Source organism: Durio zibethinus, chromosome 17 (assembly GCF_047325235.1).
Source record: "Durio zibethinus cultivar Kanyao isolate XHJ-2024 chromosome 17, ASM4732523v1, whole genome shotgun sequence".
NCBI classification, from domain to species: Eukaryota; Viridiplantae; Streptophyta; class Magnoliopsida; order Malvales; family Malvaceae; genus Durio; species Durio zibethinus.
In genome coordinates this window covers 9,039,418-9,111,506 of record NC_143178.1, presented here as the reverse complement: position 1 = coordinate 9,111,506, position 72,089 = coordinate 9,039,418, and the positions used below count along the sequence as shown (strand labels likewise).

Below are 72,089 nucleotides of genomic sequence, written 5' to 3'. Positions count from 1 at the left end.
ATGATCCTAAAGAGAGAGAAAAGCTAAGGATAAAGATACCTAAAAAAGTGAAGGATACTAGTGCCTAAGAAAAGATGAAGTTATTGGAAGATAAGCTTAGAGCCATAGAGGGAATGAATTTTTATGGCTCCACAGATGTAACTGAACTTTGTTTAGTCTCAGACGTGGTCATTCCACTTAAATTTAAGGTCCATGAATTTAAAAAATATGATGGCATGAAATGCCCAATAACTCATGTCATCATGTATTGTCGTAAGGTGACAGCACATACTTGTGACAAGAAATTGTTAATACACATATTTCAAGATAGCCTTATGGGATCTACAGTCAAATGGTATATTCAAGTAGACAAGACTCGTATTCATTCTTGGCAAGACCTCACAAGGTATTTCTTACACAATATCTGCATGTCATAGATCTAGCTCCAGATCATCTATCTTTACAAAGTATGAAAAAAAAAGCAACTGAAAACTTCAAAGAATATGCACAAAGATGAAAAGATATGACTGCACAAGTTTAGCCTCCCCTCACTAAGAAAAAAATAACTGTTTTTTTTGTAAATACCCTAAAAGTATCGTATTATAAGAGATTGATAGGTAATACAATCGAGAATTTTACAGATATAGTGATATTAGGTGAGATTATTGAAACTACCATAAAAATGGTAAGCTTGATGTAGGAGAAACAAGTGGTGTAAAGAGAGGTGCTGCACAAAAAAAATGAAGCCCAAGCGGTGAACTATATGGGACAACAGTTCAAAGGCTTCACACCATATCCCATACCAGTGTATCAAACCCATTACCCTCTCATAAATAATATAACATCCATTCCTCATCCATATTAGCCATACCAACCACTACTACAACTAGCTTATCCACCCTATTTTCAATCATCCTTTTGGACAACCACCTAAAACTATCCTGCTGCACTCACTAGATCAGAATGGAGGCCTAATCCAAGTAGTGGTCCGAAAGCCCTAAGAACTATCCAAGAAAAAACCATTTTCGATCCTATACCTATAACATATGCGGATTTGTACCCCTAACTTATTGAGAAACATTTTATTATCCCTTATTATTATGGAACCTTTGAAACCTCTGTTTCTCAAATGGTGTGATCCCAATGTGCATTATGATTATCATTATGGAAACCCAGGCTATTCTACTAAAAACTATACTATTTTAAAATGTAAAGTGTAGGGGTTAATTAATGAAGGGGTGTTAAATTTTGATACCAACCAATGTGAGACTCCAAATGTTAATGGAAACCCTCTATCGACCATACCAAACTATCAATAAATATCTTAATTTATGGGCAAACAAGTCACGTGAAGGAAAAGATAGATGAAGTTAAGACTTCGATAGCTAAGGTGTTTGAAACCTTGGTCAAGGCTGATATATTAAAGTCAACAAAACCTCATAATTGCTCTAAAGTGATTAACTCAATCAAGAGCCATAATTATCACAAAAGTGCTTTGAGGCATTCTATCAAGAGTTGTCACCAATTTCATCAAGAGGTGCAAAGTTCATGGATATGGGTTAGATAAAGTTTTACGAGGAAAGAAAAAAGTTGATGAAAGTTGAAATGTCTACCATTGATTAAAAGAATAAGTTTGTGCATAAACCAATAACAATTTATTATGATAAAAAGTTGACACTGAGTCTAAAAAAGCCCATTTCCCAACCAGTAGTGACAATTAAAGTTCTTAGCCCTTTTTCATACCAAAATGATAAAGTAGTACTGTAAAAGTATGATTGTAATATTGTAATTAATCCAGATACTACAAACATAATAGGCATAGGAGGTATAACTCGAAGTGGGAGGTGTTATACTCTAGAAGCATTAGAGAAAGCTAGAAAAGAAAAAGCAAAGGTGGGAGAAGAAGATAAAAGTTAAAATAATCTTATCACAATCCCAGATAAAGAATATCAAAAGTCGATCTTTGAGAGTGAAACTTATGAATTTTTAAAGCTAATAAAACATAACGAGTATAGTATGGTAAAATAATTGAACAAGATGTTAGCTAGAATTTTGCTATTGTCATTATTGCTTAGCTCAGAGTCACACTGTAATGCTCTACTAAAAGTGCTTAATCAAGCATATGTGTCCCACAATATCTCTGTTGAATATATGGAACAACTTATTGATAATTTGACAATCTTAAACTATATCTCTTTCAGTGATGAAAAATTTTCTCCTAAAGGTTAAGGAAGTACCAAGGCTCTTCATATTACTATAAAATGAAAAAGTCATATAATGGCTAAGGTTTTGATCGATGGCTCATCCATCAATGTTATGCCTATGACTACTTTGGCAAAACTATCTGTTGATGGATCTTATATAAAGCCTAGTCATATGATAGTTCGAGCCTTCGATGGAGCTCGAAAAGAGGTACTGAGAGACATAAAAATGTCATTGCAGATTGGCCCGTGCTCTTTTAGCATGAAATTTTAAGTTATTGATATCTCTTCCTTATACAGTTGCTTGTTGGGTAGGCTGTGGATTCATATGACGGGTGCTGTTTCAATTTTTATTGCATCAAAAAGTCAAATTCATTGTTGATGAAAATTTAACATGTGTGGTAAGAGAAAAAGATTTACTGGTCACCCAATTATTAAATACTCTTTATGTAAAAGTAGCAGATAAAGCCTTGAAGTGCTCATATAGATCTTTTGAGATTGCTAATGCAATATATATGGCTAAATGATCTAAATTATATTTGTCATACCTGTTTACGACTACTAAAATGGTCGTTAAACAGCTCATTGAAATGGGATGGTAACCTATAACTGGACTAGGAAAAAACCTGCAAGGAATCATAGAGCCACCAGTAGTATATGACAAGAAGATAGATTCGACTTAAGATATAAGCCAACAAAAAAGAATAAAATGAAAATGGTGAATTAGAAAAAAGATAAGAGAATGGCTAATTTTGAGGGATATAAGCCGAAGTCAGAGCTTATGGTCATTCTATACCTCTATGATTCTTTTTGTTCGAGAGGATATATTTACCCAGATTTGCCTGGAACCCTAAGTGTAGGATTCGTGGAAAAGTTTTCAGAGATGGCCATTCAAATTGTGGCTGACAAAGAAAAAAAGAGTCAATATGAAAAGTTGTTCGTGCACCCTTGTGCTTGAGATTTCGAGCTAAATAACTAGAAAGTCATAGAGCTACCTATTGTCTTTAAAACTTCTAAAAAGTAATGTATTATAGAACTTTAAATCCCTAATTGCTTTTTATGAGCATTAGGTGATCTTTTGTGGTGTCTTTATATTTATTGTTTTAATAAAAGACTTAAAAGATGCATTTTCATTTTTTTCTATTGTTTTCATTTTCATTTTGCTTTCCATTTTCTCTTTTTATCATTTTCTGGCCATTCTATTTTTGTGTGCCAATATTCTTTTTATCTTACCTTTTGCAGGGTCCTAAATAATGAATACGAAGATAATCATGGCAATAATCTCGGATTTAATTTTGAAAACTTAATTCATGTTTATGAACTTGATAATGAAAAAGATTCAGATAATTACACACTACCTCTTGATTTGTTAAAATTAATAGAACATGAAGATAAGCCAATTGAACCCCATCAAGAAATTATCGAATTAGTGAATTTGAGAGACAATCAAAATAAAAAAGAGGTTAAAGTTGGTACATCCCTTTTACCAACTGAAAGGTAGAAGTTAGAAGAGTTACTCTAAGAATATGTAGATGTGTTTACATGGTCTTACTAGGATATGCTAGGATTCAGCACTGATATTGTAAAGCATAAATTACCTTTGAAACTAGAATACTAGCCAGTATAGCAAAAGTAAGGTGCATGAAGTCAGAGATCTATTGAAAACTAAAGAAGAGGTGAAAAAATAATTTGATGCAAGATTTTTAGAGGTGGTAAAATATCCTGAATGTATAGCCAATATAGTGCCAGTTTTCAAGAAGGACGAAAAGGTAAGAATATGTGTTGATTATCGAGATCTGAATAAGGTAAGTCTCAATGATAACTTTTTTTACCCTATATCGATACCTTAGTGAATAATACTGCTAGACGTTCCACATTTTCCTTTATAGATAGCTTTTCAAGTTATAATCAGATTAAGATAGCTCAAAATGATATGGAAAAAATAACATTTGTGACAATGTGGAGGACATTTTGTTACAAAGTCATACCTTTTGGGTTGAAAAATACTTGTGCTACTTATCAAAGAGCAATGGTGACTCTCTTTCATGACATGATGCATAAAGAGATAGAAGTATATGTGGATAATATGATTACAAAATCTTGTGAAGGAGAATATCATGTAGTCAATCTCAAAAAGCTATTTGATAGGTTAAAAAGATTTCAGTTGAAGTTGAATCCTACCAAATGTACATTTGGTGCTAAATAAAAAAAAATTATTAGGTTTTGTGATTAGTGAAAGAGGAATCGAAGTTGATCTAGATAAGATACAAGCTATTTAGAACTTGTCCCCTCCTCGTACCCTGAAAGAGGTGTGAGGCTTTATGGGAAAATTAAATTATATTGCTTGCTTCATCTCTCAACTCACTTATAAGTGCGATCCCATTTTCAAGCTTCTTAGAAAACATGATCCAGAAGAATGCAATGATGAAGGCCAAAAAGCTTTTGACAAAATCAAAGAATACTTATCAAATCCACTTGTGTTGGTACCACCCGTTTCAGGGAAACCTTTGATTTTATACTTAATAGTGCATGAAAATTCAATGGGATGTGTGTTGGGGCAAAGAGATGAAACCAACAAGACAAAATGAGCGATCTACTACTTGAGCAAAAAATTCACTAATTATGAGTCCAAGTACTCATTATTAGAGAAAATATGTTGTGCATTGGCCTAAACAGCTCAAAGGCTCAGACAATACATGCTTTTATCGCACTACTTGGCTTATAGCAAAGTTAGATCCTATTAAGTATATCTTCGAGAAACCTTCATTAACAGAAAGAATAGCGCGGTGACAAGTTATGCTTTCAGAATATGATATTGTTTATGCGGCTTAAAAGGCTATTAAAAGAATGCAATAGCTGAGTTCCTTGCTAATCATGCAGCTGAAAATTATAAGCCAATGAAACTTGATTTTCCTGATGAAAACGTGATAGTCATTGAAAAGAATAAACCCATTGAAGAGTCTTGGAGGATGTATTTTGATAGAGCTGCTAATGCTTTAGGTCATGGTATTGGGGTAATTTTGATATCTCTTAATGAATACTACTATCCCATCAAAGCTAGATTGAATTTCAATTGTACAAATAATATGGCTGAATATGAGGCTTGTGTTATGGATTTGCAAGCAGCAATTGAAAGGAAGATCAAAGTATTGGATGTGTTTGGAGATTCAGCATTAGTCATTTATCAATTATGAGGTAAATAGGAAATGAAATATTTCAAGTTGATACAGTACCATAAATACATTTCTAAGTTGGTCAAACAGTTTGAAGAAGTTCAATTTGAGTATCTGTCTAGAGAGAAAAACCAAATTACTAATGCATTGGCTAATCTAACCACAATAATCAAAATAAAGACAAATACTAAGATCCAACCCATAAAGCTGGTTATGAAGGATGTACCAGTGCATTGCTCAAATGTTAAAGAAGAAGTTGATGGGAAACCATGGTATCATAACATTATGCAATACATTAAAAATTAGCAATACCTAAAACATGCAACAGAAAATGATAAAAGGACAATCAGAAGGTTGGGTATGAGTTTCTTTCTTGTTGAAGATGTCTTTTATAAAAAGAGTTGAGATCAAGTGCTCTTAAGGTGTGTGAGTGCAGCTGAAGCAAAGAGGATTATTGAAGAAATGCATGATGAAGTTTATGGGCACATGCAAATGGTTATTTGATGGCTAGACAAATTATGTGGACTTATTACTATTTATTAACAATAAAAAATGACTATATTAATTATGCTAGAATATGCCATAAGTGTTAGATCTATACTAATAAGATTCACGTTCTTCTAATAATTTTGCATGTTTTGGCACCTCCATGGTCATTCTTTATGTGAGGCATGGATGTCATTAGTCCCATTACTCCTAAAGCTTCTAATGGGCATAGATTTATCTTTGTTATGATTGATTACTTCATGAAGTGAGTAAAAGCTACATCGTATGCTAACGTGACCCAATCCGTGGTATGCAAGTTTATAAAAAAGGAGATGATATGTAGATACAGGCTTTTAGAAATGATTATTTCAGATAATGCCAAAAACTTGAATAGTAAAATGATGAATGAAGTGTGCACTCAATTCAAGATCCATCATCATAATTTCCCACCATATCGTCCAAAGATGAATGAGATAGTGGAGGCTGCAAACAAGAATATAAAAAGAATCTTTGAGAAAATGACTGATACTTACAAATATTAGGATGAGAAGTTACCTTTTACCTTACATGCTTATAGAATATCAATCCAAATATCTATTGGGGCCACTCCATTCTCTTTGATATATGGAATGGAAGCTGTGCTACCATTTGAAATGACAATTCTTTCATTGATAGTCCTAATGGAAATCGAAATAGAAGAAGTAGAATGAGTCTGAAATCGCTATGAGCAATTGAACCTCATTGAAGAGAAAAGACTTACAATACTTTATCATGGTTAATTATATCAGAAGATGATGATAAGAGCATATGATAAGAAAATCCGCCATCGTCGCTTTATGGAAGGAAACTTAGTGCTAAAGAGGATCTTTCCAAATCAACATGGAATCGAGGAAAATGGACACCAAATTGGGAGGACTTATACATGGTAAAAAAGGCCTTTTTTAGTGGGGCATTGATTTTGGCAAAAATGGACGAAAATGATTTACCTACTTCAATAAATTTAGATGCTATAAAAAAATATTTTACTTAAAAAAAAAGTAAAAAAAATGAAAAATGATGACATATCTAAGCTGAAAACCTAAAAAGGCAGCTTGGATGTAAAAGGGAAACATCATCAAGAGATGACCTTACACAACAAGAGCAAGTATAGAATCAAAGAAGTCATCTGATTTAGTTTTTTAAAAAAAATCTGGGAATATTTTGTTCATGATTGTCTTATGAGCATTATTTGGGCACCTTTGTTTTAACTCAAACACTTTGTCATGCACTTATTATCAGTCTAATGAAATATGCTATCTTTCTTTTGGAAATAATGCCTATCCATTCCTTTATTCTCATTTGATATTTTTGTTCACCATACAAATAGGAGAAATGTGTGATTGCATTTTGTTTATCTTGAACTTAAAATGATGAAAAGAAAAAGAAACATGAAAGATCTCAGCATTACTTTTTAAAAGTTGACAAAGGCAGATGAAAAGGATTAGAAAAGTATGACAAGACATTGATGTTATAGATTTCTAGAAAGAAAAATATTGTTGAGGAAGAATACAATGGCCATACGCTAAAAAATAGATTGGTCATATGGTAATTATTGAGAATTTTGATAAAAAAAGCAAAAAGTGAAAGATTTTGGATCCTTTTACCACAATTAGAAATGAATGATTTTGATTGCGTTACATGCATTACATTTAGAGCACTTAGTACATACATCCATGAGCAGTTATAATAAAGACAAAGACTTTCCATTCCTTAATGAAAAACAAGATTTTGATCTTCAGATAAAGATAATAATCAAACAAAAGATTTTAAAAAAGAGAAATTTACTTGTTCAAAGATGAAAACTCGATTTCGAGAATATATGAGATTTTTAAAGTTATTGAACCTCTACTTAGAGGAGTTTTTCCAAGATAAAGTTTAAAGTTGTTGAGCCTTTGCTTAAAGGAGCTTTTTCAAGATGAAATTTAAGTTGTTTAGCCTCTGCTTAGAGGTGCTTTTTCAAGATGAAGTTTAAAGTTGTTGAGCCTCTACTTAAAGAAGCTTTTTTAAGATGAATTTTAAAGTTGTTGAGCTTCTGCTTAGAAGAGCCTTTTTAAATTTTTAAAAGTTGTTGAGCCTCTTTTAAGATGAGACTTTTTAAATTTTCAAAAGTCGTTGAGCCTCTGCTTAGAGGAGCCTTTTAAAATTTTTAAAAGTCGTTAAGCCTCTGTTTAGATGAGCCTCTTTAAATTTTCAAAAGTTATTGAGCCTCTACTTAGAGGAGCCTTTTTAAATTTTCAAAAGTTATTGAGCCTCTGCTTAGAGGAACCTCTTTAAATTTTTAAAAGTCGTTGAGCCTCTGCTCAAAAGAACATTTTAAATTTTTAAAAATGTCATTGAACCTCTGTTTAGAAAAGCCTTTTAAATTTTTTCAAAAATAAAAGATGATTTTTTGCCCAACATTTCTTTTTCGAACAAAATTGTTGTTTGTTTGTCTTTGTTTTATTCCTAATTCTTAGAAATCGACAAAGAAGGGCAACTATAAACACCATTTTGTATTATTATTATTATTACTACTACTACTATATTTTATTTTATTTTTTTCTTTCTTTTTCCTTCTTCTTCTTTTTTTTTTTTCGATTTAGTTTGACAAAAATATGAGTGCCTTAAATGCACTTTCCCTAAAGTCCAAAATCACAGCCATCGCTAGCTGCCGACAACCACCTGACATTCTGTCTAACTTGGCAACATGGATTTCGACCATCAAAATTTCATAAATCAATTGACAATCTGAGATTTGAATCTCAAAAAATCTAGGATTTGAATCCCATAAAATTTGATATTTGAATCCCAGAAAGCACTATAAATAGAGCTTGTTTCTTGTGAAAAATGGGAGCACTTGAAAGAAAACCCTGCGAAAAAATTTAAAATAAAAAAAATAAAAAAGTTTTCTGTAAAAAAAAAAAAAGGGGGAACAAAAAAATCACAATCCCTAAGGTAGAGGAACCTAACGCTAGCATAAAAAAAGCACACAAACACAAAAAAAAAAAAAAAATTCAACCAAAACTTCTAGGCCAAATTTGCGCCATTTGGAGCCTTTTTTCGTAAAACCAAGCTCAGATCTAGGCTCTGGAGATTGTATGGAGCATTTTGATGTTTTTTAAGATTTTTTGATGATCAACACGGTGGTCGAAATTCACCAGTGGTGAAGAGCACGACGACTATCGTGGCGGACGGCCACCAGCCCCTAACCTGTCTAAAAAATGATAAAGGTTTTTTTTTTTAAGAAGAAAGAAAAATGTGTTGAAAAAATTTGACTTTTATATAGAAGTCTAGCCCTAAAATGACGACGTTTCATTTAAAAGCCCAAAATGATACTGTTTCAAGCCAAGATCCACATGTTAACCTGAAACCCAACTCAGGGTCCACGCACATAACCTGAAAACCCGTTTCCCACCTCTGACCAATCCAGTTGAACTAACTCAAATCGAACCAGATTGACGTTGAATCGCTGAACCAATGAGATTGGATCGAGCCGCCAAACTGATCAGACCCGCGTTGACCGGAATGTTTATTAGTCTGGTTTAGGTAAAAAAAAATTTTTTTATATATTATTCTAATAACATTTATGCATATTAAAATATTTATATTTGTTAGAATAATTTTTTTTGTTGTGATAAATAATTAATTAGTAAATAAAAATATATAATTAAAATTTTTGTTAATTTTGTTAAATTTTGAAATAAAACCTTATAAAATAATACAAAATTAATTAAAAATGTAAGAAAAAAAAATTTTTTTATCCGATGATGAGATTCAAAGGTACTTCGAGTAGTGATACCTATGAAATCTCTAGGTGAGAATACTTTTTTTAACTACTACCAGTGTATTGGAGTTTTTATAAAAAGTTTTCAATACAATAAAAATTTCTTTTTATAAAAATAGTAAAGTAAAAAGTAACTAATTTATTAAAAAAAACAAAGTGATAAAGGAATAAAGTAATAAAAATGAGAAAAAAAGAAATTTTATCTGATGACAAGATTCTAAAAGTATTTCGAGTAAAGATGCTTTAAGAAATCCTTAGGTAAGAGGATATTTTTTTAAATATTACCAATGTATTGAAATATTTATAGAAAATCTTCAACATAATAAAAGTTCCTCTTTTCTTCAAAAAAATAATAATAATTCAATAACTAAATCAAAATTTTTAAAGAGTAAAATAAAATGTGTGCATCAACATGTTAGCATTTTGCATTGCATGCACAACATAGTTTTTTTTTTATTAAAAGTAAATTTGAGCCTTCGAGAATGAGATTCTACGATATGTTAATAAGTGATGCCTAAGAAATCTCTAGGTGAGAAAGAGTTCTTCTAATGTTACCAACATACTGGAACGTTTTAAGAGTTATTTTAATAAAAATGTTCTAATTTATTTTTCTTGAATAAAAAATGAAACAATAAATAATAAAATATATAAAAATAATAATAAATAAAAAATCAAGGAAATTATTTTTCAAACACCAAAAATAAGATTATTTTTATCAAAATCAATAGATAATACATAATTAATTGATACCATTTTAAATGGGCATTGTGGGGGTACTAATCCTTCTCGACACGTAATCGACTCTCGAATCCAGACTATTTCGCAGGCCCTAAATTATCAATTTAACAAATTTTAATTAATTTTAAAATCTTATTAAAAGGATAAATTTTAATAGATGGCCAATCGCACCTAGTCAAAAAAGATTGGTGGCGACTCTATTTTTTTCTTTCATTTCCAATTCATCGAGCGGACACAAAACTGTTACGACAATGAACTTCCAAAAAATTTTAGTCAAAAGTACATGACATTGTTCCAACTTCAACACCTGTACAAATTAATAGTTTTCTCCCAAATTTATTCCAAATGCAATTAGAAAAAAAACTAATAACCGACTATGTTTACAAAATAGATGGAAGGAATTTGTTGAAGCGCATAATTTTAAAAACGAAAACATTATTATAACTTTCAAATACAACAATAACATGAATCTTGAAGCTTTTTTGCATACTAAATCAACTGCTACATCAAGTAACCTACAAGAAAAGAAGGTAAAATGTTCATTTGACATTCATTACATTTATTTCTTATACACTTAAATTATACTTATTGTTTTCTCTATTGCTTCAACTAAAGAAAAACAAAAAAAATAATTTACAACTTTTAATTCTAATTATCATGTAAAAAATGAAGATGATGCTTACTATAACAATCTTGTGTTCAACTGCTTGATGACCAACATAAATGTTGGAATAAATCCCATCTTGGTAAAGAATTACATATTAATTACTACCATGAATTACAATATAATGTCACTTAAGAATAAAACTGAATAAACCATGTATTTAAAATATTTACTAATAATTTTTTATCATGTTGTATATACAGAATATACCAGCTTCTTTCCACAAGTATCTCCTAGATCAACATATTTTAATCACTTTATTGATTTTTGAAGAAAATAAATCCTCGACTATCCATTACAATGCCCGAAACAAATCATTCACTAAAGGATGAAAGAAATTTATCATTAATAATCATCTGAAAGTTGGTGATTACTATCTCTTTGACATATTCAAAACCAACACTGTCTTAATTTTTATTTATCCTAATTATGAATAATATTTTTCAATATTAAGTTTTAAGCTTTAACTTTAACTTTAATATTATATTCATAACTTTAAGAATATTTTCTCCATGATTATGCTATAAATCTTATTATTTTGACGATTTTAATCAAGCCACGGCATAGTGTAAGCATTTCCCTACTTCTATAAAATGATTGACCCTCCTATATCCTTTTTCTTTTCTATGCAAATAAAGGTAAGGAAACTATTATAATCTTTTCAATTTCTCTCATGTAATAATAATAATAATTCTATTGTATATATAAAATACACCAGCTTCTTTTCATAAGTGTCTCTCAAATCAACATACTTTAATCACCTTATTGATTTATGAAAAAAACAAATCTTGGACTATCTATTACAATGCCTGAAACAAATCATTCACTGAAGAATGGAAGAAATTTGTCATTAATAATCATTGAAAGTCGGTGATTATTGTCTCTTTGGCATATTCAAAATCCACACTTTCAAAATTTTTATTTATCCTGATTATGAATAATATTTTTCACTATTATGCTATAAACTTTAACTTTAATCTTCTATTCATAGCTTTATGAAAATTTTCTCTATGATTATGCTGTAAATCTTATCATTTTGATAATTTTAATCAAACCTGTGGCATAGTGCGGATATCTCCTTAGTTTTATAAAATGATTGACCCTCCTATATCTTTTTTCTTTTCTATGCAAATAAAGGGAAGGATACTACTATAACTTTCTCAATTTCTCCCATGTAATAATAATAATAACTCTATAAAATGATTGACCCTCATATGTGTTTTTTTTATTCTATGTAAACGAAGGGAATGATACTACTATAACCCACCCTAAGCTAGCAATAAGAAAAAAAAAAGTCAAAAAAATAAAAAATTAATTTAAAATTATAGTGTTTGAGTAAGCCATAATTATTTTTTGATTTGTTTTAGATCAAGTTCAAATATTAAATATATAAAAATATATATTAATTTTGGATCGAATTTCAAATCAAGATTTGAAAAATAAAAAAAAAAGTCAAAATGAACTGAATTATATATGTTTATAATTTATATATATTTTTAAAATAAAAATAATTATTTTATAGATAAATTTATTTAAATATATTAAAATCTTATTAAAATAATATATAAAAAATTTAAAAACTGATGAACCGAACTGAGCTCAGTTCGGATTAGATTGGTTTCAAGTAAAGGTCATTTCGAATTCAGATTGAATTTTTTTTAAAAAAAAATTATAATACTATGCATTATTCAAAAAAAATAAATAAATTCAATTCGATCCAAATCATTATCACCCTATACCATGCTACGCACTAAATCATACATAACTACAAACTATTAATGACTCTTTTTATCGTATTTTCTTTTTATTTTAAAAATAAAGTGATACTTTATTGTAATATTTTAATTATTGATTTTTAATTAGACTATTTTGAATTTCAATTTATAATTGTTAATATTGTTTTCTATCTCTTTAATTACAATTAAAATTTATTCCATTTTGGTCGATTCAATTTCTTTTATAATAAATTTATAATATATGATTTCTCATAGTGTTTAAAAAAACTATTTAGTGTTTGATAATTAGTATATTTGTGTTTAGAGGTGTTTATGGATCGAGTCGGGTCAGATTTGAGCTGAGTTCATATTTGATATTAATAACTTATATATTTGTTCAGATCCGACTCGAAATTTTGGGTTTTAAAATTTTCTCAATTCCAATCCAAATTAAAAAAATCCCATCCCACCCATTAAATTTACTTTATATAATAAAAAATTAAAAAAAAAGTGATTAAATTAAGTTTAATGAGATTATATTTAATTCACATAATATAAATTATACATATATATTAAAAATAAAAATTATACAAAAATAAAAATTAAGTTTAATAAAATATATGTAATTTTTATTTTTAATTTATATATATATGAATTAATTTATATATAATTCACATATATAAATAAAAAATATATATATGTGAATTCAGATCAGGTTGGATTAGGCTTAAATTTTAAATTTTTTGTCCATGACTCGATTCGAAATTTAAACGAATCTAAAAATTATATCAAATTTATTTAACGGGTTTTAATTTTTTGTTTAAATACTTTAAAAATTTGAATGGACTTTTGGGTTTGGGTGAGTAATCTGTCCCTGAACAGGTTTGTTTGTGTCTATTTATTTTGTGTTTAACATGTATAAAATAAAAAAATTATTATGATATAATTCATATTAACACACTAAATACAAAATATATTTTTTATTTTTATTAAATTTAATTTTAGCTAAAATTTTAAATTATATATTTTTATATCATATTTAAAATTATAAAATCTACTTATATACATAGCCAAATATATTGTTTCTAACCTGGCCGTGACTTGGTTTCTTCTTTCCTTCTCTACATTCTCTCTCACCATAATCTCAGTTTCTCAACTCCTCCAGTGGTGCATGAAAAAGATAAAATGATCCACTCCATTGTTTTCCTTATTGTTTACAGATCAATCGATTTCTCTATTTCCTAGGTAAACCCAAATCTATCCTTTTCATCTAGAAATGAAAATTAATTAAATAAAAAATTCATATAGTAACGGGAGAGAAGGGGAAAGAGGTTCGAACTGGCCCAAACCAACTAAACCAAACAACCCATTGATCCGAATCATGGGCTACAAAATTTATTTGAACCAAGCATCCAAATTCCCACGATTTTTTTATATGAAAAGTCAAAACTAAGGATATATATATATTTTTTTTTTGGTTATAAGAGAGATCGAAATTTAAGGAATTAAAAAATTTTACGAGTACGAAAAATTGAATTCCGATAATTTATTTTTTAAAAAATAAATGCATTATTTAAACTAAATCTCAAATTTTACAATTATTTATATTATAACGAAGCATCTGGATACAAGTGTTGCAGTACTTACTAAGCTTCCCAATTGGGATTACGAATTTAATATTGGGGCTACAGTTGTGCCGATGGACCGACACGGAGGGAGCTTCTATGGCGCAATTTTTTAGGAGGCGCCTGACTCCGAGTTCCTAGCAATGTCCTATTGGATCTTAATGAACCGAGTCACCAGTTACACCATTTTTCGTAAGGGGAACAGCCACAACCTTTTTCGAGTGAAACACAATTTACTTCTTTGGCTGCGTATTGAGCTTCAAAATTAACCAATAATCCAATACAATGATAATTCCCGTCAAACACAATTTAATTTTTGATAATTTTTGAAAAACTTCTTTCTACTTTGAATGTGAAAATATACAAATACAATATGTTTAAGTGGAAGTACAAAATTTGATATTTAAAACGGGCTGGAGTCTTATTCAACTTTTAACCAATTCTCCAACGTTTTGTTATAAATATTATGATCATATTCCCTTCTATTTTCTCCACATGATTGGATTCATAGATGGGTCTTTAAGTTCATAATAATTCCTTAAACAATAATTTAAATATTAAAATTTGACCAATAAATTAATTTGATGTTACCTGTATAAATAATAAGACAAAGGAATGTTAAAATAAACAATAGTTTTGAATTTAAATTTAAATTTTATTCATTCATATAATTATTTTTAAAAATGACGTTTAACAAATTTATCTATCTAAAATTTAAATTTTAATATCTTTTTTTATTTTTAAACTGTGATTTATTTTATAAAAAGACAACAATTTTCTGTTTTATAGTTTATAATATACGACATACATGCTTCATATTCTCAATGTTCTCGCCATTACAATAAATACTTAAACGAGAATGGAAAAGGATTATTCCTACCAAAGTAATATATACTTAAATGAATAATTTCATCATTGCTATTAAGAGAGAAAAGAGCTAGGTAAGAGAGAAAGAGAAAAAGAGAGAGATAAAATTATCATATTGATACCTAAACTTTCATTTTGTTATTATATTGATTTCTTGAATTAATGTCATCAATTAATTTTATTGATGTGATATAAATATAAAATAACATACTGATACATATCAAAAAATTTAATAAACACCATATTATTAATACTACATCATCATTAAAAAAATTCTCAAAAATTCTAAAAAAGTTTTAAAATTTTTTAAGCGTTATAAAAAATTCAAAAAATCAAACAATTCTAAAAACATTTTAAAAATTTTCAAAAATTTTAAAAATTCAAAAATAAATTAAAAATTTTTATAGAAAAATAAAAATTTAAAAACTTAAAAAATTCTAATAAAATTTAAAAAATTCTTAAAAATTTATAAATTTTTAAATAAAGTCTAAAATATTTTTAAAAATTCTAAAAAAATAAAAGAAGCTTAAAATTTTACAATAAATCTCAAAATGTTAAAAAAAATCCAAAAAATAAAGATTTTAATAAAAATTAAACTTCTTAAAATTAAAAATAGTTTAGAAAAAATCTAAAATTTTTGAAAAAATACAAAAAAATTTTTTAAAACTCTAAAAATTTGTCATATTTTTTAAATTCTACAATTTTATTTTTAAAATTTTTTTCAAAAATTTTTGGAATTTTATTAAAATTTTAAATTTTTTTTATTTTCACAAATTTTAAAATTTTTAGAATGTTTCAGATTTTTTAAATTATTTAATTTCAAAATTTTTAAAAAAATTTAAATTTTTTAAAATTTTCCAATATTTTCAAATATTTTTATACTATTTAGTTTTCAATTTTTTAAGTTTTTGAAATTTTTTTAAACTTTAAGAAAATTTAATTTTTATTAAATTTTTTAGCTGTTGAATTTTTGGATTTTTTAATAAATTTTCTTGAATTTTTTGAATTTTTAATAATATCACAAATTTTGTAATTTGTAAAAATATTTTATATTTTTAATTTTATAAAATTTAAAGTTTTAAAAAATATTTTAATATTTTTTAAAAACTTTAAGAATTTTTAAATTTTTTTTATAAAATTTAAAAAATTTTAATAATATTTTAGAAATTTTCAAAATTTTTTAAAAATTTTCCAATTATTTTAAATTTCTTTGAAATTTTTAAAATCTTTAACAAATTTTTAAAAATATTTTTAGAATATTATAAATTTGTAAAGAATTTTGAAGAATTAAAAAAGTTTTTAGTATTTTTTATTTTTTTTAATTTTAAAATTTTAAAAAATTTGTTAGAATTTTTTTAAAAAGTTTTTTTTAATTTTTTTGTAGAATTTTTAGAATTTTACAATTTTTTTAGAATAATTTTAAATATTTTAATTTTTTTTTTGAAATTTCTTTTTATATTGATATAACATTGATGACATGAAGCTGATTGGAATTTTTGCATATGTCAACATCTTTTTTGATGTTTTTGCTATTTATCCAAAATTAATTAATGACATAATGTACTAACATGATAATGGAATAAAAATTTAAGTACTAATCTAACAATTTTTTTTTTTTTATGTATCAAACTAATAAAATGTTTATAAATTAGAGGTAATTTTTATATTTAACCTTATTATTAATTGACAAACAGAAGAATGTTTAGTGTTCATTTGGATCGAGGATGAGAGTGATTTTTGTAATATTAAAATTAATGGTAGAAGTGATATTGATTATTATAATAGTGAGATTAAAATCAATGATGAAGAGATGTGTTATGATGCAAATGTGTCAGCGGTTATGAAATAAATTGTAGTGAATAAAAAAATTACTATTAAGAATATTAGATTAAAATTTGTATGTAATAAAAAATTTAAATTATTTAATATTTATAAAATTAATAAAATTGTTGAAAAATTATTGAATTATTTTTATATCAAATGATAACACTTAATAATATGATTTTATAAAAAAAATTATGAAAACTTTTAAGTATAAAAATTAAAAGTAAAACAAAATTAAAAAAGTAATTTTTTATTGTTTAATATTTTATATATAATTTAATTTTTTTTCTTTTATTATGAATTTAATAGATTAAATTTATTTTTAATTTAAATTTTTTTACATAATTTATATTATAAAAATTTATTTACCTATTAATAAATATATTTATTAATTTAATAATTTAATTATATTTTATTATAAAATAGATAAAATATTACAAATATCTTATAAATTTTTATCTTTAAAATATAAAAATTATTAATTTATGTAATTATTACAATATATATGATTTTTTTTTTACTTTTAAAGAAAATAATATTTGATTTTTAATAATATCAAATAAAATAATTTTTAATTTCTAAAAATTAATAATTACTAACCAAATAAAATAATTTCAAATCACAAATAATAAAATCATTTTACTAATAAAAGCATTTCAATAATTACATTACTATAATTATTAAAAAAAAAAACCAAATAGTATTTAAGAGTTCATTGTATATCTAAAAATGATTCACTATAAATTTACTATCCAAACAAAACAATGAAACCTTCCTTCGTGTCTCATTACTAAAATTATTAATTTAAAATATGATACAATAACATAATATTAATATAATATAAAAATAAAATATGATAGTAATATTATTTAAAATTTTAATTATAATTATATATGAATTTAATAAAATCAAATAAATATATTTTATATTTTTTATCAATACAAATTATAATTTTTAATTTTTATATAAAATATTATTTAAATATATAAATATTAATATTTTATACTATATAAATATATAAATATTCAAATCCTAAGATGTACTTGCTGCGACTACATTGAAATCCAAATCCGGCCTTAAATTGATTTACCCTATTGGAGTGGAAGTGTGGGTCGCACCCGAAAAAAAGCAATGAGATAATTAGCCCGAGGGTGAGGGCAACAGGTAGCCCACGCCTAGCAACTAGCAGCTAGCAGCTAGCAGCTAGTAAATTTTAAGAAAGGCCAACGCCCAGCGGCTTGGCCTCACTGGGGTGTTAATAGCATAATTGAACCTTCACGCTTGTTCAGGACTATCAGAAGCCGGGTAGCACTCAAAAATCCTGTGGATGTTTGGCCCTTCATTTTCCCAGACAAATAAAAATTACGAGTGGGAATATTAGTTTGTCATTTTCCACTGAGACAATAACAATTATTCACCCCTTTGTTTTTTGGTATTTCAGGAGGAATCTTTCGTTTGAAGCGGATATAAATAAATTTTCTTTTTATAAAAGACTGTAGTTTGAAAATATAAAAAAATTATAGATGTTGGAATTTTTTTTAATTTAAGCTGACGTAATATTTGACAAAAATTTTTCTGGCAAAAAATCCATATATGACAGAAACTTTTAATTATTTTTTAAAGGAGAAACTTTTAATTAATTAGAGTACTTTTATTCTCAAACTTATAATTAATTTTTAATTATGTAAAATTTTGTCTAAAAAACTATGCAATTTAAATATTATTAAAATTTTAAAAAGTTACTGCTACTTTTATTTATTTGAAACAAAACGATTTGAACCAGTCTATTCTATATCATTTATCGATCATCCAAAGAAACACTGCAATGCAAATGTTACTATTATTGTTTAATATTTCAACCATAAGATTACGGTTTAATTAAAATTTGTCTCATAAAGAATCACATATATCCTCTTTCCAATTTCCATCTCATGACTCCTGGTAATTATTTGATTTTTTTTATTTGGTCAGTTTTATTATATATTTCATCTTTTTATTTTAATTTTTTATCACTAAAAATTTGAGAAAAATATTCTAAAAACTTTGTATTAAACGGGTTTATACAAATTTATATTAGTTAATTTTAGTTTAGCAATATGCCTAATACTATAATTATGGTGAAATTTATATTGAAACATTTTGGGATAAAGGGCACATTTGGCGTTGTATAATAGACGAATTTTTAATTTTTTTCTGTGATTTAATTTAATTGAATTTTATCATTGTACTTTCAATTTTAATAATTTTTTTTACCAAAGTTAATAAAAATAAAAAACATTTTATAAAAATTTCATTACTATATTTAAACAAGTTTTAAGTAAAGCAGAAAATACAATGTAAATATTTATCATGTTACAAATTGTAAACTTGACTGATCGGGTTGGAAATTTTTTTTTTTTTTATGTAACTTTATATAAAAATAAATAATTTTCAAATATTAAATTTAAAATAATTTTTTTCTTAATAAATTAAAATTTAAATAAAAAATAAAAAATTATAATCCAAGCAAAATTGCAAGTGCTATTGCTGGAAATTGAAGCATAATTTCAACATCCTCAATTTCGACAAGTCTGTGTCTATATTTTTACTGTATTTGGATAGTAATATCATTTTTTATTATTCCTTTCGTCTCAAAATATTTATCTTATATTGATTTTTATAGAGTTTAAAAAAATTTTAACTTTAATGTACTTAATATTAAAATTAAAAAAATTTTTTTATAAAATTAAAGTTCATAGTTTTTAATATCAAAAAGTAAAAATAAAAATAATTTTAAAATATGAAAAAATAAAAATTTTAGATGTTAAAAAAATACAAAATAATTTTGAAATATTAAAAAAATAAATAAAAAATAAAATATAGTGAATATAAACTTATTTTTAAATATACTAACATGATATTTTATTTTATAAAATATTTATAAAAATTAACATTAAATAAATTTTAAATTCAAATTTTAAGCGCATGACGAGTGTTTCTGTAAAAAAAAAAAAAATTGTATGAAACAATATGGGGCTTATAGCCTAGTACCCCTATAAGTCTATTTCTTGTCTTATTAGTAAGGCAAGGCATCTTCAAAAAAAATTACGAGCTTAGTATTAAAACAAATTTAGATTTTTGAATTGGAATTCGAAACCTTCGTTTCTAAACTATAAATTATAATGTGTGATTGTTTTTAAGTACATGTATTCAATTCAAAGTGCAGCAGTTAAGTATATGTACCTTCCTTTTAGAAGAATATAAGTATAATCTTATTACTTACTTTGGGTATAAATATTCTAACAAATGATTTTGTTTTACGAAGAAACGAGGAAAGAAAAAAAAAAACGAAAATTAATAATGAGAGCAGAGTGAAGAGACTGGTATGGTCCTCTCTATCGAGCTAGCTAGGCTACATTAGAGACTGTTCCTTTTCTCCCACCATTGTTATTGTCAGCTGTGTTCGACCTCACCAAAACTAGGACGACATATCGTTTTGTCATTGGTGGGAACCACAAGTTTGGATTTTTTTCTGAGAGTTTTTCTCATACCAACCAATGCCTTGTCGAAACGTATCAAGCTCATGAAAGCCTTCAAATCCATGGGAAAAAAGCAAAAAGTTTAAATAAGTGACAAGTAATGAGTTATGACCCAAGTTCACTGTACAATGAGATGTCAAAAGGACAATTATCATGAAATCCTACGTACAACATTCGACACGTAGCATTTCATGTCTCTTATGCAGAGAGAGAGAGAGAGAGAGAGTGAGAGAAAAACCGGCCCCACTAGATGCAGTCAGTTAAAGATGTTTTGATTTATTTATAAAAAATAAAAACTCAGTTGGAGAGACTTAAGAGTGGAAGAGAAAAAAAGTATAAAAATAGATATGAAAATAATATAATTTATTATTTTAACTGAAATTTGTTTGATAAAAATTAAAAAAGGTATTTATATTTGATAAATAGGATATGAATTTAATATAATAATTTTTATATTTAATATAATATAAATAGAATAAAAATATACAAATTATTAAATTTATTCTACAAAAACAACCAATCTCTTTGATAAAGCGAGATCCATGTGAAAATGGAAATCAAAAGTAGCTATACAATACTATATTCTATATGCAAGCGAATGTAAAAAGCTCCGAGTATCAGTTTGGTTTCTCCACTTTAATGGAACATAAATTAAAAACTCATTGTTTTTAATTTTTTCCCACTTAATTTATATTTTTCTAAGAACATGGTAAATAACGACCTAGAAATTAATAGTAGCATATTTGAGTGTAACATATATATAGCAAGTATTTGTTATTGAATTGAATTGATTTCATAACTGATAAAGCATGAGATGAGATCGAAACTTTAAGGTTTAGATTTTAGTTTTCCAAATACAATAAAGAAGGAGTATATTTGTGTAGAAACGGATAAAAATCTTTATATATATTTAAATTTATATTTAATGTATTGTTAATATATATTATATCTTGTTAGTAAACTAAATAATAATATCTAATAAAAATTAGTTTTAAATATATTTTGTTTAGAATTATGTCATAAAAATTAATTTTAAATATATAATTAAGATTAAGTATATTTTTTTTTATAATTTTAAAATTTTAAAATTTTTTTTTTTTGAAAACATTTTTAAAAAAGAGGAGAAAAACAAAGAACCGAAACTATGTATTTTACTGTGAACATTTTTTGTTTTCATGAAAATGGGTCAATTCAAAAGTCATCCAATCTTGCAGTTAGTAAAAATTCAAAAAAAAAAAAAACTTTACTTTTGGTAAAATGAATAAAAAAATATCAAAAGTGACAGACGTATACGCTTTAACCACTGTATCCTTTCCTCGCTATTACCAAACGAAAACCATAAACCCAAGAGGAAGGGAAGTAAGAACATCGTTGTTTCACTACTACTAGTATTTTATTGTTAAAATTTTTGGAGTTTTTTTTTTTTGTTGGCTTTATTTCCCACAAATGGGGAGAGGAAAAGTGATGTTGGAGAGAATTGAGAACAAAATCAATCGCCAAGTAACTTTCTCCAAGAGAAGGAATGGTTTACAAAAGAAAGCCTTCGAGCTTTCAGTGCTGTGCGATGCTGAGGTTGCTCTCATCATCTTCTCCAGCCGGGGCAAGCTCTCTGAATTTGGCAGCAATACGTAAGATTCTCTCTTAATTTCTTTCCCTCCCTCTCTCTGTCTCTATTTCTGCAGCTTTGTTTGCTAATATTGCATTTGTTTTGTTTTGTTTTGCAATCCATGACTGATCACGATCAAACCCAAAAAATCTTGCCATCCCTGGAATGATTTAAATGCAACTACTGTTCTAATAAGATGCCTACATATCATCTTCCTGCTTTTAATTATCAAAAGTGAAGAGAGAGAGAGAGAGAGAGAGAGAGAGAGAGAGAGAAGGATGATCATTTGTTTGAATTGTTTCTTAAGAACCTAACAGAGAGGACGAGAGAGTGAGATTGGGGGGGGGGGGGGGGTTCATTGCTTCCTATGATCTTGGAAATCACTGTGAGCTGCAATTTGTGCGGGTCTGATACCTGTTTGGAGATGACAACCATTGGTTTCACAACTCGCTTTTCTTTGTCCTTTTTCACTATTTTTTTTCTTTCCGTGCTTTGATCTGTGTCCGCCATGATAAAAAACCCTTGTTAGATACACGATTCTTGTCAAGTAGATTTGGACAGCCCATGGAGTTGAGTTGAATGCGCGATGAGGGTTTCTGTCCCACTTTTTTTTTTTTTTTGACAAAACCAAAATATCTGAGCTTCATCCGTTCGTCAAAGACTGTAACTAAAATAAATGGAAGAAAAGTAGTGTTTCCCTGTTCATACTTCAAACTTTTGCACATGTACTGATACTGGGTACTCATCCTTTTTTGCTCTAAACTAAATTCTTTGCCTCTAGGGTTTCCATATTCTTGATTACCTCACTTCTTTTTCTTTATTTGGAATTTTTTTCTTCTATACTAGTAATTATTTTCATGGAATTTAATTTTTTTGGACGCCTTCTTTCTGCATATAGGTGGGGTAAAGCAAGAAACTCAGTGATGATTGACATTGTACATTTGGTGTTGCTTTTCACATTTAAAAATTAGTAAAATGGCACTGCTGATTAATAAATTGAAAAAAATTCAATATTGAATTTTTAATCTAAAAATAATTTGACACTTCACTAAAAACCAAGTACCGAATAAATATTTTGTTGATTTTTTAAAGTACTTTATATCGGCTAAAGTTAAAAAAATTAATCGAAAGAGTATAAAATTAAAGTAATTAAAGGATAAAACTTTTTAAAATAAAATGATTGAATTCATTCATTAAATAACTTTAAATTACTTAAGATTTTAAACATTTTTTATTGAAAATCTTTCAGTTAAGTTGTTTAAAGACTGAAGTATCAAATAGAAAAGGTTAAATCATTAAAAATTAAAATTTTAAATTATTTATCAACCGCAATTTTAATAAATTAAGCTAGTCAACTTATCTTCCATGCCTTCTTTATGGTTTTATATATAATATACTACTAGTTTTAAGTGTGTACGATACACGAGTATATAATTATATATAAAAAATTAATTATAATATAACTAATAATTTTTATATAAAAATAAAAATTTTGATGTAAAATAAATAAAAAATAAATATTAAAGATCAATATGTAACTAAAATAAATTTTTAAGAAAATTTTGTAATAAAATTATTTACCATATTCACATGAAGATCGATATGTATTAAGTATTATAATTAGTGTAAAGTTTACAAAAATAATAAGTTATGAACCCAAATTTATTTAAAACTTTTTTTGGTAAGTATATTTTTTTACCTCGTATATATAAAGAACATATTATGACCAAAATTTAATAATTTTAATTTTCAAAAAAGTCTTGAAACTATAAAAGCATGAAGTGTACACAAAAACAATTTTTTTTGTTTATGGTTGACTGTATATTTGTATTATTTTAATGAAAAAGAAATTAGATCAATAAAAGATAATTAAGCAATAGATCAAGTCTTGGACAATGTCATTTTAAAAACTACAAAGTAGTAATAAATGCAATTCAAGTTAATTAAACCAAGAAAGAAATAAAAATTAATCTAAAAAAGAAAAGCAGGTTATATAATTGTAATATTAATCAAGACAAAATTGAATAGAAATGGTAGTTAATTTGACAATTTTGATCCCTTTTGTATTCAAAATGAAAACATTTATATTATTAAATGCGACCATGATCAATATGATCATGATTTTAATTTTGTCATAGTGGAGAGTGATTCATTAGTAATTATTTATGAAATCACAAAGGCAGATTATACATATTATGGGATATAAAATTTTAATATGTTGAATTTGATTTCTTTTTGTGCATTTTGTCATTTCATTCATACTAAAAGAATTGTTTATTTTTTAGCACACCACATAACTAAAATTGAGTGTAAGATTAGTGACCAACATACCTAGTTAGGGTCACTTCCAAGCCTGATTTCTAGACTCATGCTTTTTTATGTTAATGAAAACTACTTTTTTTTTTGTAAAAAATTGAGTGAATAAAAGAGAAACAATACCAACTACCAAATGTGATAAAATGAAAGCATATGAACACAAAAGCGAAAAAATAAAAAACTTGTTGATCAATATTTAGCATTGTTGTTAGTATAATAAATAGTAACTGAGAAATTAAAAGAATAATGTAATTTGACGAAAATAAAACAATGAAAAAAATCAAAACCAAAATAATTCATTTTCATAAAAAATTAATATAATTGTATGACAAAAATTTACCTAATTCCAGATTGATATATTTGGATGGTAACCTTTTAACACTCTTAGTTTACATGATTTTCTATTTATAGTAAGAATTAGAAAGCCTTTTATAAATTAATTGAGAGTAATTTATGCATAGTAATTATAATGGGTTATTAGAGAATATATTTTAAAATAGTAAATTATGTTGGTAAATATGTGTAATTGTAATTAATACTTATATAGAAAGAAATATAAAAAATATCTTTATATGACTTATATATCATTACATAAATTATTTCTTAATTAAATATTAAAATTACAGATATCAAATAGTCAATATTTTTAATGTATATTTTTTATTTATAGTGTTCATGTTTAGTATTTAAAATTAAGAATTGAATTTATTTGAAAATGATTTAAATAATTGAATTGTAACATAACTATAAAAGATAATAATATTCAATATTTATAAGAAAATAAATATACCTAAATTAGTCAAAATAAATATCTTTTAAATTAATAAAATTTATATGAAAATAAATTAAAATAATTAATGCCGCACATATGTAAATATTCTAGACCATCCACACGTCAAAAAAATAGATCATCCACATTGGATTTTTTCCTTTTTTGTTAAATGCTTTAGCTTTTATATATTTATATAAGATAAGATATAAGATTAATCGAGAGTAATTTATGTAGTGCAATTATAATGGGTTATTAGAGAATCCATTTTAAAATAGTAAATTATGTTGGTAAATATGTGTGATTGTAATTACTACTTATATAGAAAGAAATATAAAAAATATGTTTGCAATTAATTAGGCCTTTTATTTTATGAATTCTTAGCATTATATGACTTATAAATTCATTACATAAATTATTTCTTAATTAAATACTAAAATTACGGATATCAAATAATCAACACTTTTAAAGTATATTTCTTATTTCTAGTGTTCATATTTAATGTTTAAAATTAAGAATTGAATTTTAGCACAAAAAAAAAAGAATTGAATTTATTTAAAGTGATCTAAGATTATTAAATTGCAGCATAATTATAAAAGGTAATAATATTTGATATTTATATGAAAATAAATATACCTAATTTAGTCAAAATAAATAACTTTTAAATTAATAAAATTTATATGAAAACAAAGCAAAATAATTAATGCATGACATATGGCAATTATTTAAGATCATTCACATATTAAAAGAATAGATTATCTACATTATATATTTTTTCTTTTTTGTTAAAAGTTTTGGTTTTTATATATTTATATAAGATTTGAGAAGTCAATTGATATTTTTAATTCATAAAGAAAATTTTAGTTATAACATTCTAATTTTTGCTTTTTGATTGCAATATACTGTATTACTCTTTTTTTATGTGTAAGTATTACTTTTATCTTTTGATCAATAAAGTTTCTTTTCTTTTCTTTAAAAAAAAAAATCACTTCACATAAAGTAATGTCATTGACATTTGAAGAATACATGTATATATACATTCTATGGCATGAATGTATGTATATATTATTACGGGGAATTAGATCTTTAATGATTTTTTTTCACATTTAGTGATGTTTACAAACATTGTTAAAATATTAATGGTGTTTGTAAAAAGTGTTGGCTATTCCTGTGTCGAAAAAAATAATGGTATTTCATTGTAAAACGCCATTAACTTAATGACTTTTGCTAACACAAATGTCACTAAATTTAATAGTGTTTTCTGCTACAAACATTGCTAAATTAGGATATTTATATTTTTTAATTTTTATTATTATAATTAAATAAAAATGATAATATATATAAATGAACTTAAATTCATAAATTGAATATTATAAATATTTAAATATCTATATACATAATTTGTTTTAATATGCATGTAATATAGTTTAATACATACAATAACATTCAAATTATTTTAGTACGTTAACCAAAAATTTAAAATGAATAAAATTGATGACCGTATAGATTTGGAACATGCCATTTGATGAAGGATTTTTTCACATTGGCCATAGCGTGCTCAAGAACCTATTGAATAAAGTAATAAAGTTTTAACATTTAATAATAAGCTATTTTTTATATTAAAAAATATAAATAGTTACTAAATATAATACCAGAGTTGGTGGGCTACCTAAATTAGTTCTTGAAAATTGTTGTTGCACAAAATTGATAAAAGTGTCGAATCGATCATACAACTGTTGAAATCTTATATGCTCTACTTTCATTCTAGCACGTTCTTCTTCACTTTTAGTACGCTCATGTTCTCTTTCCATTTTCATTTACTCGAAATGTTGTTGCATAGTTTGTAACCCATCTTTCAATATGGAGATCTTTTACAAAGATTGGCTTGCTGAGAATGTAAATTGTTGAGAGTTACATCCATAGTAGCTAGATGGTATTAGACTCAATCAAAGGCCTTGGACTTGTCCATGTCTTTCTTTTCTAGACTTTTGTGAAAATTCAAATTTTCAATTCTTACATGTTGATAGAACCATCGAATGCTGCTTCAATCTCTGCGATAATTTTTTCTTTCGTTTTCTCTTGTAAATTAATTAGATAAAGCTATCAAGTTGAATAATTACTTGATAATATATTTAAAATAATAAATATTTACTTTCTATATAAAATAAATCCAACAAATTACCATAATTTCTTATGTTTTAATATTCAAGAAAGATCTATTTTTTTGTATAAGTTAATTGAAAAAGTTTCAACGTCTAATTTGTTTACCCATTTCAATCTTTTACATAAAAACACATTATTTAAGCTATCCAAACTATTAAAATAGAATAATAATAATAAATTTATATTTTTACCTTTTAATTAAAAGGTTTTAAATAGACTATAAATGATAACTTTTTCATATATATCAACTGTAAAAATTAATTCAATCATTTAGACAAGTTTAGTATCAAGTATTTAAGCTATCGAAACTGTTAAAACAGAACAATGACAGTAAATTTGCATTTTTGCCTTTAAACAGCATAATTTTCACACATATGAACCATGAAAACTAAGTTTAATCATTCGAATAAGGTTAGTATCATGTATTTAAGTTATCAAAACTGTTAAAACAAAACAATAATAGCAAATTTACATTTTTGCCTTTTAATGGCACAAAAAGCACTAAACAGATATAAACGGTAACTTTTTCACACATATAAACTATAAAAACCAAGTTCAATAATTCAAACAAGTTTAATATCATGTATTTAAGCTATTAAAACTGTAAGCTATTAAAACTGTTAAAATTAAACAATAATAGCAAATTTGTATTTTTACCTTTTAATGACGTAAAAAGCACTAAATAGATGTAAACGATAATTTTTTTCACACATATAAACTATGAAAACCAAGTTCAATCATTCGAACGAGTTTAGTATCAAGTATTTAAGCTATTAAAATTGTTAAAACATAATAATAACAGCAAACAAAACAAAAATAACAAATTTACATTTTTACTTTTTAACGGCATAAAATGCATTAAATAAATGTAAAACGATAATTTTTTCACACATATGAACTATGAAAACTAAATTCAATTATTCAGACAAGTTTAATATTATATATTTAAGCTATCAAATTGTTAAAATAGAACAATAATAGCAATTTTGCAATTTTGTCTTTTAATGACATAAAAAGCACTAAATAGATGTAAACGATAACTTTTTCACACATATGAATCATGGAAATCAAGTTCAATCATTCAGACAAGTTTAGTATCATGTATTTAAGCTATCGAAACTGTTAAAATAGAACAATAACAATAAATTTATATTTTTATCTTTTAACGATATAAAAAGTACTAAACAGACGTAAATGGTAACTCTTTCACAAATATGAATCATGAAAACCAAGTTCAATCATTCGAATAAGTTTAGTATTATATATTTAAGCTATCAAAATTGTTAAAATAGAACAATAACAGCAAATTTACATTTTTGCCTTTTAATAACATAGAAAGTACTAAATAGATGTAAACGATAATTTTTCACACATATGAATTGTGGAAACCAAATTCAATCATTCAGATAAGTTTACTATCATGTATTTAAGCTATCGAAACTGTTAAAATATAATAATAACAACAAATTTACATTTTTGCCTTTTAACAACACAAAGTTTTTAACAAACGTAAACGGTAATGTTTTTATGCATATAAATTGTGAAAACCTTCCTCAATCATTTGGACAAGTTTAATATAATGTATTTAAGCTACATAATTGGTTAAAATAGCAATAACTAAAAATTTACATTTTTATCTTTTAACTGTACAAAAAGCCACAAACAGACGTAAACGGTAACTTTTTCTCATATATCAATCGTAAAAACTAAGTTCAATCATTCAGATAGCTTTAATATTATGTATTGAAACTATCCAATTTGCATTTTGACCTTTTAATAGCACAAAAAGTCATAAACAAACGTTAACGGTAACTTCTTCACACATATCAATAGTAAAACTCAAGTTCAAGCATTTGGATAAGTTTAATATCATAAACTTACTTTTTCTTTATGCTTTTTTACAAAGCCTTTTGATCCATTTGTGTGGCTATATTTTTGTTGCTTTTTGCTAGCAATCCCAATATTTTTTTTTCGTAATAAAAAATAATTATGTATATAGTAAAAATATAAATATTACCAACTAAAATCATAAAACACATTTATTATTAAAAATAATATTAAAAGTTATAAATTATTACCTTTCATTTTCGTGAGAACTAAAATCTAACTAATTGTTCATATTGTCACCTAATAACATTACAAGGTAGCTTTTCCATTGTGGCTTCTACAGTACTATTTTGATCAAAATATTTTTTCTTCAAATTATGCTTATAGTCATTCCATTTTTTTCCCAATAACTTAAGCACAAATGAAGTAAGTATTTCAACTACAAATTTTAACTATAACAATACAACAAAAAAAGTTATAATCGATAAACAAAATTTAAAATAATTAATTTTTTTTTATGTAATTAATTATACTAATACCTCAATAAAGTTTAAAGCATCGGCCTTAACTCTTACTGAAACTTTATGCCATGTTTCATAGTGAATAAGTAGTTTCATTCCATTACGGGCAATTATGCCTAGATATCCAACCAACAGTTGAGACTCTTCATCAATTGGTTGCCTATCAGAGTTTGTAGACACTACAATACATTCATTTGGAGGTAGTGCAAAAAATTCGTTCAAAGTTGTCCAACCTTTGGTCCTTTGTTGACCATTGTTATCAACTACAAAAAAATAAAAGTCAATTAGTAAATTACCAATACTTTAATGATTATAATCAAAATCTAAATATGGGGCTTATGATTCTTGCATTCAAATTAAAAGCAGAACCAATTGGTGGGATACTATCTAAACCTAGATATCCTATATTGCTAGATCCAGTATCAATCTAAGGATTAAAAGTAATTGAGTTAGAATCGATAGCAAGCACATTCTCCTGCAAAAGATTTAGTCCATGTGAAAGATATTTCACTTCTTCACTAATAAGCTTTCTATTCTAAACCTATAAAGATGAAATAAATATATATGTTATTAATTTTATTTATACCCTAAGCATTCTATGTACAATTCTTGTAATGAAAAGTATAGCATTACTTGCAGTTTCTCCTAATCATTTATGAAAGTTTTTAATGAAAAACTTATCAAGCTCTCGAGGGTTTAATCATTGATAATGTACAAAAGCTCTCAATTTATTTTTATACTCACTACATGCAACAAGATAATGTATTAACAAGAAGAAACATAAAATAAATTATGCTTAATAGAATGAATGATTTCATCGTAGAAAAACTTACGTGCGAAGCGATTCAATTGAGTTATGATGAAAAAGAACATATCAATGTGCTTGTGTGTAATATTTATTATCTAACTCCACCACTTTAGCTTTACCTATTGGTTGTTCATAACTTTTAAAAAGATAAGTGTTGGCAAAGTCAGTATGATGCATACCAACATTTCTTGATGGTCTACTAAATCTCATTTTAACATTTTTCAAATAACAAAAATAAAATGTTATATACTTTTTTGCTAAATATCTTTCAGTAATAGAACCTTTTGGATAACATTTGTTGCGACAATAAGACTTTAACCTCTCAAAAAATCTAGGACATAAAAATTTGTCATATACCTTTTTAATTAGAGTGATCTACATTAACAACCTAATCACGCTATTAACAAATAATACCTTTTGATATGATACATCCATTGATAATAAATTGATCTATTGACTTTTGTTTCATGTGAAAGGTGGATAATCAAATGCATCATAATAGTGGAGATGTTTGAAAAAAAAATTCTCTAAATGATGTAAAGTAACCGTGACTTGATCTTAAAGTTTGTCAAGCTTTTCCACATTTAGAACTTTTCTGTAAAGAGCTTTAAATATGTTATTCAATTCAATTATCACTGAAGTAACTTATTTTGACATTAATAAATGTAAAGTAATGGAAAGTAAGTTTGTATCAAAATGTGATAATCATGTGACTTCAACGAAGAAAATCTTCACTCTTTTAGACTCATACATCTTGATATATTTGATGTATAGTCGTCTGAAACGTTCGTATTTTTTAGAACCTTGCAAAATACATCTTTTTGAGCTTTAGACATCCCAAAACAAGTAGGAGTCAATTGGGATTTGCCATTATGAAGCAACTTTGGATGAAGGTCAGGATAAATCCTCATGTCAACTAGGTCAAGTCGACTCTTTAAGTTATCATTTGATCTTTTATTCACATTAAGAATTGTCTCAATAAAATTTTGCAAACATTTTTCTCTATGTGCATCACATTAAGTTTATGACATAATAAATTATATTCCCAGTAAGATAACTTAAAAAAGATACTTATTTTTCATAACTTAAACTCATTGGAGTCATCTTTTTCATCTTCCTCTTCATCACTTTGAACATTAAGATCACCAACTTGAGTATCAGTATCATCAATTTGAGTAATTTGAGGTCAAACACCTTCAAAGATCTCCTTCACTCTTTTTTTTTTATTGAGTCATTTTTTCATGAGTGAAATTGATTTCTTTTAACTTAACCTGATATTAGACCCAATAATTGGTAATGGCACTCTTTTCAACTCTTCAGTTCCATTAAAGAGATGTTTTTAAAATCTAAATCAATGATTATCATCCAACCATCGATAATGTGCCATATAACAAAACTTCCTATCATTATGTAACCACTTTAAATATTCTGCATAGCACAACATGGACAAGCATAACGACCTTTTGTACTTTAACTAGATAGATTTGCATAAGCAAGAAAATCATTGATAGTTTATAATAAAGTAGCATGCATATTGAAGTTTTTTTTTATGCATCATAGGTTTTAACTTTTTTTCATAATTGCTTTAACTCTTTAATAAGAGGTTGTAAATAGATGTCTATATAATTACTCAAACTTTTTTCCTTGAGAATTATCATTGACAGGATAAATGACTATTGCTTCATGGCAATCTATGATGGTAAATTGTATGGAACCAATACAACTAGCCAAGTACTATAAAAAGTACTCATCACTTTGAACGGGTTGAACTGTTAGATGTTAGTCTAAGTATAACATTTTGAGGATCAAAAGTAAAGTCTAAAAATTTTGAATAAAATGATTTCCATGTTAAAAAATTAACAAGATGCCTCAATGATTCATCATTTGTTCGCTTGTCATGATGCCATCTTATAGAATTTACAGTTTTGAAAGACATGAAAAGTCGTTGAAGTCTTGGTATTAATGAAAAATATTGTAAAAACTTTATAGCCTTCTTTTTTATATGGATTTTATCATCATCCTAATTCCACCTTTTATTGGGATTTGTAGCCAACCAATTGGAATTGTCACACACATGACAAGAATTTTTATTTTTTCTATCACCCTAATACAACATGCAATCATTGGGATAACCATGAATTTTCTCATATCTAAGACCTAAATCCTTGATTATCTTCTTTGAATCTTTATAAAATTCAAGAATTTTTGCAAAAAGAAACATTTTTTTTCATAAAACTCTAATAATTAAATCAAAGAGTTTTTTGTCCATCTACATAAGCATTTCAAATGAAAATGACACACACAGAAAAACAACCTTGAATGTTTAGATCTCTCATAGAGTTTTTCATTTATATCCTCAAGCAACCTATAGAACTTTGATGCTTTTTCACTAGATTGTTGGTCACTTATACCTATACCATGTTTACCAAATTCATTTATTTCAACATTTGACTCATTAAATCCATTATTTTGGGGAGACAGATTATAAAAATATTGGTTATGAATGTTGAAAGCATCTTGCAACATGCCTTCAATGTCATTTTATCTAATAGAATCATGTTAGTGTTAGGAAGCCGTTGAAGTTGAAGAAACTCTAGTCGATGACTTTGATGGTACAAAATTTTCATGAAAATACTAATTAATATATCTCGAGAAAATCCAATACAAATTAAATATTCCAAAACAACTTCACGAATTTGCCAATCAATATTAGCACACCTCAAACATGGGTATAATATCATATTATCTTCTCTTGCATTTTTCAATGCAAAATTAAAAAATTTTTTCACTCAATCTCAGTACTTTTGACTTAATATTGACTTCTGTATCCAACTCTTATCTATTTAGTATCTGCTACAATATCAAACCAAAGATATATAATTAATTATATGAAAATGAACTGTAACATAATTAATTAGACTAACCCTAAATCCAAAAATAATAACAAGTCGATATCACCAAACAAGTTATTTAAATAGTTTTGTATATTCTACATGATATAAAGAAATGAGTTGGCGTGTCTATATCATGCATGTAATATGGCAAAATATGAAATCAAGACAAATAGAATATTCTCAAATATTGTAAAGAAAGTATATGTTTAAATTGAACAAGAATGGAATTTGAAATTTGAAAGACTAAACAAATACTTGTGAAGAGTATAAAGGTTGCACACACTTAGGCCTACCTCAGGGGATAAATACTTACAATTCTCTGAATCTAGATCAAGTTGCAAAAAAAACTTTTTTTGATCACGTATATACGATAAAAAGATAATGTTAATGTGCTAATTAATTAATTAGTATGCTAAGCTAAAAAATAATGTTATTGTTTATATATATATATATATATATATATATATATCTCAAATTTCCTACATTTCAACAACCAAATGAAAAATGTAGCCATTCAACAACCAAATGAGTAAAGTTTCAATATTTAGTGTTGAAAATTGGGATCAATGGAGAAGACCAAAACCTAGTTTCTTTGGACAAGTCACACAAAAAAAGTACTGATCATCCATTTGTACAACAAAATTGTATCTATTATGTTTATAACTTGATAGGAAATGCCACTTATGACTATTTTACTTGTGAATTTTTAAGTTAGAATCTTGTCTGACTTTACTTGTGATTACTTTAGATAAATAATATATATTTATTTGAACTAGATTTAAAAATATTAACTTAATAGATTTGGTTGATCATTTTAAATATAACATTATACAAATCCACATAAAAGTGGAGAATCAAATATTTGACATGAGTACAAGGATCAACCAATCAAAAAGTTTAACCAAAATTGTTCATGCTTACCTAAATTCTCAGAAACCTCTAAAATGTCATCAAGAATGATAAAAATAGAGACTTTAAAAGAACATGCATCAAGAGAGTTTCGAACATCAAAGTGTGAATTGTTGTAGTTGTCAAGAAATAATCATTGACATGCTAAGATCTCCATGAAAACTGGAAAGGCCAAGCATGATATTAACATATAAGAAAGTGAAAATGGAGAGAGATTAAGAAAAAAGAAAGAAAAACTTTAAAATGAAGAACAAAGTAAGCATATTACCTAAAATTAAGGCCTAAGATTGTCTAATGCTGTAAAATTTGCTTTTTTTATGTATGGCATGAGAGATATTGAGATCCTTCAACTATCAACAAGACTTTTATATAAATATTATCAAATAGGGGAAATGAAAGTTCTAAATATCACATTTTGAAAACTCACACAAGGCGAGAGCTCAAACATAAGACCATTTGATCCTACAATCTTAGAGCCTCCACCTTACCACCAATAAGAGCTTAAACTTTTTGGTGATTTTTAGCAATACCCAATACTACGATTATAATTAAAGTTAAATCGATAGATTTTATCATAATTGTTCATCTTGCTCAACCATATATTCATGTTCCAAACAAGAACATATAAAATTATCCAAATAATGCTTTTACCAAACTTAAATTACTTGCTAATTTGAACCCCTTTGATAGTATGACACTTCTGTAAGACCTCGAACAAGGAAGAAAAAATAGAGAAGAAAAAAAGGTTGGTAGATAACAAGAAGCAAACGTCATTGGTAACTATAAAACCTCGACAGAAGATATTTAAGGAGCAACGAAATAGTTAATTAGCTAGTGGAAAAATGAGGTAGAATTCATCTTGATTGATATTTACTAAGAAATAATAAAGAGAGTAGTGAAAATACTAGTAAAAAAACTAAAAAAATAAAAATGCCAAGGAAAGTGCGAGCAAAATGATCGAAATTATTATGAGTTAATTCAATTGTTATGGTCTTGGTGCCACTTTCATAGCAGTTGCCACAAGGCAATTTTAAAGCAAAGTGCAATATCGTAGTAATTTTCATATTTTCTTATTACTTGTTTCCTTCCTATCTGCTATAATTATTGGCATTTACGGGTCTACCCAAACCATCAGCTCTTAAGAATAAGAGACAGTATGTAGATTACACAAAATTAAGGCTTGGGATTGTCATGTATTGTAAAATTTGCTATTCTTATATATGGTAAATTGAGATCCATCCTCTATCAAAAGGACTTCCATATAAACATTGCCAAATACTAACGGAATGAAAATTGTAAATATCATATCTCCAAAGACTCACATGACTGAAAATCAAACACGATCATACTATCTTTGAGCCTCTACTTTACCATAGTAAGATCTTAAACATTTTTGTTGATTTTTAGTAATACCGTTACTACTATCATAATTAAAGCTAAATGGAATAATTTGATCACAATTGTTCATCTTGCTTAGCCAAATATTCATGTTCCAAACAAGACCATAAAATCATTTGAACAATGTTTTTAACAAGGTTAAAATACAATCGTTATAAAGTCAACATCTTAGTGAAAGTGGAAAAAAAAAAAACCCAAACAAAATAAACAAGGCATGTCATGATAAGCTTGAAACTAAATCAAGCAAGCAATTTTTCCCTATTATGGTGAAAATTAAAAAAAAAATGAATTGAAAGTTACCTTCTTTGAACCTTTTGACAGGCTAACACTTCTGAAAAAGAAAAAAATTAAAAGAAAAAAAAAATGTGAAGCTTTAAGCTTTAAACAATGCAAGAGGGAAATTTGAAAATCTGAAAATGAAAAACTAGGAAATCTAAAAATGAAAGACAATTTTGTTAGGGATTACCACACACATGCAACACTTATGAATAAAATAGCAAGCTCAAATCAAGAATAAGAATACAAATATATTTGGTTCAGCCCAACTCAAAATGGTCTACTAACAAATAAATTTTTACAATTGTAAGACTTTTAGAATGAGAAAAGTTTTCAATAACTCTTTACTCAAAATTTAACCCAAAACTCAATTACACCATTTTAATAGCCTACTCACATAACTATTCTCTTGGTGTCTAACTATCTAGGATTACTAACCCAAAATCAAAATATCTTATTTATAAGGGTGAAACATTTTATACCTTTACTAAACTCTCAATATAGGATACAAAACAAACTTAAAACTGTTATAACTTTTGATGTGAAATTTCGAGATTCAAGGTAAATCCTAACAAATCTTTCCTTGACTTGAATCTCCAAACACTTCAATAGTATTTGCAAAGCTAACACGCTTATCTTTATTCCTTTTTTTCATCACAAGAATCCCAGCAATTAAGCCTCTATCAAGCATGTACAAGTGATTTTTGACCCTATGCCATTGTAGAATCATACTACCATTCTGTATATTTTCAACGAATCATTACTATCATAATATATGTACTTCAAGAAGCTAACTTACCCAAAGTAATCAAATTGTAGTTATAACTTGGTACATATCTTACATGATGAAGCGTTTTAACATCATTGTGACATCTAAGGTGAACACTCCCAATGCCTTAAATCTAAACCTTTTCATTGTTAGCAACCATAATATCCTCATACTTTTCATTCTCATTCAACTTCACAAAGTAACTCCTATCATTGCAAACATGAACTATAATAGCTGAATCTAAAATCTAACCTTTATCACTTTTTAAAATTTAAGTCTTATCCATACAACTCGTTAAAACGACATCATCATCATTAGACACAATGGCAACAATATCACTCTTTCCTTCATCTAATTTTTTCTCATCATTTGCTCTTTTAAAGTAGCTATATCTATTCTCAACTTCTTGCAGTGCACTTGGATGTCTTTTTTCATCATTATAATAACATTTTATGTCATTGTAATCTCTGTTTCTTGACTTGGATCTTCTTTTTAATCCATCAATTCTCTTTTGAGTCTTTTCTCGATCAAAATCTTTTACAGCTAGTGTACTCTCTCTAGGTAATGAGTTTTATGTTCTTATAAACCTTTCGTTCTTAGGCAACAAGACAATCACATCATTCAACTTTAAAGTAGACCTACCCATTAACACAGTTTGAACTAAAGGCATATAAGACTTGGGCAAGGATGACAATAAAATTAAAGCCTTCTCTTCATCTTTTAACTCATCAACAGAAATCTTAAGTAATTAAAAAATCAATCTATTAAACTCATTCAGGTGATTATGAAGACTCGTATCTTATTTCATCTTTAGAGAATACATATCCATCTTCAAACATAATCTATTAGTCAATGACTTCGAAGCATAAATACCCTTAAGCTTATCCTACAAACTCTTCGAAGTACTCTCAATCAACACATTGTACTTTACCTATGGGGTTAGCGTTAGTCTAATAGTATTAAAAGCTTTCTTCTAAATTCAATTCCAATTACCATTTGACATTACCTCATGCTTACCTCTCTCTAATGCCTGATCAAACCCTTGTTATACTAACAGATCTTGAATCATACTTTGTCATAACATAAAATTATTCTTTTCATCAAATAACGGAATCTCAAACTTAAATATAGGCATACTAGACATATCTTTTTCAAACATCTTGAAACACTGCTTCATGATCTCTTGGGTTCACAAATCTTAAATGTCGAACCTCGCTTTGATACTACTTATTGGGAAATTACCACAGCTCTGATACCATTTGTTAAATATCACCACACACATGCAACACTTACGAACAAAATAGCAAGCTCAAATCAAGAATAAGAACACAAATATATTTAGTTCGATCCAACTCAAAATGGCCTACTCCAAACCTAATCTACTAACAAATAAATTTTTACAAATGTGAGACTTTTACAATGAGAAAAATCTCAAAAAACTCTTTACTCAAAACTCAATTACACTTTTTTAATAGCCTATTCAACTAGCTATTCTTTTGGTGTTTAACTATCTAGAATTACCAAATCAAAGCCAAAACATCTTATTTATAAGGGTGAAACTTTTTATACTTTTACTAAACTCTCGATGTAGATACAAAATAAACTCAAAACTCTTATAACTTTCGATATAAGATTCTGAGATTCAAAGTAAATCCCAACAAATTTGGGAATAATAGGGGAAAAACAAAGAAATGAAAAAAGGAAATTTGGGTAAGGATAGGGCTCGATGAAATTGGAGTCAAATTTAGTGGTATTTGTATAAAAAAACACCATTAAATTATTTTCAACAAGTTATTTGTGGCGTTTATGTATATAAACGTCACTAATTTTTACTAATTAGTGGTGTTTTGAGATACAAACGCTACTAATTTTTATTTTGTAGTGGTGTTTCTATTACAAACGCCGTCATATGAATATTTATTAGCATTTGCAACAAAAATACTGCTAACTTTTAAAAACATGAAATTTAGTGGCATTTATTAGTAAAATATTGCTAAAAAACTACCACATTTAACCATTTTTTGTAGTGTATATTCACACATACATATATATACATATATATAAATATAAATATATATGTATATATATATATATGTATATATATATATGTATGTATGTCTAGGTATTTTTAATTCAAGTAGAGCTAGTATGATATTTTTATTTAGATAATCCTAGAAAAGGTTTTTAATAAGAGTACAACCAATTGGAACGTGTTCTACAATTTTAATGAAAACTATAGTCTATATTTCATAAAAAAAAGTACACACATACACACACATCTATATATTTTTCCTTTCGTCTCATTTTTTTATTCATTTTTTGGGATATTTTAAATTATATATATATTTTTTAATATCTAAAACTCTTATTTTTTTATATTTTAAAATTATTTTAATGAATTTTTTTTACTTTTTAACATTAAAAATTATGAAATTTTAATTTTATAAATTTTTTTTATAAATTTTAATATTAAATATATTAAAATCAAATATATTTTTAAAAATTTTCGTGAAAGTCGATAACACTAAAATAATTTGGTACAAAAGAAATATATTAAAAAGAAGTATATTAATTCGGTGGCATTTCTTACGATACAATGTGATTATCACTTAAAAGCACATGATTTTAGAAATTTTTGTATGGTTCTACCTAATAAAATTTAAGCGAAAAAAGATAGATTTCAATATATTTATAAGCAAGATTAAGTTCTTAATTTTCAAGGATATGCTTTTAAGGAATAAATTCGAGATGCACCTATTTTTACATTTAGTTAAGACGAATTAATTAAAAATTTTGAACTTTAAACTAGAAAAAGTTAATTACAATATGTTGTTAAACTAGCCATTAAATAAAATATAGTTACATGGCTTTTCTTGCTAACAAGTAACGCCGGTCTTTGACATAAATTTGGTTTTATGAAAATTTAGGTGAACAGATTTACTTATTGTTAGAAGTTTAATTTTTTTTTTTTTTTTTGGCTTTGGACAATAAAATATGATATTTTGGGTTAACATAATTTTGAATATTTCGTATGTGTAAAAAAAATTTTAATTTTTCTTTGGGTTTCAATCTTGTTTTTAATTTTATTCTTATTTTTTTTAATAGAAAATTCCTTTCTATGAAAAATAATGCTATTAAGTATACATGTTTCCATTATAAATTTATATCTTTAAAATTGAGTAAAGATAAAGAGAAAAGTAAAAACCTATAAAAGAAAAAAGATGTATAATTTAAAATAATTATTTTTAAAATTCATTACATATAAAAATTATTAATTTATACTTAAAAAATAAAAATATTAGCAGCGAAGCAAGGAAAATTTTGCTAGCATGTATTAATTAAACGTAATTGTTTCTTCCCGTCTCTTCTTCAGTGTGCCTCAAACCCTGGAAAAATACTGGCAGCATCGTTACGCCTCTCAAGTTAATATTGCTGAGAATGAAACACAGGTAATTTACATTTTAATCGTTATTATGCCTCAAACCCACTTTTTTAAATACTTTTTTTCTTGTTCAATGCAGACTCTGCACCAAGAGGTATTGAGGTTAAAGGCAAAATATGAATCTCTTCAGCGCTGTCAAAGGTAATTGACATTTGATTTAACTTGATCAATACGACAAATGCAATGATTTATATTTATAAATTAAAGCCTTCCTATGAACTTAATTAACATATATAGTCATTTAAAATTATGTTTGGTGCATAAGATAATAAATAGGATAAAATGATAATTATTTTATATTGTATTTGATTTATATCTAAAAAAAAAGATACGATTACAAAAAAAATTAATTATCCTTTTGGTATAAGATGATTTAATCTTCTTAAAGTGAAGATTATTTTTAAGCAATGAGATTAAACTTATATATTTTATTATATTATTAAAAATTATAACAATAATTTAAGTTGTATAAAATTTGAAGAAATATAATTTTGGTTAATAAATAAATTATTTTATCATAATATTTACATACATCAAATACAAGATAAGATGATATTATTTAATCTAATCTTATTCATAATATCAGTTTATCCTATTTTATCATAAATTTATGTACCAAATACATCTTATATATATTAATTATCTGAAAGCACACTGATTATAATTGGATGATAATGTATTTTTGAAGGCATCTTCTTGGAGAAGAGCTTGAGACACTTAGTGTAAAAGAGCTGTATAAAATTGAGAAACAGCTTGACAGAACTCTCTCACTGGCTAGACAGAAGAAGGTAACTCATGTTTCTAAATTCAATTTTGCTTTTATATTCAATCGGTTGAAGTAAACAGCATGTGATTCTGTGATTGTGTTTAATTGTGTAAGAACCTAATTTTAAAACAGATGGGACATCACAAGGAAGAACAGAGGAGTATATGCTAAAAGTTTTTATATCATCAAATGAAAACATATGGCCTTTTATCATTGTTGGTGCAAAAGTTTTTGAATTGTAGGCTTCCTTCTTTTGAAGCCCTTTATTATTTTCACGAAGTATAACATCGACAATTATCTTAAAACTTTTAGAAAATATTTAAATTATAAGTAAAAGTTTATATTATATATTTATTGACATCGATTGTAACTGTTAAAATCAAGGGAAAGTTCAACTGTAATGATCTTTTGTTGAAGGCAAACAATTTCATTTGTAACATTTCTCAGATTCATCATGAAATAATCAAGATTTATTCTAGAGTTAGGAAAAACCTGAAAAAACTGTATTTATGAAGCTATCTAACTAAAATTACAATGAGAATGCCAGTTGCTAATATGAACAGAGTCTTTGCAGTTATTTCATATCATTGAAAATTTAATTTCTTGATTATAAATGCAGGTGCAGCTGTTGTTGGAACGAATGGAAGAGTTACGCAAAAAGGTTAAAACAACGTTAGCCAAATGACTTTGTTTGTGATGATTTTTTTTTCAGTAAAAAATTTTAAAATTTTGAAAAATTCAAAATGAAGGTATTTTAATTTTTTTTTTCAAAATGTTAAAATTTGTAATTATTTTGTTTAGATAAATATTTCTTAAAAAGAAATTTAGTCTATTAAAATTTGCTAAGATAAAAAAAAAAATTACAAAAGAAGAATAATGATATTAAAGATAAAAATATATAAATAAAATATATAATATAAGTGTCAATAGATTTGTAAAAATATATAAATATTATTAATAACATAAAAAATATATATTATAGTTAGATAAAATGAATATTTAATTTTTTTTGAATTTTTTATTTTATGGTGAGCCATGTACAAAAGAAAAAGAGAAGATTTAGAGGAATTTTGAAAAATCACCTATTTGGGTGAAATTTCAATAGAGTTGAAATTCCATTTAAGTTTTAAAATCTTCTCTTATTTTTACCTAAACAAGTAAATTCATTTTTAGACTTTTAAAAAACTTGATTGAAATAAAACTTCTCTTCTAAACACCTCATCCAAACATAGCATCAGAGCATGATCTCATGAGTTTCAGTGGCTTTACCTAGTTTTTGGCACAATTCCACTGCAAATAAGAAATGAAAACTTACTCATCCTTGGTTAAACATTGTATCATGCTTATGGTGTTTCGTATGAACCATCAGGAACGTGAACTTGAAGACGAAAACAAACAGCTCAAGTGTCAGGTTAATTTTTTTTCCTTAAATTCCTATATGTATTCAGTGTCTGCTTTGAAGTTTGCACTTGTTTAGCATATTTTTGGTAGAATGATAATTTTGCTCCTTAGGGTATTTTCAGCTAGAGTTTTTTTTTTGGATAAATTTTCAGCTAGAGTTAGAGCAATGTTTTCAAGCAGCTCAAGGGTTAGGAGATCCTAACATAGAAGTCGGTAATGAATATAATATGCCTCCTTTACAAGCTAATCATGCCCAGCAAGAACCCTCCATGCCGATGGGGTAAGATTTTACTCTTCTTCCAATTAATTAATTTATAGATTTATATTTGATACATTTTCAGTATACAAATAGTAAGTTATGAGTGAATCACACAATGACACTTTATAAAAAAATTAATTCTAAATATATTTTTAAGACTAAATATCTTTATTTTTTATGATTTTAAAATTTTAAAATTAATTTTTTTTAATAAAATATCATTATATAATTCACTAACAATATATAATATTTATATACTAATAATTATTAAATATAAACTCTTAATTTATTATCTTTATCGGGGTATTAGTTAAAATATTAAGGTTGTGATAATTGGTTGCCAATTTCAATTTCTTTCACCGATTTTCCACCCCTAAATGATCTTAGTGCAAGTTGTATTAATTCCCTGAATTTATATGCTTGTTTATATGCTTAACCAAATGTGAAGTTCCTTCACTCAAGAAGTTGAAGATATTATGAAAAAAATTCCAAAGTTTTGACGTTTTATAAAGAAAAAAGAAGTTACTTATCTCATTGCAAATATCATTTTACTTCTAGTTCTATACTAACAATTAATTAACTTGAGAAAAGACGGATAAGGCAAAAATCGCATATCTTGGATGTCCAAAATCATGACAATTTTTTTATTATTATTATTATTATAAGCAAATAAGGGTATGATGAATAGCCGCATTTGAAACAGGTACCATCAGTTTATTCCCCAAAGGGTTACCGAAGATTGGGCGGATGGAGGTGCAAATAAGTGTACTGCAGTATGGCTTTGATCCTTTCAACCTCAGCTGCTATGTGCAAGACATTCTTCATTATATATGATTCTTATCTTAACTTCCAATAATACAATCTCCTACTTAGTGATGATTTGAGTGCTAGAAAAGCTTCATTATCATCAGCGAAAATGAATGAAATTAGATGGACCAGTATATTTATATCCTTAAAGAATACTTAAACCTAATTAATAACTATGGAATTGGGATCAAATTGCTGTAGATTTGAGGATCTGCACTTCAAATTGGGATCAACCTACTTCTTCCATGCTACCCTTTAGGCTGATAAAGTAAGTTCCTTTCTAGCTAGTATCCTTCGTAACTGCTTTTGCTTGTGTTTGGCTTTCTAGATGCATGTGTCACGGACCTAACGAAGAGTCATGAATCTCACATCGAACATAATAAGAGGGTCACTGGGGTATATAAGGGTTCACATCACCTTCGCCTTGTGAGGCGTCTTTTGTAGGACAAAACCATGAGGTCAGGGGGGCCAGAGCGGACAATACCTCACAAGGGTGTGAACCGTGACGGTCAGGCTGATCCGGGACGTCAGAAGGCTGAATGCCCGGGTCCCGGAGCCGGGCAGGTTTGGAGCTTAAGTCTCCACCCGTGACAAGTGGTATCAGAGCCAGTCCTAAACCGTTCGATCCACGTCAAGCACCTCGAGGGAGGTAGGCAGGGTGGCTAGCCTCCGTGATGAGGGAGTCACGAGGTTGGGTGGGGGAGAATGTCACGGACCTAAGAAAGAGTCATGAATCCCACATCGAACATAATAAGAGGGTTACTTGGGTATATAAGGGTTCACACCACCTCTGCCTTGTGACGCGTCTTTTGTAGGATAAAATTGTGAGGTCAGGGGGGTCAGAGCGGACAATACCTCACAAGGATGTGAGCCGTGACGGTCAGGCTGATTCGAGATGCCGAAAGGGTGAATGCTCGGGTCCCGGGGCCGTGCGGATTCGGAGCTTGAGTCTCGACCCATGACACATGCATTATGCTAGAAATCTTTAAGGGAGTATTTGGATCAGAAGAAAGTAAAATTTTTTATTGAAATCTTACTTTTTAGAATTTAATTTTTCAATTCAGTTCATCAAATGTGATTTTAGATGTTTTTTTTTAAATTTTTAATAGTGTCAGAAAAAAATACGGGCAAGTTAAAAACTCTTATTTTCCTGAATTTTTTTTTAGATTTCAAAAGAAAAGTAAAATTTTATCTCATTATCGATAATTAATTACATTTTCAGATTATATTATCTTGTTTAGTCTCCTAAAATTATAGAGTAAATGTGTTTTTTGTTATATTTATATATCATAACGATTTTGAGATTGCTAGATAAATGTTAAAGAATCAAATCAAAACCAAGGGAGTCACCACTAATTTTTTTTGTTAAGTGTGATTAGTCAATTAAAAAGTTTACCTTTTTTAATAAAATCTTAAAGTTTATTAAAACTTATTAAAAAAATAAATTTTGATCTATAAAAAATAAGATTAGGTACGGGAATATGGTTATATGTGAAAAATGATTAGCACACTTATAACTTTTATTTTAAAATAGTACCAACTAATCATATGTTATTTTTTTACTTTGATAAAAATGACCATGATTTGGATATTTAAAATAATTCCCATAATTTCATTTATTATTTTTTTTTTTGTAAAATCCCTTTAAAGCATTTTATTTAGGAATAGAATGGAAATTTCTAGTGTCAAAAAACTTTACTAAATTCTTCTATATCTAGGTGAAATTTTGAAAAATATCTCTTCACTTGGATTCTCATAATAATTCTTAAAATATAGTGTAATATTCTTTTATAAAAAAAATAATTATTGAAAAGTTTTCCAATCTCTAGGTAAGGTATTGTGAATTATTTTTATTCAAAAATATTAATTTTTTTATTTTTGAAAATTAATTTTTAAAATTTTACTTCATCACTTCAATTTATTATCATTGAATACCATGAATATGATGCAATATACAACAAATGATAAACATAAAATCAGACCATGCAAACAATTAATTTAATTTTATTCTTTTCAAATCTTTTTTTTTTTTCATGTCTTTTATCAGTATTTCTTCAATAAAATATGAAAAAAAATAAAAAATTTTAATGATGAAAAATTTTCTTGATTTTCCAATGTCTAGGTAAAATTTAAGAAAATTGATCATTTGCTTAAGAGATTCACATAAATATTTTTGAAAACTAGGATAATATTCTTTTGTAAAAATTAATTATTTGAATTCCCTCCAATTCAAAATCATATTTTCATATAGAAATACTATATTATTTTTATTTCTAAAACCCTCTTTTGAAAATCATTTTTGAATCACAAAATTTTTTACATTTCATTTTTTATTCAAATCATATTTTATTTCATTATACATCCACGAGCAAATTAATTTTCAAGAATATATTTGTATATTATTTATTACCAGTTATTATTATTATTTTTTTCACAAGTCCTAAAATAGTATTAACAACCATACAAAAAATTAAGGACTCATGAAAATAAATAAACAAAGGAGAAAAAAAATTTACCCTAAATAAAGCTTTTGGATTAGAACCCAATATGATCCAAGTCATGAACTAAATTTTATGGGCTAAGCTTTGTGGATCAGCTACCAATTGGTGAGCCTAAAGTAGATTTGGATTGGGTTAGTGAGCCAGGTCGAGCCACCAATTAGTGGATCGGGTCAAGTCTAGCTTCCTTTTCCTTTTTTTTTTTCTTCTTCCCAAATCTTTCCATTTTGAACCTACCTTTTTTTTCTCACTTTCCCCTTCTTTTCCCTTTTTTTTCTTAGCTGAATCATTTTTCTCTCTCTTTTTTTTTTCTTTGATCAAAATGTGCCATAAGTCCTTGTATTTTTTGAATTTTGGGAATTTAGTCCTTTTAATATAATTCAAAAGAAATTAGTCATTGTACTTTTTAGATTTAATAATTTCAATCCAATTGTTAACAGTGTTAAATTTTATCCATTAAATTGGTTGATGTGGATGTTGATTTGCTTGTGTGTTAGCTGAAGCTGCTCATGTGGCATTTTGATTGGTTGGTGTTAAATTTCAGTGATGACGTGGATTAAAATATTTGCCATTTGGCTTAGATAAATCCATGTTAGCTCATTAAACATTATTTTATTTTTAGATATTATTTATGATTAATATATTCCTAATATCATTAAAAAAAAACTCTAAAATTCAAGAAAAAAATAATTAGTTACTTGAAAAATTTGCAAAATCCCTAATCTCAATAATCTCCAACCCTAATCAGAATCCCATTTGAACAAAAATCCTCAAAATTGAAACAAATTTTAACCTTAATCAAAATCAAGAAATAAAGAAATCCCGAAGACTTCTTCACGCTTTAACCCTAATAAGAATTGTTGCAAGAATAATAGATTAAACACTTTGATTTAAGCCAATGGAATAAAATATTTGTTTTAATGGGTATAAGAAGCTAAAAATATGAAAGATCAATTGGAGGTCCGGATTAGTGCTTTAGAACACAATGCAGATGAGTTTAGTCATGACATTCAAAAGATGACTGAACAATTCACCAAGTTGACGAAAATGGTTGATAAACTCAAAGAACTTAAGTTAGTGCCTTTTCAAGGGTCCTTACTAGTTTTAGCTTAAGTAAGTCCTATGAATTCATAGAGTCACGATCAACTAATTTTTACTGGCCCCAATATATTTCTTAAGCATGCTGAAACATTTAGTGGTTTGAGCAATAATGAGGGTTTGGATAAGATCATGAAAGGGATGAGTAATCTGAATACACAAATGTTTGAGTTTTAAAATCTGATTTCCAAAATAGAGTCATCAGGTTCTATACAATCTTCACAAATAATTTTCAACCCGAACCTGCATTTAAATCGTTTTCATGTTTGTTTTTTACCTCCTCTCTAAGCATTTAGGATTAGGCCCTAAAACTTTTTACAGTCTTTAAAAAGTTCACATCTGAACCAAAATCTTCAGCTTTTCATTCCCCAAATCACCTGTTTAGCCAATTTCTTAACTCTAAACCTTGGTACCATGATCGAATGCTTAGACTCCTAGCCAATCTGTTGCCCAAAAATTACCCAAGGAGAAGAAATAGTTGGATCCTATCCTTATTTTATATGGAAAACTCTTTCCCTATTTGCTTGAGAAACATCTTGTTGCCTTTATGCCTTTGAAGCCTTTAAAGCTTTCATACCCAAAATGGTTCAACCTATATGTAAAATGTGAATACTATGGTAGGAATGTTGACACTCTATTAAGAATTTTAAGGCTTTCAAACACAAGTTGCAATCATTTATAAATGCGAAATGGTTGGATCTAACAACAATAATGGGTTAAAGATCTAAGAACAACAAGAAAGGGATGGCATGATGATAAACATGGATGTGGTTTTTGTTTAAAGAGGGACTTTAAGTGATAGTTTGTTAGAAAAATGAAATGTTTTGTGAACTTCTTTAGTTTGGAAATTTATTTATTTATTTTTATATTATGTTGTCTTTTTGAACTAGGATATATGAATTATGGCTTGTCTCTAATTCTTGCCCCTATTTCAATTTCTACACCTTTCACTAAATAACTTTGTCATTCTCACATTCATTCATTCATTTATATATCCACTTAATAAAATACAATTCATGTGTGCTTTAAAGAGAAAGAGTTTTTTTTAGAATAATCTTAGCGATTTCTTTTAAGGATCAAGAGAATATTGATTTGATAAAGAGGCAGATGAAAGAGATTATCGAAGAACTTTTTGCTCAAAGAAATGATCAATTCAAAGAATTTAGCTTAAGATCCTAAAGGGAGAACTCATGGAATCTATATGCACAAAAGAGGAGGTATACTTTCCTAGAAAAAAAGATTCAAACTATTGAAAGTAAGGTTAAATCTTGTGTACAAAAAAATCCTAGCTAGCTCTGGACATGATTATTCCACTTAAGTTTAAGGTTCTAACATTTGAGAAGTATGATGGAATTGGATGTCCTGAGACATATTTGGTTCAATACTATCCAAAATGGTTAAGTATGCTCGTGATGAAAAGCTACTTATTCATATCTTTTAAGAAAGTTGCTAAATTATTACTTAGAGAGATTTATCTTGAGCATTCTTAAAGTGATATCAGCACATGTTAGAGATAGCTCCAAATCGATTGCCCTGTAAAGTATGAGAAAGAGCTCTAATGAGAGTTATAAAGAATATACCGCTAGATAAAAAAAGGTAGCACCATAATTTCAACCACTTTTAATTAATAATGTAGACACCCAATTTGGTCCAGGCCCAGATCAATTGGGCTTGGTCCAAATGGGTAGGTTCAATTTTATCTTTGTCATTTTTATTTTTATTTTTATTTTATTTTATATTTTATGTATATCCTATGTATTTTATTATTTATGTATTATTAGTAATATATATATATTTTATTATTTTTTATCTTTTATTTTATTTATTTTTGTATTTTTATTTATCTAATTATATATCTAATATTATTTTTTTAATTATTTATCCTATAATAATTTTTTATTTATCTTTTTCTAATTATCTAGTTTTTTTATTTTGATTTTTGGAGGGCTGAGATTGAAGTTGAAGAATCCCACTGGGAATGGGAATTCAATCAGAAGAGTCCAGTTGGATTCAAAGATTGAATTCCCGTCCAAGGAGGAATTGGGATTGATCAGGAACTCCTGATCAATCCCTATAAAAGGGACCCTTTGGAACAGATGAAGAACACACAGAAAACAGTAAGCAAAGCTACTGATTTGAGAGAAAAGGAGGCGTATAGGAAGCTAGGAAAAGTTTAGGAGTGTTCTGGGAGTGAGAAAAAATTTTTATAAATTTTTGGCGAAAAAATTTTTCTGGAAATTTTTGGGAAATTTCTAGAATCCGATGAAAATTTCGACGAAATTTGAATTTTTCGGCAACAATTTCGGCGAACATTGAAGTTTCCGGCGAAGAATCCCAGAAACCAGCGATCTTCCGGCTAACTTCCGACGAAATTTCCAGATTTCGGCGTCATTTTCCAGAATCTGACATCGGTGTTCTTCAGTTTTTAGAGAGAAGGGAGAGAAAAAGAGAAGAAGAGAGAGAGAGGGAGGAGCGTTCTGCCGAAAAAACGAAGGGGATTGCCTTTTATACCCTCCCAAAACGACGTCGTTTTGGCCTTAAGTAACCAGATGATCCGCGCGTTTTGCCGAACCCGACCCGACCCGAGCGTCGACCCGATTCTGACCCGCGCATGCCTGCCCCCTCCGAGCCGAGCCGAGCTGCCAAGCCGCTCCCCCCGAGCCGTTTCCCTGCCTTGAGCCGAGCCGAGCCGAGCCGCGATCCGAGCCGCTCCAGTTTTTTTTTTTTTTTCTTTGAATGTTTTTTTATTTGTTTATTTATTTATTATATTAGCTTTATTTAACATTCTTTTTATCTCAGTTTTATTTTTATTTTTGTTTTACTTTTCTTTATTTTTTATTATTTATTTATATTTTTTATTATTCTATTTTCTTCAAATAAAAATCAAATTTTCCAAAAAAAAATATTTTTAGGGAAAAGTTGAAAGTATCAATTTTCCTTTAAGATCAAAGTTTCAAAAAAAAAAAAATTTTTGGGGAAAAGTTGAAAGTATCAATTTTCCTTAAAAATCAAAATTTCAAAAAAAAAATTTTGGGGAAAAAGTTGAAAGTATCAATTTTCCTTAAAACTCAAAATTTCCAAAAATATTTTTAGGAAAAAGTTGAAAGTATCAATTTTTCTTAAAAATATAATTTCAAAAAAGGGGTTTTTTGAGGAAAAGTTGAAAGTATCAATTTTCCTTGAGAATCAAAATTTCCAAAAAATATTTTTAGGAAAAAGTTGAAAGTATCAATTTTCCTTAAGAATAAATTTCCAAAAAATATTTTTAGGGAAAAGTTGAAAGTATCAATTTTCCTTAGAAATAAATTTCCAAAAAATATTTTTGGGAAAAAGTTGAAAGTATCAATTTTCCCTACAAAAAAAAATCATTCTTTCCTTCCTTTCTATCTTAATTTTGATTTTGTTTTTTCTTTAAATAATCCGACGACGGAGCCTCTGCAAGTGAAACAGTAGTTTTTCTTGCATACTCTTGAGGTGAGGAAATTTTCTCGATTTTTTGCTAAAAGTATTAGAGTCAATTGAGAATAATTTTCAATAATTAACTACTTAGTAAAATTTTAAAGCTTTTGGATAACACAAATTTAAGCTGGTACCATCTTTTGATGGGCGTTGTAAGGGTGCTATAACCTTCCTCACACGTAACCGAACTCCCGAACCCTGTTCTGGTTTGTAAACCTGAACCTATTCTTTTAGGGACCCTTAAACTTAGGTGTTTCCTGGAAGGACAGATTCTTTAGGTGGCCAATCGCACCTAGATAAAAAAGATTGGTGGCGACTCCCTAAAAGTCAATGTCTAGCGATAGATCCCCGGATCTAGACGTTATGACAGCTTGGCGATTCCACTGGGGACCTTGAGAGTCAGGCCAGCAAATAATTTGTGTTATCCAAAAGCCAAATGAAATTGAACCTTGTTGTATATATGTGTTGTTATTCATTCATGTTTTAGTTACCTTGTTAATTATGTCATTCATATGCATGTGCATAACATGAGCTCTACACCCGACCTCCGTCCCTCTAGGAGGGAGTAAAGTACCTATTGCTTTCGTGAGGTCTAATGCCTTCGCAGTGGCTAGTGAAATACTCCCACTCAAATTGAACCTTTTCCGCTTGTAGCCTGTAATGGGTGAGGATTAGAGTGCCTTACTAGTCTGTGATGGATAATGATGTAAGGAGCAATTTGAGAACCTTTAGACTTTGACCTTAAACCACATATAGTGAACCTTAAGAGTGCCTAAACCTAGGATAGAGCCCTTTCTACCCAATGATAGATATACCCTGAAATTAAGACACAAAAAGGGTGTTTATCTAATCATTTTGATTGTCTGACTTTGTGCATTATTTTCATTATCATATGTAACATTATGCATCAGCATCACTTTCATTTCATCCATGGAACTAACTATGTTGTTTGTCTGATTGTATGCATCTGCATTATGTTTCGGATCATGTTTTAACACAATCATTTGCATTCATTTCATATTAGATTTCATTCAAAAAAATATACATTTTATTCATGCATCAAAGCATCATACATAAGGCACAGCATAACATTTCTAATCATAAGTATGGTACTCAAGGTCCGAGGATAGCTCCATCTAGCGAAAACCCTGCTCATCCATACAACACAAGATCCAGAGCAAAGCAAATGGAAGAAGAAAGTTCTCATAGATTTGAAAAGATAGAAAAAGCTCAGGAGAAGATTGAAAATGAACTAAGCAAGATTCTGGAGGCCCTCAATAATATGAATAAAGGAAAAGGAGTTGAAGGAAGTACAAGCCAGCAAGAAGTGACTGACCCTTTGTACCCTCCAGGTTTTGGCCCACCTCAAGCCCAGTCTGCCCAAGAGGTCCCGTCACAACATTTCGCCTATCCTGGAATGCCATCAGCTTTCAACCTAGGGCAGTATAATAGCTATATAAATCTTGTATTCACTGAAAAGGTAGCAGAACCAATTCCTGATCTAGATGATGTAAAAGAGAAGGACAAGGAAAAGGTAAGGGTGGAAGCTGAGGAAAGCTCCAAAATTAGCATGCTAGAGCAGAGGCTACAGGCTGTGGAAGGATTTAGCTGTTATGGGTCAGTTGATGCTGCTGGGCTCTGCCTAGTTCCTGATGTGGTTATCCCTTATAAATTCAAAGTACCGAAATTTGAAAAATATGACGGTACAAAGTGCCCTAAAACCCACATCACCATGTATTGCAGGAAGATGGCAGCTCATGCATATGATGAAAAACTCTTGATGCATGTCTTCCAGGATAGTCTTACTGGTTCTGCTGCCAAGTGGTATGTTCAGTTGGATAGAACCCACATTCGCTCCTGGAGCAATATGGCTCATGACTTCATCAGCCAATATCGACACATCATCGATTTGGCCCCTGATCGTTTATCTTTGCAAAATCTGAAGAAAAAGTCAAATGAGTCTTTTAAAGAATACGCCCAGAGATGGAGGGATATAGCTTCACAGGTACAACCTCCACTGACAGAGAAAGAGACCACAGTGCTGTTTGTTAGCACTTTAAAGCCTCCCTATTATGAAAATATGATAGGGAATGCAACAAAGAATTTTGCTGACATGGTAATCTCTGGAGAAATTATTGAAAGTGCCATAAAAAATGGCAAGTTGAGAGGAGGAGAAACCAAGAAGACATCAGAAAAGAAAGAAGCTGAAGCTCAAGCTGTGAGCTTTGATAGACAACAATTCGGGGGTTATCAACCCTATCCATCTCAAGGTTACTCTCCATACTATCCTACTGTGAATAATGCCTCATCCTACCCCTACCAGCTAGCCCCACAACCATCTTATTCATCCACTTACCGCCTTAACATTCAAGCTCCTGTAAGAACCCAAATTCATCCTACTCACCCAGCAAGTGGCTCACGAGAACAACGGACTACTCGAGAAAAACCTGTATTTGATCCAATCCCTATGACTTATACAAAGTTATATCGAGAACTCTATAATAGCCACCTGATTGCCCCCAGCCATGTGGAACCACTTAAACCACCCTATCCAAAGTGGTATGATCCTACAGCCCGTTGTGACTATCATTATGGAATTACTGACCATTCTACTGAAAATTGCACTGCTTTAAAGTATAAGGTGCAACGGTTGATCAATGATGGAATGGTAAGTTTTGATCAAGGAAAAGCAACAGCACCTAATGTTAGTGTACTGAGCGAAAGTCAAGAACAGAAAGGATCCGAAAATTCACAATGAATTGAGGGGCAAGATGTCAATGGAGATAAGGCTGGTTGAAGGTTTCTTCTGTCATTTTGGGATTTCTTTTCAAACAATGTTAGATTTTTTTGCAATATGACTTCACTTGTTATCATTTTAATAAAGGCAAGTCAATGCATTTCATTACATTTTTCTCTTTCACTCGACCATTATTCCATGCCCTGTTACCTTTCATGACTTTACATTTCCATTTTCAAATTTCAGATGATGAATATTTAGACAATGGTAACAATAATTCTGGAATTTAATTTTGAGAACTCATTCACAGAGGAGATGATTTGAGCGAAAATAAAGAGGGTAAGCCATTACCAGAGATGAAAGAGATATATCTTGAAGGTGTGCAATCTTTTATACAAGTTCATAAGCTTTGTTCAATAGATGATGTTCAAGAAAGGTATTCACAATTGAGATGAAAAATGGCCATCTTTCTTTTACCATTTGAAAAACCATTTATTGTTACCCCTTTGAGCTTATCATTTTTTTTTTGGAAGAACCCCAACCAAGGATCACCCTCTACACTGGAGGGTAAATTTTGAAAAAAAAAAAAAAAAAAAACACCACAAAAGGTCTCAAAAATGGAAAAAGAAAGAAAAGCAAAAGAAAAATAAAAGCCACACATGACTTGGGGCAAAGTAATGAGAATCCTTTGTGTGAGGAAAGAGAAAAGTAGTGAAATGATGTGGGGGCAAAATGCCAAGCTGCATCAAATGATCCTTTGGTTTTGAACATTTTTAATACATGTTTTGAGCCTATTATATCCTTTTTTTTATGACCCTTCACCTTGGCCTACATTACAACCTTGAAAAGTCCATTTGGATCAAATGTGAATACTCAACTTGAATGATCATAGGTTGAGCAAAGACATGCTCATGATGAAGCAATGGAATCATGCTACATGAAAGATATGGATGAAAAATGAGAAAAGAGAAAAAAAAAAAAGAAAAAAAAAGAAAAAAATGAGAAAATGAAAAAATAAAAAAGGAGATTCAAATTGAAAACCTGAAAGGGTGATTTTGGTACCAAAAAAAAAAAGATCTAGGTCAAATGGCTCACATGAATGAAAGATCAAAGACATCTGAAGAACCCTCAAAGACTGTGGCAAAGTTCGCCAAGCTCAAGTTGACTTCAACAGTAAATGGAATGAGTTTTTGAAAAAGAATCCTAGATTAATGTTGAAAATTGTCTGAATATTCATCATTTGGACATACCATTCACCTCAATGACATCCAATTTATTTCCTTTCCCATTTATTTTCTACCAAAATAGATCTCTATTGATTATCTTTACCATAATTCACCTTCTGTTCTCTTATTGTTTCACCCCTAGAATGAATTGAGAAAATGCTTGATTGCATTATATTTGTCAAGAATTGAAATGATAATGAATGAATGAATATGTGTTTAAAATAATCTTACATTCATTTGAAAAAAATCTAAAATGATGAAGAAATGGTAGAAACCTAAAAGAGATGATTTAGAAGGATATATGATGTGACCAAATATGATGGGGCAAATCTTGAAAAGCGATACAACCAAGTGATGAGTACAAGGATGAATCGGTCGATATGACTTGCAAGTTATGAAGACAATCAGTGGACAGAATTGTTTTGGAATGGTTAATGCTGGGACATCTATGAGTAATGACCCAGTGATGATGGATGAAACTTGTTTTGAAATTTGTTAGTGCTGAGAAATTCATTGAATGATGGTCAAGGGATGATCGATTGATGAAGCTTATTCCAAAGTATCGAGAAACTGAACAAAGAAGAATGTGAGTGAAAAAGACAATTGAGAGCTACATTGGTTCGATCTTAGAAGAACAGTGCCATTGGATCCTTGAGGAATCAAAGGGCTTGACACCCAAGAAAGGAAAAAGAGCTTGAGAAACTTGAGTACCATACAGTGAACAGGAATTAATTGGCCAACATTTGCATAGCATGCATTGAAAATCATGCACATTGCATAGCATACACTACTTTCAGGAAAGTATAGTGTACAAATTCAAGAAGCAGGGGTGTTCCAACATCCCACATGAAAAAGACAGATATGAAAAGACTTTGCAAGTTTGAGAAAAAACTTGTCAGGTAAGTTCCTAATCCTTGAAATAGGATGTCTCTTGGTATCAGGGTTGATTTATAAGACCTTTGGGCATAATCTCCTGAAATCCCTTCAAACATAACTTTCAACTCCTTTGGACATGATTGTCAAGGAGCAATTTACTTTTCAAAGTTCGTTGCCTCTGTTTAGAGGAGCAATTTACTTTTTCAAAGTCGTGGTACCTCTGTTTAGAGGAGCAATTTACTTTTTCAAGTTCGTTGCCTCTGTTTAGAGGAGCAATTTACTTTCCAAGTTCGTTGCCTCTGTTTAGAGAAGCACTTTACTTTTCAAAGTCGTGGTGCCTCTGTTTAGAGGAGCAATTTATTTTTTTCAAGTTCGTTGCCTCTGTTTAGAGGAGCAATTTACTTTTCAAAGTCGTGGTGCCTCTGTTTAGAGGAGCAATTTATTTTTCAAAGTTCGTTGCCTCTGTTTAGAGGAGCAATTTACTTTTCAAGTTCGTTGCCTCTGTTTAGAGGAGCAATTTACTTTTCAAAAGTCGTGGTGCCTCTGTTTAGAGGAGCAATTTATGTTTCTCAAAGTCGTTGAGGCTCTGTTTAGAGGAGCGTTGGAAAAAAAAAACAAAAAAACAAAAAAACACAAAAAAAAAACAAAAAACAAAAAAGAAAGACAATGTTGAGTTGAGTCTTGATTGGGTGTCTACGTCTTTGCGCAATTTCTGTTTCACAGAAAATGTGCAAAGAGGGGCAGCTGTAGACACCCAATTTGGTCCAGGCCCAGATCAATTGGGCTTGGTCCAAATGGGTAGGTTCAATTTTATCTTTGTCATTTTTATTTTTATTTTATTTTATTTTATATTTTATGTATATCCTATGTATTTTATTATTTATGTATTATTAGTAATATATATATTTTTTATTATTTTTTATCTTTTATTTTATTTATTTTTGTATTTTTATTTATCTAATTATATATCTGATATTATTTTTTTTATTATTTATCCTATAATAATTTTTTATTTATCTTTTCTAATTATCTAGTTTTTTTATTTTGATTTTTAGAGGGCTGAGATTGAAGTTGAAGAATCCCACTGGGAATAGGAATTCAATCAGAAGAGTCCAGTTGGATTCAAAGATTGAATTCCCGTCCAAGGAGGAATTGGGATTGATCAGGAACTCCTGATCAATCCCTATAAAAGGGACCCTTTGGAACAGATGAAGAACACACAGAAAACAGTAAGCAAAGCTACTGATTTGAGAGAAAAAGAGGCGTATAGGAAGCTAGGAAAAGTTTAGGAGTGTTCTGAGAGTGAGAAAAAATTTTTATAAATTTTTGGCGAAAAAATTTTTCTGGAAATTTCTGGGAAATTTCCAGAATCCGACGAAAATTTCGACGAAATTTGAATTTTCCGGCAACAATTTCGGTGAACATTGAAGTTTCCGGTGACCTACCCAGTTTCCGACGAAGAATCCCAGAAACCGACCATCTTCCGACCAACTTCCGACGAAATTTCCAGATTTCGGCGTCATTTTCCAGAATCCGGCACCGGTGTTCTTCAGTTTTTAGAGAGAAGGAAGAGAAAAAGGGAAGAAGAGAGAGGGAAGGAGGAGCGTTCTGCCGAAAAAACGAAGGGGATTACCTTTTATACCCTCACAAAACGATGTCGTTTTGGCCTTAAGTAACCAGATGATCCGCGCGTTTTGCCGAACCCGACCCGACCCGAGCGTCGACCCGATTCTGACCCACGCGTGCCTGCCCCCTCTGAGCCGAGCCGAGCTGCCAAGCCGTTCCCCCCGAGCCGTTTCCCTGCCTTGAGCCGAGCCGAGCCGAGCCGCGATCCGAGCCGCTTCAGGTTTTTTTTTTTTTTTTCTTTGAATGTTTTTTTATTTGTTTATTTATTTTTATTTATTATATTAGCTTTATTTAACATTCTTTTTATCTCAGTTTTATTTTTATTTTTGTTTTACTTTTCTTTATTTTTTATTATTTATTTATATTTTTTATTATTCTATTTTCTTCAAATAAAAATCAAATTTTCCAAAAAAAAATATTTTTAGGGAAAAGTTGAAAGTATCAATTTTCCTTTAAGATCAAAGTTTCAAAAAAAAAATATTTTTGGGGAAAAGTTGAAAGTATCAATTTTCCTTAGAAATAAATTTTCAAAAAATATTTTTGGGGAAAAGTTGAAAGTATCAATTTTCCTTAAAAATCAAAATTTCAAAAAAAAAATTTTGGGGAAAAAGTTGAAAGTATCAATTTTCCTTAAAAATCAAAATTTCCAAAAATATTTTTAGGAAAAAGTTGAAAGTATCAATTTTTCTTAAAAATATAATTTCAAAAAAGGGGTTTTTTGAGAAAAAGTTGAAAGTATCAATTTTCCTTAAGAATAAATTTCCAAAAAATATTTTTAGGGAAAAGTTGAAAGTATCAATTTTTCTTAGAAATAAATTTCCAAAAAATATTTTTGGGGAAAAGTTGAAAGTATCAATTTTTCCTACAAAAAAAAATCATTCTTTCCTTCCTTTCTAGCTTAATTTTGATTTTGTTTTTTCTTTAAATAATCCGACGACGGAGCCTCTGCAAGTGAAACAGTAGTTTTTCTTGCATACTCTTGAGGTGAGAAAATTTTCTCAATTTTCTACTAAAAGTATTAGAGTCAATTGAGAATAATTTTCAATAATTAACTACTTGGTAAAATTTTAAAGCTTTTGGATAACACAAATTTAAGCTGGTACCATCTTTTGATTGGCGTTGTGAGGGTGCTATAACCTTCCTCACACGTAATCGAACTCCCGAACCCTGTTCTGGTTTGTAGACCTGAACCTATTCTTTTAGGGACCCTTAAACTTAGGTGTTTCCTGAAAGGACAGATTCTTTAGGTGGCCAATCGCACCTAGATAAAAAAGATTGGTGGCGACTCCCTAAAAGTCAATGTTTTAGCGATAGATCCCCGGATCTAGACGTTATGACAAATAAAAAGCTGAATTTTTTATTTATGGATACCCTTCTTTCTCCCTATTATGATAAGTTAATTGGTGATACATCCTCAGAATTTATAGATTTGCTATTTGTTATGGGAAGAATCGAAGATGGGATAAAAAAGGAAAAAAATTATGGATGCCAATTCAAAAATTCATAATGAAAGTTTGAGAGATATTTCTGATGAATACGCCAAAAAAACAATTGTTAAAGGGAAAAATAAGTGAAACCTTGTCATGATATAGAAAGATTTGGTAAATGACTATTCTTACTGGTCATCGTATTGTTCCCAATTGACATCTTAGGTTGGTAATGTTCCTTAAATATTTCATTCCTATGCTTTAATTTCTTCACCATAAATATTAATAAAATAAAAGATCAACCCAGACCATTCACAAAGTTGTAAGAAAAAAAGAGTCAAGATGTATCATTCACTCTTAATGTTTTACACTGAACTTTTCACTTATAAAAAAATCATACAATTTTCATTATCGCCATAAAGACCAAAAAGCCTTCTTACTCGAAATTATATGATTTGAATGCTTAGTGTAAATTCTATAATGAGGTTGATGGGCATTACATAGAAGATTGTATTGCCTTTAAAGATATAGTTCATGCTTTGATCAACACAGATCCGATAACATTTAAAAAACTAGTTAGTGGTTATGATGATTGACAGCAATAGAATTAAGGGTCAATGATGCAAAAGCTGAAGCACCAAGTGAAGAACTTCTTTTTGTAAATTTGAATGTCATCTTAAGAGCACTATTGGAAATGTTAATTTTTGGGTTGAGTCTGAGTGTTTACATTGAATGAATGGATATCGTGCATCATAGTGTCTCACGAATTTATAAATATTGTCATTTGAGGTTCTTAATTTCTTTTAAATTTTGGATTTGTAGGTTTTCTTTGAAAAAAAATAGTAAGAAGGGGAAATTGTTGGATTTGAATAAAGTCCCACATAATTAAGTTCTAAAGTTATAAAAAGAGAAATGCCTTGAAAAAAGAGAGAAAAAGGAAGAAAAAAGAGAGGAATAAAAAAATAAAATAAAATAAAAAGAAAAGTTTTTGTGATAAAAGAAAAAATTATCGAAAGAATTGGTGATCGCTATTAGAAGTTTGTCAAATGCCTTAACAATTTTTCTAAAATCATTCAGTTGATTCTGTCCATTAGCCATAACCTTTCAAAAACTATGAATTTAAATTTGTGAACTTTACCCTTGCCTGATAATGTTATGGTATCAAAACGTAATAATTTTCTCCTAAGCAATGAATAATAAAATAGTTAATTACAAAACACAAAATAAAAAAAAATTAAGATTCTTAGAAGATCAAGTAAACATGACATTTTTAAGAATTCAGATGTGATAATTTGATGTGTCAATGCTATGCTGTAGCTCTAAAAATTTTCAAAATCAAAGCCATTCCAAGTCTTATAAAATGACCTTAAACATAGTAACTTTTCAGCTTTTACCTAAAAATTAGCTTGGTCTTGTGTTTTGTGGGCACGTTAATTAAAAAAAGATGTTTTTGCTCTTAAGATAACTTGAGATATGATCAACTCATTCATCCATTTTTTGTCGAATGACATGGACTATTTGACTCTTTAAATGGGTTCATTCCATATGACCTTTTTTCTCGTAATAATTTTCATTAAGGTTGTTAAAATATGACATCTTTCATAAATCGTACTACTAGCAAAGTGGATTAATGTAAAAGTTATGGCATGCATGTCAAAAACAAACAAAAAAAGAGAAAAAAAAAGAAAAAAATGATTATGACATCATACACTTAAGAAATTTGAATAAATCTAAATAAAGACTTGATAAATTCAAAAATTTTGTAAAAGAAATAAGAACAAAAAGTGGAAGCCCAAAATGAAAAGGCTAAAAGAAAAGTCAAGATAACCCAAATCTAAACTAAAAAAAAAAAAAAGAGAAGAAAACTTTTGGAAATAAAAAACTTTTCTTCAAATTCATTTTCCCTAAAGGGAATTGTTCTTTAATTTAAATGATTATACTTGAAATGACAAATGACCGTCTTTCATCATTCCTTCACAAATGTAAAAATTTATCTCTTACTATCCCTTTGAATTTGATAAAATTCTTTTAAAATAAACCCTAACTAAGAATCATTTTTCACACTAAAGAGCAAAAAGGATACATTCAGGGGTTAAAAACAGTGATGTCTAAAAAGAGAATCCCATATATTAAGGGTAAAGGCCTAATATGAAAGTTTTCAAAAGTTTTGAATCCACTTAAAGAAAAGAAAAAAAAGAAGTGAAGGAATGAAAAAGAAAAGGTGAAGAAAAAAGAGCAAAAAGAAAAAGGAAAAAAGTGAGAAAAGAAGAAGAAAATAAAGAAAAGGGAACAAAAGAAAAGAAAAAAAATGAAATGGTGAAAAGCACAAAAAAATGACAAGGAATATACCCTAGAGTGTTTTCTTTAAATGAAAAAAATGATCATTGGTTTTAATTATCCTTAAACACTTGTTTGGGCTTGTTTATACCTTTTTTTGAAAACCCCGAACCTTGGCTTACTTTATGTTTTATGAAAAATCCATATTGGATCAAGTATGTATGCTTAAAAATTAAAGAATTTCTTTTAGAAAAATGACTATGAAACCTATGAACCTTTTGGTCCCTCTTTATTACCTAATTTCCCATTTGGAAGTTAGCCTTTTTTAGATAAATTTAAATTTTTAAATGCATAGTATAATAATCAAAAATTAAAAAATAAAAATAAATAAATAAAATAAAATAAGATGAATGTGGTTTTATGGTGAAAACCTTACAAAAGGTCGGTTTAAAGCAAACCTTGAAAGCCATTCATGATATTAAATGAAATATATGCTAACCAAAGCAGCCTAAACCTTTTGAAAGATTTGAAAATATTAAGGTCTCAAAAGTTTGAAAAAGCATAAAAATGGGTTGATTTTGAAAATTTTATTCTTTCATTCCTAAATGACCTTTCAAAATCTTAAACCGTTCTAGCTAATATTGACATATATCAAAATGTCACATTTTGAAGCTAAAGAAAGTGTCAAACATTTTTGGTTTTCAAGAGATTCATGTTTCTAGAAAAATTTATGTTTTATTTATGAGCTTGCATGGAAAAATATACACCTATTTTTTTCCCTTCAAGTGGTGAAATTCTTTTGAATCAATAAAAACCTTTGTATGCTAAACCATTTAATCCTTTGGGAAAGAAAATTTTCACCTCTTTAATTTTTGGTAGGGATCGCCAATCATTGAGAAAATTTAAGCCTAGTTAAGCTAGTACCCAATGAAAATTTAAGCCCAATCTGGTTGGCACCCATGAATATTTAAGCCTAGTTTAGTTAATACCCAATAAAAATTTAAGCCTAGTCTAGCTAGCACCCATGAAAATTTAAGCCCAATTTAGTTGGCACCTAATGAAAGTTTAAGTCATTTAGCTGACTTCCATGAAAATTTAAGCTTAATTTAGTTGGCATGCAATGAAAATTTAAGTCAAGTTTAGTTGACACCTAGATTTTAAGCCCAATTTAGTTGGCACCTGGGTTTTAAGCCAATTTTAGTTGGCACCCATAAAACTTTAAGGCTAGTTTAGCGGGCACCCAATTAAAATTTAAGTCCAGTTTAGCTGGCACCTAGGTTTTAAGCCTATTTTTTTTGGTATTTAAAAAAAGATTAATTCTAGTTTAGCTGGCACCCATCCTAATTTAAGCCTAGTTTATCTAGTACCAAATAGATTTTAAACCCAAATTAGTTAGTACTTATGAAAATTTAAACCAAGTTTAGCTAGTGCCCATAAAAATTTAAGGCACAATTTTTTTGGCATTTGAGAAAGGATTAACTAGCACTTATGGAACTTTAAGTCCAATTTAGCTGGTACCTATAAAAAGTTAAGCCCATTTTAATTGGTATTCAAAATTTAAGCCAAGTTTATCTTGCACCAAATAGATTTTAAGTCTAGATTAATTAGCACTTATGAAAATTTAATCCTAGTTTAGCGAGCACATAAGCCCAGATTAATGGTGACCTTATTTGACCTACGGTTCAATCCTGATTACCTTATTTGATATGTAGCTTAATCCTGATCACCTAATTCAACTTGTGGATCAATCTTGATCATCTCATTTGACTTACAGTTCAATTTTGGTCACTTCATTCGATTCGTAGTTCAATGCCAGTCGCCTCATTTGACTTTTGGTTCAATCTCGATCATTCTTATTTCTTAATTTATGGTTTAGTCCTAGTTATCATATTTTTTAACTTACGGTTCAATCCCAAATGTCTTAAGGAAATGGCTAAAAAAAAAGAAAAAAATGAAAAAAAAAAGAGAATGAAATAAAAAAATTTTCTTCTTAGGAAAGTAGCATTCAGACAAAATTGTTTTGTATATTATTGCATTATTCCTAATTTTTAAAAATATGTAAAGAGTGGTAGTTGTAGATATCTAATTTTATTTATGATATTTTATCATTTTTATTTGAGCTCATTTTTGCAATTAGGTTCTCACTTTTATATTTCGAACCCATTACATGGCTCACTTTTAAATACTTCGTATGAGGTCGAATATGGCTTCACAGTGAGGTACGTTACATAGACCCAAATGAATGCCTAAAATGACCTAATAAAAGGCTTGATAAAAGACTCTTTAGCCCATTAATAGTTCATTGTTGGTCATTAAATAAAAAAATAAAAAAATATATAATAAATATAAGACATTAAATAAAATCCAAATAAAAATATAAAATTAAACAAAAAATATATAAAATAATAAATATTAAAATATTAAAATATTTAAAAAATGTATAAAAATATACAATAAAAAAAGAAGCTTGTCCCAAAACAAAATCATAAGAGTTTATGAGATATGGCCCAATCAAAAAGCGTAAGGTCGCAACAAAACATGGCCTAAATCCAAGAATTAAAAGAGGCCCATTCAACCTAGCTCGAAGGTAGAAATCATGTGAAGAAGAAAAGGAAATCATGCCTAAAACATAGGCCATGATGTGAAAAACTGTTGCTGTAAAATAGGGGGGAACGGCATAAAGTTGGGAACGTGGGCATGAGTAGAAACAAAAAGAAAAACTAAAAACCAAAAATTAGAGGAAAGATTAATGTGAAGCAATAGTAAGCAAAAAAAAAATACTAAGAGAAGCATTCAGCAGCAGAAGCAAAAAAAAACTAAAAGAAAAAAAAAGAAGGCATTCAAGCACCAAGAGAGGAAAAGAACAAGCTACAAAGCTAAGTAGAAGAGAAAAAAAACTGACAACAAAATAATAAAATTGGGTAAAAATGAAAAAAGAAACCAGTAAAAAATGAAAGGTGGCCGGTTAAAGAGAAAGGGAGAAGCATATAGGTACCAAAAGAAGACAAAAAAAATCAAAAAATAGAAAAAGAAGGTAGTAAAAAAAAGGAAAAAAAAACTGAAAGCAACGATGAAAAAAAAATTAAAAAGAAAAGAGAAAAACAAAGAAGGTAAAAAAAAGAAAAAAAATCAGACATGAGTAGCAAAAAAGAAAAAAAAAATTGGCAGATAGGAGAAGAATACAGTAACATCCACAAGAAAAGATAACCAAAAAAAAGGGAAAGACGTTTGCAAAAAAAGAATAGAAGATTAGTAGTAGAACAAAAACAACCTGAAAGAATAGTAAGGAAAAGAGACAAAAAAAGAAGAATGAATAAGAGGAAAAGAAAAGTAGAAAAATCCCAACAACCTCAGGTTGCCAAGAATGAGGAAACCAGGATTAGAAACTAATAGTTTACAGGTATAAGTTTAAGTTTTTATTTCCTCCCTTCTTGTTTGTTTTTACATATGGATGACTTGCAGATGCCTAGAGCTCCAACCCTTTCATGCTTTTCTGGTTTTCTTTTCTCTTACACATGATCTATTGGAGTTCACAGGTTTGTTCAATATTTACCCTTTTTTTTTTACCATTCATGGGGTTTTAAAATCTTCATTCTTGATCAATATTTACTAGTGAAAGATAGCTTGCACCACTTTAAAAATCCCAAGGCTTTTCTGTTAATGTTCTGTTGCATGAAAAATGTTTTTTTTTTCCCTTTCTTTCTTGAGAGAGTTGAGACCAAAAGTTATAAAAGCCTAGGAAGAGAATCGCCTATGGAAAGGGTAGAGGTTTAAAGTTTGGCTGTCCTTTTTTCTTTTCGCTTGGTCTTAGTTCATATACATTGTTATCTCTCCCATTGCATGTGGATAAGCCGAGAGCTTTATGAACTTAAAAACTATAGAAGAGTTTTCCCAAGCATAGGCTTGAGGCATGTAGGTCTAAAAATCGTCAAGTTTCCCTTTTATTTGTAACTTTAAAAGAAAAAGGCAATCAAGGTAGAATAGAATAAGTATTGAAAGTAGGATAAAGACGGTAATGGCTAGGCTTAATGCACTTTATTTATTTTGCTTATTTTCATTTTGCCCATTAGTTATTTAGTTATTACTTGAACTATTTTAGAAAACTATTTGTTTTACTTTGCTGCTTTATTTCCCACTTTTGTCATGGAATTAGGATGAAAGTTAAAGAGGGTTAAAATGGTTTTTTAAAAATAAATAAATAAATAAAAATAATAAATAATAAACATAGAAATATTAATAGAAAACTTAAATCATATGAATGTTTGAATAGCTCTATGCATTATTATTGTTATTATTATTTATTATTATTGTTGTTACCAATACATGACTATTTTAGCTTATGTTTGATCTTGGTTTTTTAATGGCTTTACTCATGTACTATATTGCTGGTTAGCATGCTTACGTGATTATATTTATGCATTTTCATTAGTATTTGTGTTTTTCATTTTTTTAAAAAAGATAAATAGAATTTCTAAAAAATAATGATGATAATAATAAAATTTCAAAAGAAAAAAAAAAGATATTGAAATCTCTACCTAGATATTGTAGATAGTTTAATGTCAATTTTTTTAAAATTTTTTAATTTTGCTTAAATGTTGAGAAATTATCAAATAATAATAAATAATAATAATAATTTTAATGAATAAGAGAAAAATATAAAAATATAAAAATTCTTTTTTAGAGAAATCACAAAAAATGTGAGTTTACTCCAAAAACTTGCCTAGATGTTAAAGATTTTTTTTAGAGAAGTTCGTAAAAATGAAATCTTAAACCTTAAATGAAACTTTAAACTTTAAAATGAAACCCTAAATCCTATAGGTAGACTCAAAACCTAAATGAAATCCTGAAACCCTCAATTCACTCAATGCCCCCAAAACTATCTTAAAATCCCAAGGATTTGTGTGAAATCTCTTGTAAAATAATTTGTTCTCAAATGCTACTTAGAAAATAGGGTATTTAGAAAATTTTATTTCATTAAGATTTTTCATACAATTCCTTAATCAAAACAATAATATGGTTAAATAAAAGAAAAAAAAATGGAAATGAGATCTTAAAAATAAATTGCCGCACTCAAACTTTACTTAGAGATTGTAGAGTCTTGGTGATCTATTTATATTTAAGGACCTGGCCTCAAATTTGGATCCTATCATCACTTATGACACGTATGCATATATTCATTCGTAGATCAATGTTTGCACTCATTATGCATATATATATTAATTATCATTGTTTATAGTTAATTATCACATCTTTCATTTTTGTAAAAAGAAGTTCTTTAAAAAATCGATTTCAAAAAATAAATAAAATTCAAATACCATTTCGAGAAAAATAATTTTTGGTACTCTACCTAGACGTTGGAGAGTTTTCAATAATTATCATTTGCATATAGTGTTATTTTTATTTTTAAAGGAATTTTGTGACGAATCTTAGACGAAAAGGACTATTTTTTACTTCTACTTATATGTTGGAGAATTATATGATATTTTTTTAATCTAAAGATTTTCACAACATTCCTAAATAAAGATTTCTAATTGATTTTTTTTTTCAAAATGAAGGAAATTATTATTAAATCTTAAATAAAAACTAATTTTATCTAAAATTATAAATAACGCATGATTAATTGGTACTAATTTTTATAGGCACTACAGGGGTACTAATCTTTTTTCACACATAATCGACTTCAAACTCAATCCTATTTTCTTAAACCAAAATAATTTTTCAATAAACTTTAAATCTGTTTTATTGTTTTATTAAAAAGATAAATTTTTTGGGTGGCCAATCACTCCATAAAAAAAATTGGTGGTGAGTCCCCATTTTCTTGATTTCAAAATTTTTATGTTTAGCCATTGAGTTTCTAGACCAATACATTATGACATTCATCCCTAATTGGCTTATCATGCTAAGTAAAAAATTGACACCGATTTCTTTGTGTACATCATATATTTCAATTATACATTCTATTATCAAGCTAATCACATTTTTAAGGATAATCAAACTTTAAGACCATGATTTAGATCAATATCAATATTCAACATTCATGATTATATTAGATGTACCTGATGATTGCTGTAACCAAAGAAATGCCTTTTAGGATTATCATCACTTGTTGAAGTGACTCGAAGAGCCTTTAATCTGCAATAATAATACACACTCACCTCTATAATAATAGGTTACTAGAACAAATATGAATCTATTGTCAATTCAATAGTTGGACATAATATCGGAGTTAAAAAAAAACAAATGTGAATCTGTTGTTAGTTTGGAGTTTAACATTATTTGGACCCCTAGCTTTTTTGGTAAACCATAAACTCAATAATGTTAAATATACATTTAAACTAAAGATGAAAGTTACCATTTTTAGATTTGTTGTAGTTTTCCATTAGTTTCTTTTTTTTTTCTTCAGTTTTAGACAAGCTCAACCTAATCAAAATGCCATAAAAGACAGTCGAATGTGTTACAATAAAAAATCACTACCTCTAATAGGAAATCACTGCATCTAACAAGAAATCACTGCATATGGCCATAATCAATGTAACATTGTAAAATTTTTCAAGATGTTGAATGTTACAACCTAGCTCTTCCAAAGCTCTATACAATCAACAATAAGACCTCTTAAGGGTTATCATTCTTTTTAAGCTCATAATCTCACAATACAAATCTTTAAAGTATTTTTACAAACTTAATGACTTCTTTAAGGTTGGCTATTTGCTAATTTAAAGTACAGATGAATGATATAAAAGATATCAAGAGAAAAATGAGTAAAAGATTGAATTTTCTACTATTTTCGTACAACAAGAAGCTATTTAATGCTTAAATAAGACAAATGGTGAAAGTAATCAATTTTTTTGGCTCTTACTAGCTTTTAATCTAGTGGGAGACTTCATTTTATACGTAAAAAGGAGAAAAGAGCTATGGGTTTCATTTAATGTTTGGAGCCTTTACAATTAACAAAAAAAAAAGTGATTGTTTGAGCTTATCAAGATTGAACCGATCAATCCTGTCTTTAAGGGGATTGATTGGTTCTTACTTGAAAGCCAAAATGTACAAGCTTTTAAAATAGACCTGATTAATCATGTGACATACTCAATCGATCTTGTCGCACTCCTGATCGATCTTCTATGCTGCATGATCGATCCATTTTAATGTTTTTGAAACAAATTTGGCTATTGGATAAAAAATCGATCAATCCACATAGGGGGGATCGATCAAGTCTTGAAACCCTTGAACCAATCGATCAAGTAAAGGATGGGATTGATTGGTTTTCATAAAAATTACACGAGAAAGCTTTTTGGTTGAAAATAAATCGATTTTTTGAAAAAGGGGATCGATTGGGTGCTTGAAGGGATCGATTCCTTTCATGCATTTTTGGCCAAATTCATTTTTTAAAACATGGAAAAATTATTGTTTTTGCTCCAAAAACATTTTTAACTAAATAAAAAGGCTAGAAAAACATTCAAATTAAGTTCAAATCAATTTATATCAAAATTAGCAAATTTTGTTTTGTCATTTGAAAATACTTATCATTTCAAGGCTAACATACTCATTCATAATTTCCTTTAGAACCCATTATTGATTAAAGATTATTCTTTTATTTCTATGATTTATTGAAATTTTATAAAAAAGAAATTTAACTAATTAACATTTATTATTTATTATTTCTTTTACTTGAGAATAAATGTAAATCATCAGTGTTAGAATCTTTTTTTCAATTTTTCCATCACTTTGATAAGTTTTGAATGCATTTTTACATATATGAACCTTTTACAAAATTCACTTCTTCGCAATTTTTTTTAATTTCATGATTTAGACAATTTTCATTATTCCTAAGCTTAAAAAGTCATTCTCATTATCTAATAATTTCTTAATTAGTAATTATTCTTATTTTGTATACTTATTCTTTGTTACTCTTTTATTTTGGGACCTTTGATATCAATTTTATATTATTATTATTATTATTCCAAATTTTCATCATTTTAGCAAAAATTCATAGAAAAATTTTGTTCACTAGAAAATTATACATTTGTAATTCGTCTAGAATTCATAGTTGATTTTATTCTATTTTTATCCCTAAAAAATATTCTAAAATGTTAGGATTCCAATTATTTGATTATCTAATTTTTTTATTATTTTATTTTTATTTCAACATAAATATTATTGGAATTTTCTTTTAAATTCACCATCATTATGGTAGAATTTAAAATTTTTATTTACTAGCCGCATATTTGTAACCATTTGAAAATTTATTGTTTGAAATATATTTTGTTTTTTTCTTTTATTATTTTTAATTTTTTCATAAAATTTGTTACATTTTATGGTAAAATTATTATTATTATCTAAATAAATTTTAATTTAACACTTTATCTAGTAATTCTATTATTATTATTTCATTTTTATTTAGATAAATATCCCATGCTCAAATAATTTTAAATTTTAAACAAGCATATATTAAATATAAAAAATTAAAAAAATTACGTAAAATGGTCAGTCCAATCGATCAACGTCCAAAAATTACGGTTTGATCGAACTAAAATGATTTTCAAGGGATTTGCAGCGATTTTGTTTGGTTTTATTAGTTCAGCTTGTAGTTCGATTAGGCCGAAGTAGTTCAGCATATGGTTCAGTCAGACCAATTAAGGCTAGTCAGCTAAGCTGGGTGTAGGTCAAGTGTGCGAGTCGATGCGTGAATCCCTTTCCCAAAATGATGTCATTTTGACCTATTTTTTATAGCTATAAAAATAAAAAAAAATTCTAATTCATTCTATCAATTTTTAAGAAAAAAAAATGACCTATTTTAGCCAAACAAAGTCCAACGGCTGATGTTCACTATCAACCCTAAATCTAGTTAGTGTAGTCATGCGTTGCCGTTCACTGTCAATCACTGTCATTAAAAAACTTCTAAAAACACCCCACCAACTCATTTTTCTTTCCTTTTCTCATTTATAAGCTTAGTTTTTGCTAAAACTCATCTTAAATCCCTAGATATGAGCCTAAAGGTCATGGTTTCTAACTCAAAAATACTATCCTTCCTTTTTTTTGACCACCGTTATCCCTTTTTATATTTACCCCTTACCAAAACTTTTTTCCTTACCCAAAAGTGCAACCTCAAAACTCCTAAATCTCCTTTGAGTCCACCCCAAAACCAAAGCTAGACTTTCATTTCCTTTTTTTTTTTGCTTGTTATTGTAGTTTCCCAAAAGGGGATGTAGATTCTTTTGCTTTTTTGGTTTTTTTTTGTTCAAGTTTCAAGCAAATGGGTTTTTGGGTAACCTAGGTTCTACTGAGGGTGAAGGAAAATATGATATTTTTCAATTGGCAATAGTGGTTCAATGAATGGCTAGAGTGGTGTTGTGCCATATATATTTTTTAATTACCCTCTCATTTATTTGTTATTGCAAGCTCAATGTAAAGAGTCAGAAAAAGTTCAAATCCCAAAATTTATGGGATTTGAAATTGACTTTTTAAATATTTTGTCAGTGTCTTTTTTTCATTGAATTTTGTGCTGCTAAGTTAGGCAGTGATAAGTGGCTTGCAAGAGGTCTAATAAATATATTGAAGACCTTTGAGGTAGAGGAAAGAAAAGAAACAAGAAAGAAAAAAAAATATAATAATAATATAATAATAAATAGTTAAATTAAATTGGATTCATAATAAGTTTAATCAAAATATCTAAATAGGCCTGGACAAAAACTATGAATTGATTGGCACTTATTTTTCTAGACAAAATAAATGTCTACAACCATCGTTGAAAACTTCAATAGTGTTGGAAAATTCAACAAATTTTCAAATTTTGACAAAATTTCTAAATTCTAGTGATAAAAAAATTCAACCAATCTTTGAAAAATTATACTAGCTGTAAAAAATTTAAAGCTTTTCAAATTTTGATGAGCCTAAAAAAATAAAAAAAAAAATCTCAAAACATCTTTCTCATTTTCCTAAACATGTTTCTCTAATTGGTTTTTCAAAGAAAATTCTCAAACAGTTTGGATTCAAAATTTTGTTTTAGATTTTTTATATTTTTATGTTTTTTGTTTTTTTCTTGTTGGCTCCCTTCAAGGATGTGGTAGATTTTTTATAGCTTTTTTTTTTCTTTGTGTATGTTATTTTTGGTAGATTTAGGTAGAATGGCAGTGGGGTTTTTTGCTTAATTCCTCTATATTTGTTTGCAGCATTTGAAAGCTCAATTTATAGAGTAGAATGAGCTTTCAAATTGTATGTTTTAAAGCATTGTTGAGGACTTTTAGGGTTGACACCGGTGACTTTGGTTGCCAGATTTGGTATTGAAAGGTGAGTAGATGTTGGGGTGGTTAGCAGTTGGTGCATTGAATCCACATGGATTTTGGAGGAGGAAAGAAAAAAAAAAAGAAGAAAAAAAAAGTAAAAAAATATAATAATAATAATAACAATAATAATAATAATAATAATAATGTAATAATGAAAATGAAAACTAAATATGAAAATAAATAAAAATTTAAAAGTTTAATAAAATTTAAAATGACCTAGTACAAAAATAACCTAATAACTTCAATTAATGTATTCAATTAGACCCGAATGGAATCAAGAATCGATTTGGATTTATTTTGATACAACACCCAATTTTTTGGATAAAATAGATGTCTATGAAACTCATTTGAAATCATTAACAAATTTTTTATGTGAGTTTTGAATTTTTATGCAAATCTAAAAAAACTTGATGTTAATCTCAAAGATATTTTAATGTGAATCCTTAACCTCAAAATGAATCTCGATGACCTTTTGGTGTGAATCATGAATCTTGATACAAATCTAAAAAACCTCGATATAAATCTCAAAGATATTTCGATACAAATCCTGAACCTCTAAGAGAATCACGAGGACATTTCGGTGTGAATCTCAAAGTTTGATGCGAATCTTGAAAATCTTTCGGTGTAAATCCTAAACTTCAATATGAATCTTGAACCTCAATGCAAATCTTGAGAATCTGTCAATGTGAATCCTAAACCTTGATGCAAATCTCGAGGATCTTTTGATGTGAATCCCAAATCTTAATACAGATCTTTAAAACCTTTTGACGTGAATCCTGAACCTTAATGTAAATCTAGAGGATCTTTTGATGTGAATTCTGAATCTCATGTGAATCTCGAATTTCAATGCCAAATATGAAAACCTTGATGTGAATCTTGAAGAACTTTTAGTGTGAATCATGAATTTCAATACGAATCTAAAAAACCTCAATACGAATCTCAAGGACCTTTTAGTGTGAATCTCAAAACTTTCGATATGAATCTGAGATTTCAATTGTGAATTTTTAACTTTTTTATTTTTTTAAGGGAGAATCTCATAGCCTTTGAATAGATAAGTTTTTC

General features: G+C 28.0%; 1 protein-coding gene across 1 annotated transcript; it reads left to right on the top strand.

The window, feature by feature from the left end:
- The first annotated feature begins 21,894 nt into the window (after positions 1-21,894).
- LOC111288346 (agamous-like MADS-box protein MADS3) lies at positions 21,895-43,810 on the top strand. The gene is made up of 8 exons (XM_089746424.1): positions 21,895-22,220; positions 40,222-40,297; positions 40,370-40,431; positions 40,979-41,078; positions 41,676-41,717; positions 42,426-42,467; positions 42,610-42,737; positions 43,420-43,810. The coding sequence occupies exons 1-8, from the start codon at positions 22,039-22,041 to the stop codon at positions 43,499-43,501; spliced, it is 714 nt and encodes a 237-aa protein (XP_089602550.1). The 5' UTR covers positions 21,895-22,038; the 3' UTR covers positions 43,502-43,810.
- The last annotated feature ends 28,279 nt before the right edge of the window (positions 43,811-72,089 follow it).

Bases quoted from the DNA above. Each gene is read 5' to 3' on its own strand.
- LOC111288346 (XM_089746424.1), top strand. From the start codon at position 22,039: ATGGGGAGAGGAAAAGTGATGTTGGAGAGAATTGAGAACAAAATCAAT. The intron at 40,432-40,978 runs GTAATTGACATT...GTATTTTTGAAG, and splicing joins TCTCTTCAGCGCTGTCAAAG to GCATCTTCTTGGAGAAGAGC. The intron at 42,468-42,609 runs GTTAATTTTTTT...ATAAATTTTCAG, and splicing joins ACAAACAGCTCAAGTGTCAG to CTAGAGTTAGAGCAATGTTT.